The sequence below is a fragment of the Marmota flaviventris genome, chromosome 17, assembly GCF_047511675.1.
Source record: "Marmota flaviventris isolate mMarFla1 chromosome 17, mMarFla1.hap1, whole genome shotgun sequence".
Classification (NCBI taxonomy): domain Eukaryota; kingdom Metazoa; phylum Chordata; class Mammalia; order Rodentia; family Sciuridae; genus Marmota; species Marmota flaviventris.
The window spans coordinates 53,383,567-53,444,514 of record NC_092514.1 but is presented as its reverse complement, the minus strand read 5'-3'; the positions used below and the strand labels follow the sequence as shown (position 1 = coordinate 53,444,514).

Sequence of the window (60,948 nt, the reverse complement as noted above, 5' to 3'; positions counted from 1 at the left end):
AGTTATTGATTCATTCATTCAACAGATATTTACTGAGCAAGCACCCACGTGCCAGGAACTCTTTTAAGCACAGAGAACAAAACAGAAAAGATCCCTCAAGGAATGTATATTGTAGAAGGTATAAAAAGGATAAACAAGAAACATAACAAATACTTATATTTGTTAGTTATAGTGGAATAGAACACTATGCTAAAAAGTGCTAAGTACAGTGCTCTGGAGGAAAACTACAGCAGGGTAAGAAGTTTAGGGAGAGTAGGGAAGTGGTGATTGCAGTTTTAAATATGGGAGGTTGGACGGGCCTTATTGAAAGGGCAAGATTGGATCAAGATGTGAAAGCAACCAGGCAGTGAGCCACACAGATATGAAAAGGAAGAGCAAGAACAGGCCTGGGGTGTTCCATTCACAGTTAACAGGTGAGGGGGGGCAGGAGCAGAGTATCCAGTGGAAAGTTGAAGGAGAGGAGGTCAAGAGGCAATGGGGAGCAAGAAGGATTTTGACTTTTACTCCTAGAGAAATGGGAGGCCATTGCAGGATTTTAAGCACAAGAGTGATATGTATATTTATATCTTAAAGGGAGCTCCCTGCTCTGAGAATGGATGAGAAGGAAATAAGTAAAAGTAATGAAGGCCATGGAAGGTTTCTGCAGTAAGCCAGGTGAGAAAATGAAGGGGCAGCAGGCAGGAGCCATAGGGTTGGAGGTGTGGAAAGGTGGTCAGATCCTGCATGTATTTTGAAAGCAGAACTTGAATGATTTCCTGGGAGTAAAAGTAATGTGTAAGTGGGCTGGGGTTCTGGCTCAGTGGTAGAGTGCTTGTCTAGCACATGTGAGGCACTGGGTTCGACCCTCAGGACAGGATTTAAAAAAAAAAATAAAGGGGTTGTGTCCATCTACAACTAAAAGAACAAAAATTTAAGTAATGTGTTGGGCTGGGATGTGGCTCAGAGGTTAAGTACCCCTGGGTTTGATCCCCAGTACAAAACAAACAAAAAGCAATGTGTAAGGGAAGTGACTTTTTAAAAAACCAAATAACCAAATATCAAGCCAAGTGTGGTAGGGTGTCTCTGAGGATCCCAAGTTCAAGGCCAGATTGGGCAATTTATCAAGACCCTGTTTCAAAATGAAAACGGCTGCGGTTGAAGCTCAGTGCTAGAGTGCTCTGGATTCAATCCCCAGTACTATGATCAAAAAGAAAAAAGAACCAACAAAACAACTAACCTCTGATCTCTTATCTCCCATTGATCGCCCCCTTCTGGACAAACGTGCAATTGCTTCCCCTTTTAAAAGAATCTACCAAAACTTGCAGAATGCAGCAAGGGTGTAGAGTTAACCTCCTAAAACAGCTTAGAGAAGTGAGGTTCCCATTAAATAACTACACCTTCATTATTTGTTATCCACATTCTGAGGCTAAGGCCCTCAGTGGGAGAGAAATTGGTATGAATGAGCAGAAACCCCTATGCAAGCTCAGCTCTGAATTTTTACCAGGCCTAAGAATTAACAAAGAAAATATTCCTAGTTTGGACTTTTTTGGGGATTGGGGGGTTCTCAAGGGCACTCAACCACCGAGCCACATCCCCAGCTCTACTCTGAATTTTATTTATAGACAGGGTCTTACTGAGTTGCTTAGTGCCTCACTTCTGCTGAGGTCGGCTTTGAACTTGCAATCTTCATAGGCTAAGGCCTCTGAGCCACTGGGGTTCTGGGCCTGCGCTACAGTGCCCAGCTAGTTTGGACTTTTTAGCTCAGCCTGTCAAGATCTTTTAGGGATTACAATACCAGAAAAATAAATAAATAATGCTGGCAAACAGAGACCTGAGATTTTCTTGAGCCAATGCTGCAGGATCACTCACTCCCAAACTCACATACAAAAAATACAAGCAAGGATGAGGATATAGCTCAGTTGTTAGAGGGCTTTCCTAGCATTCCAAGGCCCTGGGTTCAATCCCCAGTAACACACACACACACACACACACACACACACACACAAAGATACCAGCAATAGTAGGAAGTACGTGGCTTACCTGAACAGTTCCCTTACCCACTGCTCTCTGTGGAGTTCTGAAGGATGCTTTTTATACAAAGAAAGTGCACCAAGCAGGTAGATCAGGGGACCATGGAGTTCATTGTCCAGGAAGTAAATTACACAGTGATGCCAATGAGATTTGCTGGTGTATTGGTGGCTGGGGATGTGGCTCAAGGGGTAGCGCGCCCGCCTGGCATGCCTGTGGCCCAGGTTCGATCCTCAGCATCACATACAAACAAAGATGTTGTGTCCAAACAAAAACTAAAAAATAAATATTAAAATTATCTCTCTCTCTCTCTCTCTCTTAAAAAAAAAAAAAAAGAGATTTGCTGGTGTGGTCATTTACCTGTGTAGATTTGTTCAGCAAGATACAGCACAGGTCCTGGACCAAGGGCCAAGTAGGTTGCTTTCCTAGAAGTAACATCCATTTTCTTAATGGTAAACATTGTAACTGTCTTTTTGTTTTTCCTTCCCACTATTGTATTTGAATAGTGATTAGTGGTAGGTATTGCTAATCAATTAAAATTGGAAAATTATTATAGTTAGTAAATATACAAGGAAATGTATTTTACAATTGATGCTATCCATATGCATAGGTATTTAGGAACATTTGATGTTAGAAAAAAAAGTTCTTCATTTGCAGACAGAATGAAATGCAATGAACATAGATGCTTGAAAAAGAATGGGCCCTGCCCCTGCATAAAAACACCAGTGTTCACAATTCTGAATCTGTCCTGATCCTTCCACAATTTGAGTCTTTGCTTCATGGGAGGAAGCCCAAACATGCACAAGATAGCAGCAGCTGGCAGTTATATGTATTATTTGGTCCATTGATGACAAAAAACAAAATAAGATTGAGCCTAAACTAGAAAACTATGCATCTTTGGGAGATCTTGTACTTGGAGAATAGCTGTGTCATGATGTTGCCTCTGGATACTAGCTGGACATGACATGTTGTATGCACTCGGGAGACTGAGACAGGAAGATCACAAGTTCTAGGCCGGGCTGGGCAATTTAGACACTGTTTGCACCCGGTGCAATGGCACATGCCTGTAATCCCAGAGGCTTGGCAGGCTGAGGCAGAAGGATTGTGAGTTCAAAGCCAGCCTCAGCAACTTATCAAGGCCCTAGGCAACTCAGAGAGACCCTGTCTCTAAATAAAATACAAAATAGGGCTGGAGATGAGGCTCAGTGTTTGAGTGCCCCTCATTTCAATCCCAGTACCAAAAAAAAAAAAAAAAAAAGGAGCATTCACTTGACCCCTCATCCTCTTATAGTTTTGGCCTCATTCTATTCTCCTTTACTACAAAATTCCTCAAAAGAATAATATTCAGGGCTGGGGCTATAGCTTAGTGGTAGAGAGCTTGCCTAGCATGTATGAGGCACTGGGTTCGATCCTTAGCACCACATAAAAATAAACAAATAAAATGAAGGCATTCTGTCCATCTACATGATGGACAACTACAAAAAAAATTTTTTTTAAAGAATAATATTCAGGGCTGGGGATGTGGCTCAAGTGGTAGCACGCTCGCCTGGCATGCATGCGGCCCGGGTTCGATCCTCAGCACCACATACAAAACAAAGATGTTGTGTCTGCCGATAACTAAAAAATAAATATTAAAATTCTCTCTCTCTCTCTCTCTCTCTCTCTCTCTCTCTCTCCCCCTCTCCCTCTCCCTCTCTCTTAAAAAAAAAGTTTTTAAAAAAAAAAAAAGAATAATATTCAGGGGGCTGTGGTGGCTCAGTGGTAGAGCGCTTGCCTCACACAGGTGAGGCACTGGGTTCAATCCTCAACACCACATAAAAATAAAGAAATAAATAAAGATATTATTTTTTTTATAAAAAAAGAATAATATTCAGTCCTCTGCTCTCATTCTCTGATTTTTCTCTTTCTCAAGTTTTTACTTATGATTTTATATTATATTTTAAAATAACCTGTTATTTTTTCACAAGCACTGTAGAAAATTAGATGAGCAAAAATAATAAAATGAAAGTATCAAATCCTCACCATACTGAGACTATCAATGTTAATAACAATACTTCAGGAATAACTGGACCATTTACATATTGGTGTTTTTAAATGGATAGGATTTGGCAGGGGGTGCTGCTAGAGATCAAACTCAGGGCCTCACACCTGCTAGGTGAGCACTCTACCACTGAACTACAGCCCCAAGCATGCATGGGATTTTTAAAATCAACCTAAGATTATATTATAATAACACTTTATAACCTCTTTTTATCATACAGTCATCTCCCCATTTTCAAATTAAAAATTTTTCATGTGATATAAGATCTAACACTTATACCATATTCAGTTTTTCCCAATGATCCCAGAAATTAGTATTATATATATATATATATATATGTGTGTGTGTGTGTATGTGTATGTATGTATGTATGTATATGTATGTATGTGTGTGTGTGTGTGTATATATATATATTTACTCCCTCATCCCTTAAACACTTTGTGCATTTGTCATTCAAGTCACCACCTTGTCTCCTTCACTAGGTACTCCTTCTCAGATCCCCTACTAGTTCTCATTTATTCCCTTTTTAAAAATATGCCAGGCAAAAGTGCTCCCCCACTGAGCCACAACTCCAGCCCTCATTTCCCTGACTTCTTAATTTGGGGATGCCTGGGCTGAGGATGTAGCTCCATGGTAGAGTGCTTGCTTAACATGTGCAAGGTCCTAGGTTCAAATCCCAATGCCAATACAAATTTAAATATATATATTTAAATTTATATACACACACATATATATACATAGTATATATGTATATATTTATACACACAAACACAAAGATTGCCCAAGTCTCCCACTTTCTTGGAAAAAAAAAATTGGCACTACTGGGGATTGAACCCAGAGGCACTGTATCACTGAGTTAGTGACACCCCCAGTCCTTTTTAAAATTTTGAGGCAGGGTATCATTAAGTTGCCTAGATGGCCTTAAATTTGCAATCTTCCTCCCTCTGCCTCCAGAGTCATGGGCATTACAAACATATGCCACCACATGCAGCAATCCCTCTTTGGACCTTTCTATTACATTGATTCCTCTCCCCATCCTTAAACTTGAACCAAGAGATATGCCTTTATGGTAACTGTATGTTTAATTCTTCAAAGTCAATGAAACATGTATTCACTACATATCATTCAGAAAATGCACAAAGGATAAAAATCATTTCTTACCTTAATCTAAAAACTCAGAGGAAAACCATTCTCAGAAATATTTTTAAGATTTTTTGGTTCCTCTTTCTGCCTTCCATTAGAAAGTATTATATATTTATTATTTTTAATATGTTTTCTTCCATATTATAGTGAAATATATATATTGCACACATATACACATATATAAAATTGTGGTAAAATATAACTAACAAATTTACCATTTTAACCATTTTTTGTAAACAATTTTTATACTTATTTTTAGTTGTAGTTGGACACAATACCTTTATTTTATTTATTTTTTTTATGTGGTACTGAGAATCCAAACCAGGGCCTCACACATGCAAGTCAAGTGCACTACCGCTGAGCCACAGTCCCAGCCCCATTTTAACCATTTTTAAGTGTACAGTTCAATGGCATTAAGTACATTCATATTGTTTTATAACTGAAGATACATACTTTTAAATCTTTTTAAAATACTGAATAATTCACCACACAATTTATACATTGATGTGTTCAATAAAAGTTTTTAGTATATTTACAGAGTTGTGCACTCATCACCACAACTGGTTTAGAACATTTTACTATCCCCCAAAGAAACCCCATCCTCTTTAACATTCCCTCCCGGCCTTTGGCAACCATTAACTGACTTTCTGTCTACAGATCTGCCTATTTGGGACATTTCCTACAAATAGAATCATACCATATGTGACCTTTTGTGTCTGGCATCTATTACTAAGCATGTTTTCAAGGTTCATCTGGGTTGCAGCATCTATCAGTATTTCCTTCCCTTTTATGACCAAATAATATTCCATTATATGAATCTGGCATATTTCATTGATCTATTTTTCAGTTGATGAAAATTTGGATTGTTTCTCCCTAGGGCTATTATAGAATAATGTTGCTATGAAATTTGTACACAAGTTTTTTCATAACATGTTTTTATTTCTCTTACATTTTTAGTCTACATATGTATATTATGGTGGTTTTGTGTTGAATTTTGAGAAATGCTATATTCTTTTCTCAACAGTCAGGATCATTTAACACGCCTACCATAAATGCTTAAGGGTTCTGATATCTCTACATCCTCAGCAACATTTATTACTGTCTTTAAAAAAATTTTTTTTATATTTGTTGGTACCGGGGATTGAACCCACAGGTGCTTTATCACTGAGATACATCCCCAGCCCTTTTTAAAATGATTTTATTTATTTACTAATTTTGCATTACAATAGCCCCAGCCCTTTTTATGATACTTTTTAATATTGTTTTAGACATCAATGGGCCTTTATTTTGTTCATTTATTTATAGGTGCTGAGAATCAAACCCAGTGCCTCACACATGCTAGGCAAGTGCTCTACCACTGATCCACAACCCCAGCTCCTTTACGATGTTTTTATTTTGGGACAAGGTCTTGCGAAGCTACTTAGGGCCTTGCTAAATTAGCCTCAAACTTGCATTCCTCCAGCCTTAGCCTCTTGAGTTGCTGGGACTGCAGACATGTGCCACCAAGTTGACTTAACTGTCTTTTTAAGTACAGTCACCCTAGTGAGTGTGAAGTGGTATCTTATTGAAATTTTGATTGCATTTCCCAGAAGGCTGACTTTGAATATCTTTTCCTGTGCCTATCTATGCAGATTTTTTGCTTTTTATTTTTCAGTTTTGTCAGCAGTGGGGACAGAACATATGCTATGCCAGGCAAATTGTCTACCACTGAGCTACACCCCTAGCCCTTTATCCATTTCTAAAATTTTATTATATGTTTTTTAGTATATTATTGAGTTATGGTGGTTCTTCACATAATCAAGATAAAACTCCCTGTTCAGATACACAATTTGCAAAATATTTCTCATTCTGTTCTCTCTCTCTCTCTCTCTCTCTCAGATCTTTATGGACACAGTAGTTAGGGTCATCCCGACAAACTCAAGACATGCATGCAAATCGATTTCAGTTCATGATTGCCCCTTTTCCCTCTCACCCCACCCTTCCTGTACTCTACTCGGCTTTCTTTTGCTTTGTCTTTTTACTTTCTCAGTGATTTTTTTTTTCTTTGTTGCAGTACTGGGGACTGAACCCAGAGTTTTGCACACACTACATCTCAGCCCTAATACTTCTGAGATAGGTCTCCCTAAATTGCCCAAGTCGGCCTCAAACTTGTGATCCTCCTGTCTCAGCTTCCTGAGAGCTGGAATAACAGGTGTGTACCATAGCTCCCAACACAAAAGTCTGTAATGTTGATGATGGCCATTTTTCTCTTTTCTTTCTCTTTTTGCTTGTGCTTTGGTGTTATATTTAAGAAAACATAGTCTAGAAGTGATGGGAGGGGAGGGGAAGCGGGGGATAGGAAGGACAGCAGAATAAAATAGACACTAGAATTGCTGAATGTATATACGTGTCTGTATAACCTATGTGATTCTGCAACCTGTACACTTGGGAAAATGAGAAATTATAACCCATTTGATTAAAATGTAAAAAAAAAGAATGTTATGTCTCTACTTTATATACAACCAGAGATATGAAAAATTGTGCTGTATATGTATAATATGAATCACAATGCATTCTGCTGTCATATATAACAAATTAAATAAAATATACAAAAAAAGAAAGCATAGTCTAGTCCAAGGTCACAAAAATATATACATTTATATTTTCTTCTAAGAGTATTATATAGTTTTGGCTCATATTTAGTCTGTGACTCATTTTGAGTTAGTTTTTGTATATGGTCTGAGGTCAGGGTCTAACCCCATCTTTTTGTATCACTTATTGAAGTTGAAGTGACAAAGTGACTATTACTTACCCTATTGAGTTTGTCTTGGAACCCTTGAAGAGTTGGGGGATGTAGTTGAGTGGTAGAGTGCTTGTCTAGCATGTGCAGAGTCCTGGGTTGAATCCCTAGTATGGAAATAAGGAAGAAAGATGACTTGACTGTAAACATGAGAGTTAGTTTCTGGACTCCCACATCTATGACCTATGTATGTATCTGTGCGTATGCCAATATCACACTTCTGTCTTCATTACTACAGTTTGTAATAAGTTTTGAAATTGGGAGTGTGAATCTTTCAACTCTGTTCTTCTATCTTTCAAGATTATTTTCTCTATTCTGGATCCCTTAAATTTTCATATGAATTTTCGTTATCAGCTCTTTAATTTCTGCAAAGAATCCAGCTGGGATCTCATGATGGAGATTGCATTAAATTTATAGATCAAATTGGGGAATACTGTCATCCTAACAATATTAAGTCTTCTAATTCATAACCATGGGATAAAGTTGCATTTATTTAGTTTTTTTTTTTTTTTTTTTTTTTGTGTGTGTGTATGTGTGTGTGTGGTACTGGGGATTAAGCCCAGGAGTGTTCTACTACTGAATTACATCCTCAGCCCTTTTTGTGTGATTTTTGAGACAGGGTTTCAACTAAATTGCCAAAGCTGCTCTCAAACTTGACATTCTTCTGTCTGAATCTCCTGAGCATCTGGGATTATAGGCCTGCACCATCATCCCTGGATTGTAGTTTTCTTTTCTGGTGATGTTAATATCTAGTTTTTGTATCTAGGTAATAAAACATCACAGAATGAATTACAAAGAACACACTCCTACCTTTTTTCTAAGAGTTTGTGAAAAACAGGCACAATGGCGCATGCCTGTAATCCAAGGACTAATGATAATTCTTTGATTTATTTATTTTTTGTATCAGGAATTGAACTCAAGGGCACTTTACCACTGAGCTACATCCCCAGCCCTTTTTGTTTTTTGAGACAGGGTCTCACTCGTTTGCTTAATGCCTTGAATTTGAAATCCTTCTACCTTAGCCTCCTGAGTCACTGGGATTATAGGCATGTGCTGTCATGCCCAATAATTCTTCTTTAAACGTTTGGTAGAAAGGTTGAGGTTCCAGTTCAGTAGTAGAGCATCTTGTAGCAAGTGCAAGACCCTGAGTATGATCCCCAGAACCAGGAGGAGGAAAAGTTTAAATGTTTGGTAGAATTTACAACAAGTCATATAGATCTGGACTTTGCTCTGCAAGAAGTTTTTGGATTACTAATTCAGCCTCTTTTCTGCTACAGATCTGTTGAGATTTTCTATTTCTTCAAGTCAATTTTACTAGTTTGTGTCCTTCTAGGAATTTGTCCTTGTCATCCAAGTTGTTTAATTTTTTGGCATACAAATGTTCATAATATTCTCTAATAATTCATTTTCTTTTTTATAAGGTCAGTTGTGATGTTTTCTCTTTCACTCTTATTTTTAGTAATTTGAGTCTTCTGTTTTTCTTGGTTCATCTAAGTAAAAGTTTGCTAATGATTTCAAAGAAGCCGGGCATGTTGGTATGTACCTGTAATCCCAGTAATTGAGGAGGCTGAGGCAGAAGGATCACAAATTTGAGGCCCTAAGCAACTCAGTGAGATCTTGTGTCAAAATAAATAAATAAATAAAAGCTGGGGGATGTAGGTTGGTGTAGCATCCCTGGGTTCAATTCCCTATACCAAACAACAAACAAAAAAACATGGGGTACTGAAACCAACTACATCTGGGCATTATAGCTTCTACCTGTAGTCCCAGCTATTCCAGAGGTGAGGCAGGAGAATGGCTTAAGCCTAGAAGTTTGAGGCCAGCCTGGGCAATATAGTGAGAACCCTGTTAGAAAACAAATAAATTAAAAAGAAAGGTGGCACACACCTGTAATCCCAGCAACTTGGGAAGCCGAGGCAGGAGGATCACAAATTTGAGGCCAGCCTCAGTCATTTAGTGAGGCCCCCAGCAACTTGGCAAGACCCTGTCTCAAAATAAAAAGTAAAAGGACAGGAGATGTAGCTCAGTGGTACAGCACCCTCGGTTCCGTCCCCAGTACCAAGAGAAAGAGAGAGAGGGAAGGAAGAGAGGGAGGGAAGCAAGGAAGAAAAGAAAGAAATCAACTACAGATTAAATATATCTAACCTGAAAACCTCCAAAATCCTAAACTCTTTGAGAACTAACAGGATGTCACAATTGAGAATTTCCCCTCCTAACTTCATGTTCATATTTCATATACACCTTTAATACATAGCCCAAAGGTAACCATCAGTCATAATGCAGGTACGCTAAAAATATTGTACAAGATTACCTTTGGGCAGCTGGGTGAGGTGGTGCATGCCTGTGATCCCAGTGGCTTGGGAGGCTGAGGCAGGAGGATCATGAGTCCAAAGCCAGCCTCAGCAAAAGCAAGACACTAAGTAACTCTTCGAGACCCTGTCTCTAAATAAAATACACACACACACACACACACACACACACGCACGCACGCACGCGCGCGCGCGCGCGCGCACACACACACACAAAAAGCTGGGGGTGTGGCTCAGTGGTAGACTGCCCCTGAGTTCAATACCCGGTACCGCCCCGACCCCACCCACCCTCCCCCGCAAAAAATAAGATTAACTTTGGGCTATGTGTAGAGAGTACTGAACCCAATATATAAAGACCTGGATATCACAACTATCAATCTGGTTATGATAACCTAAACAGCTACTAAGTGACTAACATAGGGAAAGCCTATACTGTACTACCCTATGCTGGACAAAGGGATGATTTACATCCAGGTCAGGACAAGGAAGGACAGCACAAGATTTCATTACCACCTCAGAGTGGCATGCAAATTTAAAACTTATGCATTGTTTATTTCTGGAATTTTCATTTAATACTTTCAGAACAGGTGATCATGCTTATTGAAACCTTACACAGCAAAATCAAGGATTAGGGCGACTACCATAATAGATGAAAGCACACAGCACAGAGCTTCTCATATGGTGAAGTCTCAGCTTCTCATATGGTGAAGAGTAGCTTATCAAAGCAAGAGACACTTGATAATCTGCTCAGAGGTATATACCAGTTATGTGGTGGAGCTCCAATGGGAATTTGAGATGGTGTGATTTCGAAATTCCACTCCTTCCATTATACCACACTAGCAGAATATTTTAAGTCTCTCTGTATATTATTTTTTGCTCTTCACCAATGAGCTCCATTCCCTAATTTTTTTTTCTTTCTTTTCTTTTTCTTTTTTTTTTTCCTTTTTCTTTCTTTTTTTTTTTTTTTTTTTTTTTTTTTTGGTACTAGGGATTGAACCCAGGGGCACTCCACCACTGAGTCACATCCTCAGCCCTATTTTGTACTTTATTTAGAGACAGGGTCTCACTGAGTTGCTTAGCACCTAGATTTTGATGAGGCTGGCTTTGAACTCACTATCTTCCTGCCTCAGCTTCCTGAACTGCTGGGATTATTGGTGTGTACCACCATGCCAGCAAACCCTTTTTATTTTGAAATGAGGTCTCACTAAATTGCTGAGGCTGCCCTTGAATTTATCATCCTTCTGCCTCAGCTTCCCACGTTTCTGGGATTACAGGAGTGTGCCACCATGCCCAGCTAGACCAGAGTTCTAACTTTCCAGATCAGTGTAAATTTTAATATTTTTCCTGTTATAAACTTAATAATACAGAAATATAGTCATACTCAGCTGGGAGTGGTGACACACACCTGTAAACCCAGTGGCTCAGGAGGCTGAGGCAGGAGGATCATGAGTTCAAAGCCAGACTTAGCAACTGAGCAATTTGGCGAAGCCCCAAGAAACTCAGTGAGACCCTGTCCCTAATGAAATATTTAAAAAGGGCTGGAGATGTGGCTCAGTTGTTAAGCACGGCTGGGTTCAATCCCTGGTACAAAAATAAATAAATAAATAATTAATTAAAAAATAATAATATAGATTTTGATGAAATATAAATATAAATCAACTTATTATCATCCAGAATTAACTATTAGCTCTATATATTATCTTTCAGGTTTTTTGTTTTTTTTTTTTTTTTGTACTGGGAATTTATTTAATCCAGGGACCCTTTACCACTGAGCTATATGACCAGGTATTTATTTTCATTTTGAGTCAGGGTCACTCTAGACGATTTAGGGAGGTCTGTCTCAAAATAAAAAATAAATAAAAAGGACTGGGAGGGGCCGGGGCTGGGGCTCATCGGTAGCACATTTGCCTGGCATGTGTGAGGCACTGGGTTCGATTCTCAGCATCACATATAAATAAATAAAATAAAGGTCTATCTACAATTAAAAAAAAAAAAAAAGATTGGGAATGTGGCTCAGTGGTAAAGCACCTTGGGTTCAATCCACAGCACTCAAGGAGAAACAAAAACAGTTGAACATGGTGGCCACCAACTGGGGAGGCTGAAGCAGTAGGGATCACAAGTTTTAGGTGAGCCTTGGCAACCTAGTGAGACCCTGACTCAAAATAAAAAAACAAAAGGATTGGGGATGTAGCCCCATAGTGCGTCCTGAGTTCAACACTAGTACCAAATAAAAAATTTTAAAAAAATAAATTAAGGCATGAATTGTGTTTCTTTCTTTTTTTTTGGACTAGAGATTGAACCCAGGGGCACTTTACCACTGAGCTATATCCCCAGTCCTTTCTATGTTTTATTTCCTGAGAGGATGTCGCTAAACTGCCAAGTCCGGCCTTGAACTTCAGATCCTCCTGCCTCAGCCTCTCAGTTGTTGGTATTAGAGGCATGCAACACTTCACTCCGCTGTTTTCATTTTTTATAACCTCTGCAGTGTTCATTCTTTTAATAGAATCTTTGTGCTTCTGATTATTTCTTCAGGATATGTTCCTATTAGTGATATTACTGGGTCAAAGAGAATGGAGCGCTTAAAGGCTCTCAATTACTCAAGAAATACTGGGTCAAAGAGGATAGCCCATTCAAAGTTTTTCAAATAAAAATAAACATTGCCAAACTGCTTTCAAGGAAGCATTGCTAATTCATAATTCACCAGCAGTTTGGGAGAGTGCCTGGCTCACAGGAATTTAAAACAAAACAGCTTTTTTCCCATTTTTTAAAAATTGGCACATTATGAATATTATAGTGGAATTCATTGTTACATATTCGCACATGCTTACAATATAACACTATAATTTGGATATCCCCTTTCAAAATCTGCTCTTTTGATAAATGAGAAATGGTGCGTTTAAACTTCTGTTTCTTTGATTAGTAAGGCTGAACGTTCTTTCCGGCAATATATATTTCTTCTTTAGTGGATTGCCGCTAACTCCTTTGCTCTCATCTTTCTACCGGGGTGATTTTATTCCTAGAAAGCTGGTTTTACAATATAAGCTTCATTTATTTGGGAAAAAAAAAAAATCTCGGGTTGTTAGTCCATAACTGCAGAGGCACACAAAGGTGCGTTCACCACCGGGGAACTTTGCAGACTGCCTTCAATTCCCAAGGCGGAAACAGAGGTTTCCACAAATCGTTAGAGTGGGAATTGCTGCAAAGGCGTCGGCTCTCGGGAGCAACATCTCGCGGGATTTCAGTACTCCTCGGGGGTCTCCGGCCTGACTACAAGTCTCGATATAAAACGACGTGAGGCCCGAGTGACCAAATGAAGGCTCGGAACCAAGGTCACGTGTTCTCTGCGTCAGGCGTCCGGTCATCTCTCCCACGCCTTTTTCTTCAGCTTCCATCTTGGTCGCCATTTTGTGTGAGAGGTTCTGGAAACTCCGAGTCCCGCCGACTCTATGGTCGAGCTTTTCGGGGATCGACCAATCGTAACCCAGATCTAAAGGGAAAGCCCCGCCTTTACCCGCATAGAGGCGGGAATTGCCACGAAGCTCCTGTGGAGAGAGAGGAAGAAGCTGCAGAAAACCAATAAGAAAGGAGGAGTCGATGACGTCAACCAATGGGAATACGGGGGATTGCGACCAATGAAAGCGGAGGGACCCCGGGACACGTGGGTGGGGGAGCTGAGCGCTGAGACCAAGGGCTGAAGCAGAGAGGTGAGTCAGTCACCTTGAGCAGGGCGAGCGCTGTGGGCCAAGCAGAGGCCTTAGGGCAGTGGGAGTGCAGGTGACTTGGGGCCGGGAGTCAAGTGATCTGTAGGGTTGTAGGCCGGACCCTAAGGAGGGATATTTGTCCCCAGGGCTGGGAGAGACGATGGGGAAATCTATAGCTTTGTCAATTAATGTTAATTACCAACGGTAATGAGAGATAAACGGCCACTGGTGGGGTGAGTAGACATCTGTGTAACATGGGCAAGCAGGACCTTGTTCGGCATCTGCCCAGTTTCCGCCTCCAGTCTTCCCGGGAGACAGTCCCCTTTTGCAACATTTCTCTCTTGGGGCCTGATCTTTTATTTTTTTCGGTGCTCCCTCACTTTCTCTCTGCAAAGCCGCTGTGCAGAAAGTGGTGGACCCGGAATCCGCCTTCTGACCTCTAATGCCCTCAGCTGGGGCACGGTGCATGGAAGACAGGGTACGGAGAAGACAGGGTGGGAGGTGAAGGAGACGGCAAGAAGGCCGCCGCTATATCCAAACAACCTGGCTCTCAATTTTTCTTTCTTTTTTTTTTTTTTTAAATCTATGCAGACTGAAAAAATGCAGACCACCGGGGCACTGCTCATTTCTCCGGCTCTGGTAAGCTGCGGCTCCGGGGTGCCCTGTAGTGCCATGTGTGGTGTGGGAGTCATCGGTGTTTAATGAATGGACTGAGAGGAGCATGGCGTTCTGATGATGTTGGCTCCTTGGGGAGGCTGTAGGATGTGAAACAGGTAACCCCTGTTTATTTGGGCCTATAAACCAAGCTATCTTGGCTTTGAAGTGTCCTCTGAGAGTTTAGATCCGACCTTTACCCTCAGTCTGGCTCAGCCATAGCCATAGCCAGACAGTCCACTAATTAGTGATTCTTCACTTTGCGCATTAGAATCTCCTGGGGGCTTTTAAAAATATTAATGCCCAGACTGCACCTTAGACCAATTGCACAGACTCTGGGAGGGGGGTAGAAACCCAGGATTTTTTTTTTTTTTTTTAGAACTTCCAGGTGATTTCAATGTTCAGCCAAGTCTGAGAACCAGTGCACTAAAGCATATTTTTTAAGAAGTGGTGTTACAGAGGGTTCTCCTTAGATGGCTATTCCAGGTGCCACACCATTGGAAGTGGTAGCAATGGGTAGATTTTGACAAATATTCTTCCTCTGATTCCTTTGGTGATCTGGGTACAAACTCTTCTTGGACCTGGTTTGATATAAGTGTGCATTATTATTATATTCTGGGAAACTGAGGTTGTACATATAGAAGTGAACTTTGGCACATGTATTGTATTGTTTTGGTTTGAGTTTTAGTGCTGGGGATGGGACCCAGAACCCTGTACATGCTAACCATGTGTCATACAACTGAGCTGCACCTTAGCCTAGTACATGGTTCCAAATTGTGATGGTTGCCACTGCCAACTACACCAGGCTCTGGGGCAGCTCTGGTGTGGGCTTGCCTGGTAGAAACAGGAATAAATTACTTGACCTTGAAGTACATTGGATTTTATGACTTTGTAGTCATGTTTAGAGAAGCTCATCAATGAGGATTTTTTTTTCTTGCCTGATTTGGAGACATATGTCTTTCTGATTTTTCAGATCCGCTGTAGTAGGGGTCTGATCAGGCCTGTGTCTGCCTCCTTCCTGAGTAGACTAGAGGACTCATCTAAACAGGTAAGGAAATAAGGCCCCTTTTAGAGATCTCCCCAGGCAGAGATCTTTCAGTTTGGTTTGCTTTTAGGCCTAAGGAGAACAATTAAAGGACTATGATGCTCTTAATAGTTCTGTTGCACCAAAAATGAGCATTGTAGGTTAGAAACTTGGAATAGTGGGGTGTGCTTAACCACAAAACTTCACTGGCCCTATCTGAATACAGACCCTAAGACTAAGTGTACTTTCTGCATTCAGGATTCTGTACTTGTCAGTTTGCCAGCAGTTTCAGAGCTCAGGTGGGTGAGGTGTGGAGTAGAATCAGCCATCTGTCCCAATGCCATACTTTCCTTTCTTTCTCCTCCTTCTAGACTTCCTACAGCAGCAGCTCCCCACTCCAGGTGGCCAGACGGGAGTTCCAGACCAGTGTTGTCGCCCGGGACATTGACACAGCAGCCAAGTTCATTGGTGCTGGGGCTGCCACAGTTGGTGTAGCCGGATCAGGGGCTGGCATTGGAACTGTGTTTGGCAGCTTGATCATTGGCTATGCCAGGTAATTTTGAGGTGGCCCAAAGCATCTCCCACTGTAAGTTTCACCCTGTTTAGGCAAATCTTCAGTAAGAGGTGCTCCCTACTGGAGCCCTCAGTTTGATTTCATCTACCTCCCACTTTTTCCACTGACCTCTAAACCAGAATCTAAATATGTGTCCAGCCAGGTTGACTTGGACTCTCCAAATTGTTGCTTTATTTGCCTACCAAATTCCTGAGATCCCTGCAGGCTAGGCCCTCCCAGTCATAGCACACTCTTCACCTCATCCTCCTGTGCCCTCTACCCCTACCCACACTCATTTTTTTCCTCTCCCTGGGTTGGCATCTGTGTCTGTCCCTGGCAGGAACCCGTCTCTCAAGCAACAGCTCTTCTCCTATGCCATTCTGGGCTTTGCCCTGTCTGAAGCCATGGGGCTCTTCTGTTTGATGGTCGCCTTCCTCATCCTCTTCGCCATGTGAGGCTCCGTGGGGGTCACCCACAGGTCCCTGCTGCTTTGACTCCACTGGTGCTGGAGTGTGCTGAGCTGTACCATTAAACGATGTTTCTCTAAACCCATGCCTTTGTCTCTGTCCTTTGACCTTGGAGAGAACCTTGGTGGAAAGGTGGGAAGAGGGACTTGGGTCAGCTGTTGGTAATTAGGAAGTCCTTGGGGCTAGAGAAACCACTGCCACAACAGTGTCAACATGGAAAATTCTCATCTCACAGAGGAATGTGAATTTATCCAAATAATAATTGTACCTTTTCTTCAAATTAGTATATTAATATGTAACATTTTTGAGGGACTTAATTTGCATCAAGCTCTATACCAAGTAGTTTTGTCTGTTTCTTTTTGTTTTTGTACCAGAGATTGAACCCAGGGGTGCTTAACCACTGAGCCACATCCCTAGCCCATTTTATATTTAGAGACAGGATCTCACTGAGACTGGCTTTGAACTTGTGATCCTTCTGCCTCAGTCTGCCAAGCCCCTGGGGTTATAGGTACATGCCACCACTCCCAGCTTGTACTAAGTGTTACAACAACGGTTTTATGAATTATAAGCACACCCATTAAACCAGTTTCATAAATGAGAGACCCATGCTTAGAGAAGCAAAATAACTTGTCCAGAGTCACAGGGCTGATAAGAGGCAGAATCCCCAGTTCGTCCTAGGCCAGCCTGACTCTTTCATTATTAATTGGTTAGCTTTGCTTTTGGGGGTGGGTGGGAGGTGGTGCTGGGGATTGAACTCAGGGCTATTTTACCACTGAGCCACATCCCCAGCCCTTATTATTTTATGAGATTGGGTCCCACTAAGTTGCCTTGAGGTGGTGATCCTTTTGCCTTAGCTTCCCAAGTTGCTAGAATCACAGGCATACACCTCTGCACCCAGCAAGTAAGATATAACTAAACTGGATTGTTTGAGACAGAATCCCACTCTTGCCCTGGCTAGCCTGAACTCAGCCTTGGAAGTAACTAGGGCCATAGGTACATTCTTCCATGCCCAGCTAGCTCTTTTAAGCCCTAGCAGGAGTAAGCCATGGACAAAATAATGCAGAGGTGCTTGGGGACATGATTTGTGTTCAATTGGATGGTTTCAAAGAGAATGTACCTCAATTTACTGCAAAACTTCTGTGAAATAGTAAAACCAAGAACTTTTCTAATAATGTTAAGAACACCTTCCAAACTGGGCACAGTGGTGCATGCCTGTAATCACAGTGACTCAGGAGACTGAAGCAGAAGGATTGCAAATTTGAGGCCAGCTTTAGCAACTTAGACCCTGTCTCAAAATAAAAAGGACTAGGGTAAAGTGGTAGAGTGCCTCTAGGTTTAATTCCCAGTACCCAAAGAGTTAAAATACATAGACTAGGGATAACCAGGTGCAGTGGCACACGCCTGTAATCCTAGCAGCTCAGAAGGCTGAGGCAGAGAAGGATTGGGAGTTCTAAGCCAACCTTACCAAAAACAGTGTGCTAAGCAAGTCAGTGAGACCCTGTCTCTAAATAAAATGCAAAATAGGCCTGGGGATATGTCTCAGTGCCCCGGGTTCAATCCCCAGTACCCATCCCCCCGCCCCCCCCCCAAAAAAAGACTGGATAGGGGTGTAGCTCAGTGGTAGATCTTGCTTGCATGTTTGTAGCATGTTACAAGGCCCTGGGTTCAATCCCTAGAATCCCCACCTCCCTGCCAAAAAAGTGGATTTAATGTACATGTAATTTAAAGATAGTCCTACAGGTACTTAGGCACTAAGCTGCTTCCTAGGGGATTTGGGGGAGGCAAAGAAATCTAAAAGGTTCTTGCTCTCTTGGGGCTGGAGATGTGGCTCAAGCGGTAGCGCGCTCGCCTGGCATGCGTGCGGCCTGGGTTCGATCCTCAGCACCACATACAAACAAAGATGTTGTATCTGCCGATAACTAAAAAATAAATATTAAAATTCTCTCTCTCTCTAAAAAAAAAAAAGGTTCTTGCTCTCAAGAATTTGGGGTCATTAACAGACTGGAAACAATGCCCTACATTATCAAATATGTGAGTACAGGAAGCTATGTGCCTATGGAAGTTTCAAAAGGAGAAATCAAGGAGGTCTGCATTAGGTGTAATAACATGGGCTGATATTTGAGCACTTTCCATGATTAACTTCACATTCCAATGAACAAGACGTTTGATAGAAAAATGGAGGGAAAGCTCAGAGAGGTGAGGCATCCTGCCTAAAGTCACACAGCTGGCTAGTAAAGCTAGGATTCAAACTCCAGAACCTGTTATTACTGTCTTGACTCATTTGACATTTGCCCAAGTTAAGTGACATGTCCAAGGTCATACAGCAGGCCAGCAATTCCATTCCAAGTCCATCTGACATTTAATCAACAATCATGGCCTTTCCACTTTAAGATTTCTCAACCTTGGCATATTTAGGGCCAGGAAATTCACTTTTGAAGGGGAAGTAGTCTCCTACACAATGCATGTTTAACAGCATCCCAGTTCTCTACCTACTAGATGTCAGTAGCAACTAACCCCACCCCCAGGTTGTGCAACCAATTAACAAATGTCAGATATTAACAGATGTCCCCTGGCTAAGAGGCAAATTCATACTCAGTGAGAACTAGTAGTCTATCAATCTACTGATTCTGTTGGCTTCTTCACCTTAAGTTACTCAAGTTTGCCTACAGAGCCCAGGAATCTCAAGGCCAAAGAGAAGGTATGGGACTGAGGTTAGAGTGGCAGCTGATGTGTCACCAAGGGAGCAATGGATGAACTGGTAATGCTGTTACACAAATGGAACACAATAACCCTTTGGGATATTACATTGGCATCATTTCGAGGTCACTTGCTCTGGAGGTAATCAAGGAACAGCCCCCAGGGAAGGCAACTGCCTTTTTGTTACTGTGGAGTGCCAGGAACCTATTTTTACCAAGAGTCCAGTAAAAATCTCCCTTTGGGATTCCAAACAGTCCTGGAATTCCTAGATCTAAAACCCAAATTGCGCCATGTGCATTGTCCCATGTCTGTAGTCCCAGCAACTTGGGAGACTAAGGAAGGAGGATCACAAGTTCAGGTCCGCCTCAGCCTAAGCGACTTAGTGAGACCCTGTCTCAAAAATAAATAGGGCTGGGGATGTGGCTCAGTGGTTAAGTGCCCCTGGGTTCAATCCCCCATACCAAAAAGTAAAATAAATGAAAAATAAGAAGATCTGGGGATGTAGCCCAGTGGTAAAGTGAAAGTGTCCCTGGGTTCAATTCACAGTACAAAAAAAAAAAAATGGAAGTGTGGTTGGTAGGGTCAAGGAGTCCTTGGGGGTCAGAGAGGATACTCCCATATCCATAACATAGGTTCTTTATATAGCTTCTATGATCTACAGGTTGGTACATGGATGGGACCATTTTCCTTAGTACAAAATATTTGTAAGTGAATCCAGAAATGTATTGTTCTTGGGAGAGGGTCTTATTTTTATTCTTAGAGGGCAAAAACCAATTAGAAACCGGAGCTAGGATGTAGCTCAGTGGTAGAGTATTTTCCTAGCATGTGTGAGGCACTGGGTTCAATTCTCAGCACCACATAAAAATAAAAATAAGTAAAATAAAGGTATTGTCCATCTACAACTAAAAGAAAATTTTAAAAAATAATAATAATTAGAAACCACCACACAGTCACACCTGTGATCCCAACAACTTGTGATGCTGAGGCAGGAGGATCACAAATTCAAAGCTAGTCTGGACATCTAGTAGGTAGAGAATTGGGATGCTGCTAAGTCTGGACAACTTAGTGAGACGTTCTCTCAAAAATAAAAAAGGACTGGGGCCAGGCATGGTGGCACACATCTGTAATCCCAGCAGCTCAGGAGGCTGAGACAGGAGGATCGCGAGTTAAAAGCCAGACTCAGCTACAGCGAAGCACTAAGCAACTCAGTGAGATCCTGTCTCTAAATAAAATACAAAACAAGACGGGATGTGGCTCGGTAGCAGAGTGCCCCTGAGTTCAGTCCCTGGTACAAAAAAAAAAAAAATGTAGCTTAGTGGTACAGAATGTAGCTTAATGGTAAAGAATCCCTGGGCTCAATACTGCAACAACAAAAAAGAGTATTGAGGGACAGCAGTGATCTGAACTCCAGGACACTTGTCAATCTATCCTTTGGGGGAGAGCACTTGCCACGAGCAAGGTGCTACCAAATATTGTGGCACCAAGAGATGGCTCAATGCAGGGTAGGCTCAAGCTGGGGAGTAAAAGGAGGGTTTGATCCAGGTTTTTCGGGGAAGACTGCTCAGACATCAACCTTCAGAGGCCACAGGAGTTGCTCTAGGAAGCACACTACTGCCCTCTGGCCAAGTTGCCAATGGAGAGCAGCCAGGTGTTGCCTTGGAAAAGTCAGTGAGCACTAGAAGCGCTGCCAGCTTACCTTGCCCTCACTCTCTGGCCCTTCTTCTCCCTCAGCTTCAAGGCCCCAGATTAAAACTCCTATGGTAGGTGGTGAGCTGGTCCTTTAAGCAGCTGTGATCCCCTGTAGTCCTTCTCAGGCCTTGACTCACAGTTTTTTTGTGCAATTTTAGCTCTGGCCAAGGTAAATGCTCGATAAAAAGAAAATGGGCATCCCTGAGGAAGAGGAAGTAGAGGAAAAATCCTAAAAAGACCTGTGGCCAGGGGAAGGGCAACTGGCAACTATGTCCTTATTTCACTGAATGGCAGGCCCTAAAGATACAAAGATAGGTACCACTGCTTCCAGTCCTAGAGGAGGTCATTGAGTGGCCAGACAGATGAGTAACCAAATTACTAAAATAAAAAAAGTGGTATATGCTATAAGAAAGGTATGAGTAATCAGCTCTGAGAACCAAAGGAGGGAGTAATTAAAAATGACTAATTAATAATAATATGCCTAGAAGTGTTAAAGGCATATTAACATTAATGTATTCCAGCCAGCCTTGAAGGATAAGTAAGAATAATAAGAGTAAACAGTCATCGAGCATTTACCTTGGCCAGTCACTATGCCCATTCATTATCACATTATCCCTTTTTAGTAGCTACTGTTGTTTTCCCAGTTTTACTAAAGAGGAACTGAGGTTCAGAGAGGTTAAATAACTAGGATTTTCTTTGTACAGTAAAGGGAAGATTATTCCAAGTAGAAAAAAAAAAAAAAAACAGGAACAAAGGGCGGGACACGATGGTGCACACCTGTAATCCCAGTGGCTCAAGAGGCTGAGGCAGGAGGGCCACAAGTTCAAGGCCAGCCTCAGCAATTTAGCAAGGCCCTAAGTAACTCAGCGAGACCCTGTCTCTAAATAAAATATAAAAAAGGGCTGGGGGGCTGGGGATGTGGCTCAAGCGGTAGCACACTCGCCTGGCATGCATGCGACCCAGGTTCGATCCTCAGCACCACATACAAAGATGTTGTGTCCGCCGAAAACTAAAAAATAAATATTAAAAAATTCTCTCTCTTTCTCTCTCAAAAAAAAAAAAGGGGGGGGGGAGGCGCTGGGGATGTGGCTCAGTGGTTAAGCGCCCTAAGGTTCAATCTTTGGTACCAAAAAAAAAAAAAGGAACAAAGGCTCAGTAAAGAGAAAGGAGCTGGACAGGTGAAGGTGTCAGTTATTTGTGTAGTGCTTGCCACTTGTCAAAGCACTTCTGGAAATGTCACACTTAATTGTTAGGAAAACCTTGAGAGGTAGGAATTATCACCATTGTATAGATGCAACAACAGGCTGCAAAGAAAGAAAGAGTATGGTTCAGATTAAAAACTTGAACCTCTTTTTTCTGAATCTGTTTGTTATGCCTCATCACTACCACACCTTGCAGTTGAAAACAATGGTGCAGCAGTGAGGAGACACACTGAGGGATCAATCCTCTCACACTACAGGCCATCTTTGGGCATCTGCAGTCTGTAGCCATGAAAGAGCTATGGTGTATTTTTATTTGTTTTCTTTCTATTTTGTACCAGGGATTGAACCCTGGGGCGCTTAACCACAAAGACAGTCTCCAGCCCTTTTTGAGACAGGGTTTTGCTAAACTGCTTAGGACCTTGCTAAACTGATGAGGCTGGCTTTGAACTTGAGATCCTCCTGCCTCAACCTCCCAAATCACTGGCATTACAAGCATGCACCACTGCGCCTGCTACGGAGTGTTTTTTTGTGGCACTAGTGATTGAACCCAGGGGCGTTCATCGCTGGGGCTACATCCCCAGCCCTTTTAATTTTTTTTATTTTGACACAGAGTCTGGCTAAGATGCTAATACTGGACTCAAAATTTATGATCCTCCTGTTCCAGCCTCCCAAATACAGGGATTACAGGTTTGCACCACTGTACCCAACTGGTTTTATTTACTTTTAAAGGAGTTCAGAACTGAACAGTGGCCCGTATCTGTAATCCCAATGATTTTGGAGGCTGAGGCAGAAGAATTCCAAGTCTGCCAAAGTGCAGTGTGTAATCCCAGGGGTTCTGGAGGCTGAGGCAGGAAGATCAAGAGTTCAAAGCCAGCCTCAGCAATGGAAAGTCGCTAAGCAATTCAGTGAGACCCTGTCTCTAAATAAAATACAAAACAGGTCTGGGGAAGTGGCTCAGAGGTTGAGTGCCCCTGAGTGCAATCCCCAGTACCATTAAAAAAAAAAAGAAGAAGGATTACAAACTTGAGGTTAACCTGGGCAATTTAGTGAGAACTGTTTCAAAATAAAAAATAAAAAGGGCAGGGGAAGTAGATGTAGCTCTTTGGTAGAGGACCCCTGAGGTTCAGTCCTCATTACCACGACCAAAAAAAAAAAAAAGTGAATAAACCATATCATTTCAATAGGCATAGATGCACAGCACAACATTCAAAAGGTATGAGAAGGTATATTTCCTTTGACCCAATTTGTCAGCAACCACACCATTCAGAGGCAACCACTGTTGGTAGTTTCTTTTGTATTTTTTTACTAATATTCTGGCATCTTTATTACAGTGATAAAATGTTATACCAAAAAAACATAAAATCTGTATAAACTAGTATATTGGTTCATTTTACTTCATTAGGTACTTAGGATTAAGTACCTAAGTTATTTCAAGCCTGGTACTGGGTTCATGGATAACAAACACATGGCTTAGAGCCTCAAAGATGTGTGTATATGATGGGGGTGGAGAGTGATATGAGGCAAAGAACACCAAAGGACCATAAGTAGTACAAGGTAAAATATAGTAAATGTGGAAGAGTTCCAAGTAGTGACAATGTCACATAGCAGTTTGAATTTGTTTTCTGGAGTCAGACAAATTTGGCCTAGAGCCCCAGTCATTATGCCACTTGCTCTCAGAGTAACCTGTGTAAGTGACTGAACTTCAGTAAGCCTCTGTTTTTCCATCTGTCAGAACAGACTAATAATAGTCCTTACATCATAGGGTTGGTAAAAGAAATAAGACAAAGCAGATAAAGAACCTGACATTGAGCTGGGGTTGTGGCTCAGTGGCAGAGCACTTGCCTAGTATGTGTGAAGCACTGGGTTCGATTCTCAGCATCTCATATGAAAAAATGAATAAAATAAAGGTCCATCAACATCTAAAAATAAATAAATAAGAACCTGACATTAAGCATTCAATAATGTAAAAAATAATTTTTTACCTCTCAGTAAATATTGGCCATCAATATTCTGGTCCACAGTCCATTATTGGAAATTAGCAATACTCTGAAAAGCAGATTAAAAAAAATTGGCAGCAAACTCCAAAGTGAGGCTAATAATCTTAACATTCGAATATGTACCCAAACAAGTATGACCTTTCTACACTTCACTGCAGAAATATCAGGGTATTTGTCTACTGGGTGCTGCCCCACGCCTCCTAAGTATCTCACTTTAAATTTCTGAAACAACATCTGGCACTTCTGGTTTCCAAACATTATGAGTATGTATGTATGTATTATTAATTAATTAATTAATTAATTTTTGGAAGGCCTGTTTTTCTTAGTCCATAGGATTATTTCTTAAGGAATCCTCGAATGATTTATTCAGTTCTTGATTCCTGCAGATTAAAGGATTTCTTGGGAAGAAAAAGTGCTGAGTTTAGGAGTCAGGCCCGATTTTCCTTCCTTTTTACCAAGCTCCTCTAGGTCTGTTTCATTATCCCCAGGGCAATGCCTAGTAACAGTGTGTGGCCTTTAGTAGGTCCTTCATAAATATGCTGAATAAACTGAAACGAGGTGGCTTTTCATTCGTAGGTTCTGATTCCGTGCTCTCCAGGTTCTGCCCTAGGCAGGGGGCAATGGTAGCCTGCCCTTGGTGGACGACCGCGCTGGGAGCGAGGATCAATCACAGAGCCTCTCGGACTGGAAGGACGCTAAGGGAGTCAACTCCTTCAGTCCTATAGGATAACAGGATCCCTAGTCCTACCCCTGGGACACGTCTGAGGGAGGGTCGCTCTAGTTAAGAGAGGATACGGCTTTCCTCACCCTCGCCTTTTAACTTCTTCTCCCCTTTCCACACTCAAAAATGAAACATTCCACGGAGCTAAGCTCTCAGCTCCTCCCGCAAGGCGCAGTCCTAGCGCGGGCCCAGAACCCTCACTGGCCCGCTAGTTCCCCCTCCCCCGCCTGGAGGACCGTAGGTGGACGCTCTTGCAGAGCGCCTCTCGCTGGTCGGGGCGGGGGTGGGAGGAGCCAGCGCCGCCCAGGCTAGGGAAGCAGAGGGTGGGGACACTCTGGCCCGGCTCTCGGTGGTGCGGGAGCGGGCGGGAGCAGCGGCCGCTCTGGTCGGCGGACGTGCTGCCGAGCAGTCCCGGAAGCGAAGCAGCGATGGCGGAGAGTCCGACTGAAGAGGCGGCGACGGCGACGGCGGGTGCCGGAGCGGCGGGCCCCGGGGCAAGCGGCGTTGCTGGTGTGGTCGGTGTTAGCGGTAGCGGCGGCGGGTTCGGGCCGCCTTTCCTGCCGGATGTGTGGGCGGCGGCGGCGGCGGCGGGCGGGGCCGGGGGGCCGGGGAGCGGCCTGGCTCCGCTGCCCGGGCTCCCGCCCTCTGCCGCTGCCCACGGGGCCGCGCTGCTTAGCCACTGGGACCCCACGCTCAGCTCTGACTGGGACGGCGAACGAACCGCGCCGCAGTGTCTACTCCGAATCAAGCGGTGAGCCGGGGTTTTTCCTCCCCCAGCCCCGAGTTCCGGGGCTCGACCTTCCCTGCCCCCCACCGTTCCTCACTACAGCTCACCCCCGCGGCCCAGTTCCCAGCCCAAATATTGCCAGCCCAGTGCGCCGGGGTCCTAGTCACTTCTTCCCCTTCCCACCCCGCCCCCAGCACCACAAGCCCTAAATCCCTTCTCGTTAGCCCAGGTCGACCCCGCCCCTCGGCAACCTCCGGTGAGCCCTCAGGCTCTGTTCCGGACACCCTCCCCCACACCCCTACCTCCCGCCCGAAACCCGACCCCTTCGCGCTTCAGTAACACCCCCTCCCGCCCTCCGCGCCGCCCCTCTTCCCTCTTCCCCTCCTCACACTACCTAGATGCAGCCCGCAGGCCCCACCCATCGGTCCCCCCTGGTCTCTTTTAGAGCCGGGTTTGTAACGCACACTCTGCTTGCTTTGCCCTGCGGTACACTCGAGCTAGCCTTGGTTTTACCCTCCGTTTCCTCAAATCCCCACCACAAAGTCCCTTTCCTTGGGCTAAATCGCTGCCCTCACTCTCCCAGATCTTCCCTTTAACCCCTTTTCTGGTATTCCAAAGCTGTCCACTCTCTCACCTGTTCCCGAAACTCAGGTTCCCTTTCCCTCAGTGTCACTCTGGATTGTAATAGCCCATTCAGAACCTTCTTTCTTGTATTCCCCCACACTCTGCCGGCGTCTTCTGGTTAACTTTTGTGAAGTGGATGTACTCAATTTAAATATAGGAACAAAGGCCTAAGTCCTTTCTGTACTTACTTGTTGGGTGACTGAACTTAGATCATATCATTTAGTAGGTAATACGTTTTGCAAAAATGTTTAGTGTAGTACTTATCAAATGGGAAAAGAGTAGTACTACCAGTATTAAAATGTTTCCTCATGACCAGACTGATCCCATTCCCCCATGACAGAATCCTCATCTAGGTATTATCTCCCACGTTTCAAGTTTCTTAATATGTCTCTCTACCTACTTTTCAAGGTTGTAATGAAAATTAAACATTACAATGTGTGTAAAGTACCTGGCACAGTGCCTGACACAGGATGCCAACTATTGCCATCTCTAACTCAAACTCAGCACTCAACTCTGACATTCCTTCAGCCATTTCATTCCTGGTACGCCTTTGAGTTTAGCCCATACTTCTTTGGCTCTGATCTGTCACCTTTTTACACTTTTTATGCCCCTACCCACCCTAGCAAGTCCCTAGATATTTCCTCATATAGAATGGTCTTTTTTTTCCTTCGGCCTGTTGGTCTCAACTGTTCCATTCCTATTGGTGGTATGACCTAGAAGTTCTCTCATCTGTAGTAGTCACCATGTGTTATCTTCCAGATGTGAGATTCTAACTATATCAGAGGGTCCCCCTCCCCAGCCTGAAAAGATCTCTACCCTATTAGTCTCTTGGGCAAGAAGATCACTGATAATCTTGCTTTCTGTGGCTTGCTTGTTCATAAAATTACCTTGCCAATGAGGGGTCCACTGTATGGTTTATGGAATTAGTTTTTTAGTGGAGTTAATTATGCCTTCCCAGTTACTAAAAACGATCCTTATTTTGCATTCCGTATAGTACCTGGGAATCTTGGAGGTGGGAAGTGAATGAGTTGTCATGTGGGAGGAAGTGAGAGTAAATGGGATGTGGCTTTTCCAAGGTGATATCTGATGCCATTGGGATCTCTGATTTTTCTCCCCAACTCTTCTTACCCTCCCCCTAAGGAAACAATGCCCCTTTGATAATAATTTGCTGTCTGCCTGCCTGACAAGTACTGAAATTTCTCAGCCAACAAGGCAGTACAAACATTTGTGGTACCCAGTACCACTTTCTCCAACCTGGGCTTCAATGAGGTGATAACAGCTGTCCTGCTCAGGGGATTCCCTTTTTCCCTCTTCCCTCACTCCTTCCCCTACCTCCTCTTGGTGTTATACAGGGATATCATGTCCATTTATAAGGAGCCTCCTCCAGGAATGTTCGTTGTACCTGATACTGTTGACATGACTAAGGTATGTAACTTGATGGGGGGTTGGGGGTTATTGGGAAATGGGGCCCATGACGTTGGAAGAACCTAAAAGAGATTATTCAGCTTACCCCTCTGGTTATAAATGAAGAAATCAAGACCCCAAGAAGATAGGTGGGTTGTCTGAAGTCATATAATGAGGTAGAACAGATCCTTGAGCAGGTATCTGTTATCGGGATGCACATAAAAACTAGCTGGCTTGCAAAATCCTGGTCTATGCCTATTGTCCCAGCTTAACTATTAATAGGCCACTCTTTCCCTCTTAAAATGTTCTAGTCAGGCTGATAAATTATATGATCACCCTATCCATTGTACTACACATACTACACAGCTCTTTTCTGATCTTGCCTCTCTTGACTTACCTGTGGTAATGTAAATCAGATCCAGGGAAAGTTGGGGATAGGGTCAGCTTGGCTGAAGTGTTTGTGGTAAAAGGGCCTTTTTTAGATGCCTATCCTTATTGGTTGTTGTTGAATGTCCCTACTACCCAAAGACCATTCCTCTCATCCTCCACACAGATAGAAAGCTTAATACATAATGTCTAAAATTCCTCTGGCATAGATACCCAGGTTTCTCTTATTGAATGCTCTGACCTCAGGAGTGAATTCTCACGTAAACTGATGTTGGGAAAAAATGAGATTGATTAAATCTAGTGTTAAGTGAAAACAGTTTCAAATTTCTTAAAGTAGAAATTCACTTTTTATATTGTTGGTATATTCTTATTTTGAATAAGCTACCCTTTAACTTGATTTTTTTTTTTTATGTGATTGGGAATGTATTTCCTGGGACATCTTGTCTCCAGTCAAATATTAGTGTTAATATGTTGTTTCCTAGGGGTCCCAGAATTGATGCCATGTTGAAATCAGTTGAGTTTGCTATTCCAAATGATTGGGGGCTAGAATATAACCCAAGGTGTTACCAGGGAAAGAAAGGGACTGCAGCTTGAGGCATGGGATTGATTGCAAGGTCCTTTTCCTCTTTGCTGTTTGAATTCTGAGCAGACTTTAGGAACTTTTGAAATTGAAATATAACTGAGTCAGTTTAGGTTTTCCTGCCTTTAAGAAGGAAAATAATGTTCAACAATTAGGGCTTAAGGAAGAAGAGAATTTAGTGTTCTGTTTAAGGAATGCTAATTTTATTTATTTATTTATTTATTATTTTTTTAACCAGCAGTGTTAGGGAAAGTTCTGGGAATGGTCTAATGGTCCTGAGTGGAAGCTGAGTTTTTCCCATTTTTCTCAGGTGTATGCTGCCTCAGTCACATCCTCCAAAGTAGGTTTGATCCTCTGTGGAGGAAGCAAGTAGACAACTTAGATATCATTGTAATCCTCAGGTTTACACTGGCACTGGTGCTGTGGCCTCCATTTCCTTTCCTCTTTTCCATTCATCATACCTCCCCTTCATGCAACATACATGTGGGGTGGAGTTGCATCATATGCATATTTAATCTAGGTAAATGCAAACATACATACTCAATAAAAATATGTATGGCTTTCTTTAAAATGCTAACATTACATTTTACAGACCCATATTATATTTTTTTACATTGATATTTTGTCCATTTGTTGTATGTAAAATTGATAAGGGATGTCCCTAGAAAAACCATGTTTTGCTGGGCATCGTGGTACCAGCCTGTAATTCCAATGGCTTGGGACGCTGAGTCAAAATGATTGCAAGTTTAAAGCCAGCCTCAGCAATGGTGAGGCACTAAGCAGTCTCTAAATAAAATACAAAATAGGACTAGGGATGTGACTCAGTGGTAGAGTGCCCCTGAGTTCAATCCCTGGTAACCCCCCGCCCCCCCCAAAAAAAAAAAAAAAAAAAAAGGCCTGGGGATGTGGCTCAGTGGTTAAGTCCCCCTAGGTTCAATCCCTGGTAACAAAAACTGTGCTTTAAGGGAGGGATACTAGGGGTGGTTTTTGAATAGATTCAGTTTTCACCTTGGGCTCTTAACTTTAGAACATGACCACTGACTCAGATGCTGCTCCATTATAATGTGATTTTTAAAAAAAATTTCAATCTGTATGTGAATACAGGATGTTCATTCTGCATAGTGAGGATATGGAATATGGACACCAGACTATGAGCCCTGCTTCTGCCAGGGGTAGCAGGTGGAAGCCAGGAGGGGTTGGGGTCGGGCATCACCTCACAATTTTGAGATGGGGTTTTATTTTGCAGATTCATGCATTGATCACAGGCCCATTTGACACTCCTTATGAAGGGGGTTTCTTCCTGTTCGTGTTTCGGTGTCCGCCCGACTATCCCATCCACCCACCTCGGGTCAAACTGATGACAACGGGCAATAACACAGTGAGGTTTAACCCCAACTTCTACCGCAATGGGAAAGTCTGCTTGAGTATTCTAGGGTAAGAGGAGACTTCTAAGTGGCCAAGTTGGTTGTTAGAAAATAATTACTGTAGGGACACCCTTTATCAATTCTCCCAAGAGTGGTAACATCACTGGTGTTATACCAGATACAAAGGAGGGAAGTTAAATTATTACATACAAAAGGGATTTCTTATGAAATGGTTCTCAAAGCATGGTCCCTGAGCCACAGCAACAGCATCTGCAGATTCAGGGCCCCACCCCAGATCTACTCTTATCAGGAACTCTTGGGTGGGGCTAGCAGTCTGTTGCATCCTCTAGTTTGAGAACCACTCCTTTAGGGGACTAGGGCCCTATTCTGAGAAAGGCTGCAGATCTGTGCCATTCATGATTGTGGATGTCTTTCTTGAGTCTTTCAACGAGTGGCTTTGGAGACAGCAGTGGTGGTGATAATGGTTATAATTTAACAATTGAATGAAAATGTCTGACATTGAAACTCATGTCACATATGAAATAAAACTATATCTTCCTGAAGATTTTGCTTCATGGAGTTCCCATTTATTCCACCCTATTGCCTTTGTGAGTTAAAAGCTCAGAATGAAAATGACTTCTAGCATATTGTGGGTTGGTCTTTTTGTTGTGGTCTGAACTTTTCTGGAGTGGACAACAAATATAGGTTGAAGGTTGAGAAAGTTGTCTAAACTGGTGATCCTTTTTTCTTTATTCCTGTCAAGACATTTCCAGGTTTGTGTGGGGTTTAAAAGGAAGCTGAAGCATACTGAAGATATGATTCGTTTTTCTAGATAGAACTTTCCCAACTCCAGGGATATGTTCTGCTGTGATTATGGCAGTGTGACAGTCCTTTAAATGAGGTTGTCTTTTCTGCACTTGTGGAGTGGTTGAGCATGTGTGTGTGTGTGTCTATGTATTACCCCCATGGTGGAAAGGAAATTTAGTCATGAAATTTGTTCATGAAAGTGTGTTGTAATAAGTTCTCCCTCATTAGGCCAATATGAAGCTCCTTGGGCAGACACCAGCTCACAAGAGAAACAGGGAAAGTAAAGTGGTAGGGTGAAAGCAGCAGAATTGTGTTGTGTGGAAAAAGAGAAGTTACCCTGAAATTGAAATTTTGCCAAGCCAGACACGGTGGTACACACCTGTAATTCCAGATCCTCAGAAGGCAGAGGCTGAGGCTGGAGGATCGTGAGTTCAAGGCCAGCCTTGGCAACTTAGAACATGTTTCAAAAGTTTAAAAAATTTTAAAAGGTCTGAGGGAGGGTATAGTTCAGTGGTAGAGCACCACTAAGTTCAACCCCTTTACTGTTAAAAAAGAAAGAAAGAAAGAGGGGCTTGGGTTGTGGCTCTTGCAGAGTGCTTGCCTGGCACATGTGCAGCACTGGGTTTGATTCTCAGCACCACATAAAAATAAATAAATAAATAAAGGCATTGTGTCCATTTACAACTATATATATATATTTTTTTTTTAAAGAAATTTTGCTATGAAGAATCAGAGTCAAAAATCCCTACATGTTCTTAATTGACTATATTATCATCAGCCTCATTGCTTCCCTCCCTACCTAGAAAAAATACTGGGCCGACCAAAAAAAGGGGGGAGTGAGAGTTGACCCTATTGATTTGAATTCCCAAAATGTAAAGTCATGGAGAGCGGGGGTAGAGTTCCTGGGGGAGCAGATCTAGAAAGAGCAGGTTGGAAGCGCTTAAGAGCAGCCTCCAATGAACTTACAATTGCTTGTAAGTAACTTAGGCCTTCTTTGCTTGTAGCAGGGAAAGGACAGTGGCTGGTTAACTTGAATAAGCCAGTCCTGGCTGAGGTTTTGTTCAGCTTTCAGCTCCAGTGCCATCTTGTCAATAGAGCTAAAATTAAATGTTATTAACTGACTTCTTAATACTTGATTAGGTTTATAAAAGGAGCAGCTTTGGTATTTATCTTCATGTTCAAGTTGTTTTCTACATATATCCCTTTTTTCTTCCTCCTCTGGCAGTCTCATGTGGTCTTCAGAACACTCATTGAGGGCTTGGTACAGAACTCTATCCCTGATCATCAGTCCTACCATATGGCCTCTAACCAGATGGTTTTAGTCACCTGTGTGCTTCTTTGCTCAATTGCTTTCCCCTCACTGACTCAGCCGTTACCTATAAATAAATAAATAAGCAAGTTTTTTGTGGTCCACAGAGATTAGCATTTAGACACCTTTAGAGTTATTTTCTTAACTTCTTTCATTTTGATATGGTAGCTTTTCCTGGCTACAGTTTCCTTTCTAGCCCAAAGTTACCTTCTTGCTTTTTTACCCTCTTCTTCTGTCCCACTTGATATGAGGATTAGACAGTTCACTGATTTTTAGTGAATGAGGTTGAGAAAGAGGCTAGGAATTTCCAGAATATTGATAGTGAAACAGAAACTTATGGTGAGTCACTACCATGGTGCTGCTGCTGTCAGTGTTCCCTGATTATTCTCTGCCTTACCCTTTTCCTCTGCTGTGTTTGCAGTACATGGACTGGCCCTGCCTGGAGCCCAGCCCAGAGCATCTCTTCTGTGCTCATCTCTATCCAGTCCTTGATGACCGAGAACCCCTACCACAATGAACCTGGCTTTGAACAGGTAAGACTAGGTGGGCCCAACCCTGGGGTATGCTATATTGGATGTTCTGAGAAGCCAGGCATGGTGGAATACACCTGTTATCCCATCTGAGGGAACTGGTGAGACTTTGTCTAAAATTAAAAATGTAGCCAGGCATGGTGAAACAGGACTATAATCCTAGTTGTGAGGCTGAGGCAGGAGGATTGGAAGTTTAAGGCTAGCCTCAGCAATTTAGCAGGGCCTTAAGTAACTTAGTGAGACCCTGTCTCAAAATTAAACATAAAAAATTCTGAGGATGGGGCTGGGGTTGTGGCTCAGCGGTAGAGCGCTCACCTAGCATGTGCAAGGCCCTGAGTTCAATCCTTAGCACCACATAATAATAAATAAAACAAAGGGATTGTGTCCAACTACAACTAAAAACTAAATATTAAAAAAAAATTCTGAAAAAAAAAATTCTGAGGATGGGCTGGAGTTGTGGCTCAGTGGTAGAGCACTTGCCTTGAATATGTGAGGCACTGGGTTCGATTCTAAATACCACTTGTAAATTTTAAAAAAAGGTCAATCAACAACTAAAATGAATAAGTAAATAAAATAAAAAAAAAATTCTGAGGATATGGCTTAGTGGTTAAGCACCCATTGGTTCAGTCTCCCGTACCTAAAAATGTAAAAGACTAGGAATGTTGGTCAATGGTAGAGCACTTGCCTAGCATGTAAAAGCCCAGGGTTTAATCCCTAGTACCAGAAAAAAATAAGTTATTTGAGAAATCTTGTCTTTTCCCTCTCTCTTTTTACCTGGTATGACTCTATGAATTGTACTTGTCATGGAAAGAGAAAAAGGGAGTTAACATGTATGTTCCTTAAGAATGAATTATTTTATTTGTAAGAATTACAGTGATAGGGGCTGGGGTTTGGGGCTCAATGGCAGAGCGCCTGCCTTGCACATGTGAGGCAGTGGGTTTGATCCTCGGCACCACATAAAAATCAGTAAACAAAATAAAGATATTATGTCCATCTATAACTAAAAAGTACTTTAAAAAAATTACTGTTGGGGCTGGGGATGTGGCTCAAGTGATAGCGTGCTTGCCTGGCATGCGTGCGGCCCAGGTTCTATCCTTGGCACCACATACAAACAAAGATGTTGTATCCACTGAAAACTAAAAAATAAATATTAAAAAAAAAAAATTCTCTCTCTTTCTCTTAAAAAAAAAGAAAAGAAAAAGAAATTGGAGATTATCAGGGATTTAATAAAGAACCACGAACCTTTTAAAAAAAAAAAAATTACTGTGATACTGTTAAGTATTTGACTTGTATTAGTCTACACAGTGGAAGTCAGAGGAGTCGTTTAGAATTAATTCTGAGCCTACTTTGGGGGCTGTTAAAGCCAGTGGATTATTCAGTATACCTAATTCTGCAGCATCCCCTTAAGGTACTCCTGAGTGACTACTGCCAAACCAGATGTTATTCTGGAATTTTGAAGTACTATTACCTGTGGGGCCAAAAGAGCTAATCATTAGTTAAGACAAGAATTTTAGCCAGGCGTGGTGGCACAAGTCTATAATTCCAGCAGCTCGGAAGGCTGAAACAGAAATATTAACTTGGCAACTTTTTTTTTTTTTAAATATTTATTTTTTAGTTTTTTTGGCAGACACAACATCTTTGTTTGTATGTGGTGCTGAGGATCGAACCCAGGCCGCACGCATGCCAGGCGAGCGCGCTACCGCTTGAGCCACATCCCCAGCCCCATGAAACAGAAATAAAGCCAGCCTCATCGATGGGGAGGTGCTAAGCCACTCAGTGAAATCCTATCTTTCAATAAAATACAAAATAGGGCTGGGTCTGTGGCTCAGTGGTGGTGCCCCTGAGTTCAATCCCTGGTACTATCCACCGCACCCCTACCCCCACCAAAAAAAAAAAAAAAGGACAAAAATTTTTGTCAGCACTGCTAAAGAGAAGGCAGAAAACACATTTTCCAAGGGTTTGCTGTTTGCTAGACACTCCCAAGATTTTTTATATAATTTCTTGTTTAATAGCTTTCGTTTTTATTTCTGTGTGTGTGTACATATGCACGTGTATGCACATGTGTATTTGGAGCTGGGGATCTAACCCAGGGCCTTGTGCATTTTAGGCAAGTAGTTGTTTAAATTTCGTGGTAACTCTGAGGCATGTATTCTTTCCATTTTCAAGTCAAGTAATAGTGGCTCAGAGAGATCATTTAACTATCACAAGGACACAAATCTGTGTAGGACTCAAAATTTACACTCAAGCCCAAATTCTGACTCTGTTCATTTACTCATGAACACAGGAAAAAAGTTCCAGTTATGTTCTTAAAAGAAAATAATTCCATTTCAGTGATTAAAATAGTTTTTGATTTTTTTTTTAATAACTATTTTTGGTGCTGGAAATCAAACCCAGAGCCTCGAATTAGTAGCATGTCCTCTACAACTGATCCACACCCCAGCCATTAAAACAGAGATCACAGAGACCTGAACAAAAAGGAATAAATTCCCTTTAAGAATGAAGAAAAACTGGGGCTGGGGTTGTGGCTCAGCAAGAGAACTCTCGGCCAGCAGGGCGCTGGGTTCGATCCTCAGCACCACATAAAAATAAATAAAATGAAGACCCCATCTCTAAATAAAATATAAAAAGGGCTGGGGATGGGCTCAGTGGTTGAGTGCCCCTGGGTTCAGTCCCCGACACACACACACACACACAAAAAAAATCTTTGCCCCTTTGATTTTGCAGTAGAGCAGTTTAGAAACCACCATAGTAGGCTGAAGGTATATGTCACTTTCCTAGTCATCATGTTTTTATCAGAGTCCTAGACTCTAATTAGGAAGGGACAGGGAAAAGTCTTGAAAATCAAAGAAAGAGCCAAGCACAGTGGTGTACATGCCTGTAATCCCAGTGGCCCCAGAAGGCTGAAGCAGGAGGATTACAAATTCAAAGTCAGCCTCAGCAACTTATCGAGGTCCTAGGTAACTTAGTGAGATCCGGACTCAACATAAAAAGAGATTGGCTCAGTAGTGGAGTGTCCCTGGTTCAATCCCAGGTACCAAAAATAATTAAAGGAAAAGAGGCCCTGTTCTCTTTCGTTAGCACTTAGACATTCATAGAAGCTTTCTGGGCCAAATTTGAAGTTTCTCAAAATCTCAATTTTATTCCTGATACATTTATTATAATAGAGGGTTCAATGATGGTGGAACCCTACGGACAGGGAAAGGAGTTAACCAGAAGTATCCTTCACTGGTTAATCCCTAAAGGTTTTCCACACTGAGACTTCTAATGTCATCTTTTCTGTCCCACCATTATTTCATTTCTATTATTTATTTATTTATTTGGTATCAGGGATTGAACCTAAGGGCATTTTACCACTGAACCACATCTACAGCCCACCCACCCCCCTTTTTTTTTAGAGATACACATAAGAGTTCATTTGTCAGAGCTAACAAATAAAGGCCATCTCTCCATAGACGGAGAGAGGCAACACAGGCTTGGGGTTCCAGACTTTTATGGGGGAGGATCAGGCATTAAAGCTGGTTGAGTCCTAATGTGGGCAGTTAAGCATCTCTAGCCCTTTTTATTTTTAATTTTGAGAAAGGGTCTCACTAAGTAGTGTAGAACCTTGCTAAGTTGCTGAGGCTGGCTTAATACCATCCTCAGCTTCCCAAGCTGCTGGGATTATACCATGTCTGGCTTTTGGCTGGGTGGGGCATAGGAAGGTAGGTTTGTTGTTTTGGTGGTGTACTGACTTAAACATGCTAAGCAAGTACTCAACCCTGAGCCACTCAATCCAGCAATCACTGTTATTACTACATGTGGTTATTTCTCACTTAATTCTTTCTTCATGGTCTTTTTGCTTTGGGTTTAGGAATATTTGATAGATCTAGTTTACTGATTATAGGACCTAGTTTTCTTTATCAGGATGGGTATTGGTATACATGGGGAATATCTCAAAGGGTTAAGCCAGGCACAGTGGTGTATACCTATAATCCCAGCAATTCTGGAGCTTGAATTAGGAGGATCACAAGATTGAGGCTGGTCTTGGAAATTTAGGGAGACCCTGCCTCAAAAATTACACCTGTAATCCCAGTAGCTCAGGAGGCTGAGGCAGGAGGATTGCAAGTACAAAGCCAGCCTCAGCAACAGTGCTAAGCAACTCAGTGAGACCCTGTCTCTAAATAAAATGCAAAATAGGGCTGGGGATATGGCTCAATGGTTGAGTGCCCCTGGGTTCAATCCCTAGTACCAAAAAAAGAGAAAAGAAAAACAAATTAAAAAGGACTTGGGGTGTAGCTCAGTGGTAGAGCACTCCTGGGTTTGATCCCTAATGCGAAAAAATAAAAATACAAACAAAAGTTTAGTTGTTCTTCATGGACCTGCATTTTAAAAGATATCTTCTTAGTTCACTTGCTTGGTTCATTTACCCATACTAATCCCAATATCTCTTCTCATTGACTATGACTAAAATTTGTATTTGGTTACTGATATTTGTCAAATTACAGGAGAGACATCCAGGAGACAGCAAAAACTACAATGAATGTATCCGACACGAGACCATCAGAGTTGCAGTCTGTGACATGATGGAAGGAAAGTGTCCCTGCCCTGAACCCCTAAGGTATGTGTCAAAAGGGCTGACTGGGCATTCATTCCTCTTTTGGGTATTTAGATGGTTTGTACATTTGAGGACCTTTGGGGCAGAGTCCATGTTGAGAGAGAGAGGAAAAGGAAGAAAAGATGGGGCTCATGTTTTTAAAAAACAACTAGTTGCAAGTTACCCATGAGAAAGTTCAGAGTTTCTCAGTTCTTCTAGAGTGCCAAGTTGGGTAGGAAAGGCAGTCTGCGCCTTCAAGGAGCCCCCCCCCCCCCTTTTTTTTGTAGTTGTAGTTATACAGAATGTGCCTTTATTTTATTTGTTTATTTTTATGTGGTGCTGAGGATCAAACCCAGTGCCTCACGCATGCTAGACAAGCGCTCTACCACTGAGCCACAGCCCTCCAGACAAAGGAGCCCAATTTTAATGAAGGCTTGAACATATAACTGTTCTATAAGCAAGAGAGGTATGGTTATAAAACACTTCATAGTAAAGCTATTTTTTAGTGTTCAAGTTTATTCCTAAGTGCTAAAACTAAACGAAAAAAATTAATTTTTGAGAGGATTTTGAGTAAGATTTGGGATTAAGTCTGGCCTATGGAAACATAAAGATTGAAAATGTAACAAGTTGTTCTGGGCATGGTGGCACATCCTTGTTATACCAGTGGCTCAGGAGGCTGAGGCAGGAGGGTCGCAAAAAGCCAACCTCAGCAACATCAAGGCACTAAGATCTATGTGGGAAATCAAACCCAGTCTTGGGAATTCTAGCTATTTAATTTGGTATTAAGATTAGGTAGTGAGCCAGGTGCAGTGCTGCACATCTGAAGTCCTAGTAGCTTGGGAGGCTGAGGCAGGAGGATCACAAGTTCAAAGCTAGCCTTAGCAATTTAGAAAGGTTCTGAGTAATTTATTAAGACCCTTTCTCAGAAGAGGGTTGGGGATGTAGCTCAGAGGGTAAGCATCCCTGGATTCAGTTACTGGTACAAAAAAAGATTAGGCCACAAAAGGGGACCTATACCTCTAGTTTCTAACTTCTGTACTTGTTTTCTAGAGGGGTGATGGAGAAGTCCTTCCTGGAGTATTATGACTTTTATGAGGTGGCCTGCAAAGATCGCCTTCACCTTCAAGGCCAGACTATGCAGGTAACACAGCCTCTGCTGCTAATTCTAGAAGCCCCACCCACAGCAGACCATGGACACCCCCCTCCCCAAAGGTGACATTCACTTCTCTCGTAGAATGTCACAGCTAAAAGGAACCTGTGTCATTTGAGGAACCTTGGCCCAGAGAGGAGACTGATTTGCTTAAAGTCATGTGGAGTTGGTTCCTAGTTCCTGGCATAAAGTAGGTACTCAGGGTAGGATCTTCATTGTCCTACCTTCTAGGCTGAAACTTCTTCCCTTCTTGGTCGATAGATTTTTCAACCCAAGAACATTCAACCCCCTCAGAATTTTAGGGACGATAAAAATCATTATTGGAATTTTATCCCAAGCCCTAAGGAATCACAGAGAAAGCTTAGAGAAACAGTGGCTGTGCAGTGTCATAAACAGTTATTCATTCTCTGCCTTACTGGGAAAATGTGCTCTGGCTTCCAGTAAGAATGCAGATTCAGGCTTGTTTTAATGAAGAGATTCTCACTGATGCAGTCACCTGGTGGGTAAGAGAGTGAGAACCCTCCTGCCTGTAGGAGCATTTCTTGTGTCTTTGGGTCATTCAATAGTGGCCTTGCTTAGAAATGGGTGACTTGGGTAACTAAGATCTCTTAGGCTTTCTCCAGCTTTGTGCTATTTCTACCCACTACACCAACTAACAAAAGTAGAAGTAGATGTCTTGTTTCCTCAGTGCTGCTCATAGATTGTAGCTCCCCTATTCTGCTTTCAAGGTCTTCCCACTCACCTACCTTACTTAAGTGCAAAGGACAAAGCAGGTTCAGAGTTAACACATTTCTTGAACCTTTTTTGAGAATATACTATGATGTCTGCCCTAGTTTGTTCCCCATTAGGAGTTCTCATTACTGATGTCCAGCAACATTACCAACCTTCAATCTCTGAAGGAAAAACAGCTTTTGATGAGGAATGGGATAGGAGGGCCCGTATCTGGGGAGGAAGGGAATGGGGGGAAATGGAATCAAAGACAAAAGAAGAAAGATGTGGAGAATTGACAGATCCAGCATAAGAGTGGAACTTTGCCTTTGAGTAATATAACCTTCATGAGTGTAAAGGTGGGCTATGGTCATAGTTACTGTAACTATTACCCAATGGGACCCTGCTGTGAGGGTAATGTATAGGACAGAAATGTGGGAATAGGACCTGGGGTGTAACTCAGTGGTAGAGCACTTGAGTAGCATGTATGAAGCTCTGTGTTCAATCCCTAGTGCCACCAAAAAAAGGGGGGGGAGGGATTTTTGTGAGAGGAGAAAACAGGAATTTTGTAACCTTTTTGACTACCAAAGAAGATAAGTATTTAAACCCTAGTCATACTATTTTGCTGCCAAAGTCCCTCTACAGCATTTTAAACTTGTGTGTGTGTGTGTGTGTGTGTGTACACACACATTTATGTCCTTTGTTCTAACCATATTATTTTTGAGACTTTGAGGACAGTTAAACCTTTCTATGAAGTGTTTAAGAGATCTTTGATCTAGAATGACAAGGACTGGGTGGCCCTGGAGTGATGCCCAGAAACCTTGACAGGAATGTACTGACGAGTCTCTGGGGAAGAGTACCTGTGCTTATCTGGAAGTCAGAACTCTTATTAAATTCTAGACCTGCCTTTTTTATTTTTAACTGGGAATTGAACCCAGGGGCATATTTTATCACTGCGCCCATCACCACCCTTTTACATACACACCCCTAGGGGTGCTTACCCACTGAGGGTCTAAGTTACTGAGACTGGTCTTGAACTTGATCCTCCTGCCTTAGCCTCAAGGGATTGCAGGCATGCATGCCACTGTGCCCACCACAAAGTGTCGTTTTTGACTATAGGGAATGAAAGATAGTTGTTCCCCCTTTGGTTTTATGTGGTGCTGAGGATCGAACCCAGTGCCTCACTCATGCTAGGAGAGTGCTCTACCTCTGAGCCACAACCCCAGCCCCCTGCAAACACATTTTAATGTCAGCCCAGGCTAGATCTATTTGGGTTAATAAACATGCCATAGCATTAGGACTGTTTGGGTCTCCCTGTACTGCACAGTGCCCTCCTCTGTTCTCATGACTCAGAAGGTGAGTTTGCATTTCACATGGGCCCAAAACTGGTCTCCAGGCTGAGCCACCCAGACTTGGATCTTCCATCCCTGTCTCCTTTCCCCACAGGACCCTTTTGGAGAGAAGCGGGGCCACTTTGACTACCAGTCCCTCTTGATGCGCCTGGGACTGATTCGTCAGAAAGTGCTGGAGAGGCTCCACAATGAGAACGCCGAAATGGACTCTGATAGCAGCTCTTCTGGGACAGAGACAGATCTGCACGGGAGCCTGAGGGTTTAGACCCTGCTCCCCCTCCCCTCTCCCCAGCAGAGTCCCTTCCCCCCACCCCAGGGATGGAGAGGCACTGTGTATCTCCCTCCAAACGTGACGTCATTCTGCAAGATGGCAAGAAGCAAGCTTGGATCCCAGGGTGTGGGAGTGGGGGGCTATTCCAATCTGACCTCCTTGGCGCTGGAGCACCTGGGGCTGTGTTCATCTTGGATCAGGGCCAAGGTACCTTTACAGGATCATCTATGACAAGGGCCTCTGGCAAAACAAAACAACAAACACACCTCTCTGCAAGGCCAGCTTCTTAGGGTTTAAAGACAAATTTCAGTTCCAAGAGGGAATGTGCCCAAATGATTTATGGGGGTATCTGGAAGGAAACTTTGGGGTAGGGGGCTGTTTGTGACACTTAAGCAGTCTGGGTGGTTGTCTGTGTCTGTCTTCAGTCTTGAAGCAGGGCTTCCCATTGCCCTTTTCCTCCCTGCCCCCCTGCCCTTTTATCTCCCACGGGCCAGCATAATTTTGTTTTCCTAATTTATAGTCACTGTTCTAGACAGACCAAAGAGAAGGAACAGTGGTGGAGTCTAGGCTGCTGATCAGTTAGCTTTACCTAGCACCTGAGCACCTTTTTCCCCTACCCCTCGTTCCCTTGCTCTTTTAGGTTTCAGACAGAAGGTAAACAGGACCAGGACTGAACCAGGTCTTGGTGAAGCCTGCACAGGCACCGTGAGAAGCCGGAAGTACTGTGTGTTCCCGCAATCACAGATTTGAAAAGTTCCCAACACAGGCAGCTGCAGTGTGTATGGGATTAGAGCCACTACATAGAATAGTCTCTTAAAGATTTTCTTAAGTACTAGTCACAATGAGGATATTTTTTCTTGGGGGTGGGGTAAACAGGGGAGACTGATGCTAGTCCTTCTTGCATTTTGTTTGGCTGACCTTGTGTATTTTCACCCCAGTCTGTAGTCCCCTACCTCACTTCAACCCCCAGGGAGCAGGAGTAGCCAATGGCAGAAGGGGATCTGGGCTGGGACTCTAGAAGACTCCTTCCCCTCTCTCCCCTCCCCCTCCCAGCTGCTCTTTGTCACTGGCTCTGATGGGTGTTTGCCTGGCTATGTTGCTTCTCTATTTGTATTTTAGCTGCAGTGATCCTTTAACTGGTTGGCTCAGAAAAGTGTTCTAGGCGCCCAATAATACTGGGCATCAAGGGAATTTCTCCTTCCCCTTTTTGATATGTTCTTCCCCTACTTCCAGATTCTTGCTGTTATGGACCCCCATGGAGTGTTGGTGATCCATGTGAAACAGGGCCCAGTCAGTATCCAGCCACAGGCAGAAGAGAGGATAAGGTGTATCTGCCCTACCCACTGCTTTTAAGGTCTCTGCCTGATGGATCATGGGACTCCCCTGGGGGGGACAGTGGGGGAGGAAAATGGGGCACAAAAGAAGAGCTTCCTAAAGGGCAGGAAGAGGAACTGGGGAGGGAGTGGTACACTTGGGGAACAGAAGTTTATCTTGGCTGTCTGAAGAATAGGTCTCAACATGGAGACTCAAAGGGACCCTGCTTCCAATGTCCCTCCTCTTCCATTCCCAGAGCTAGTCCAGGGCCGAGAAGAATGCCCTTGGTTTGTGGGTCCAGTGTTGTCTGTTATCCATCTAAGTGTTCCCACTTTGAAGTGACAATCTTCTCCTTGGCCCTGCCATGGGGCAGAGCATGTCTGGCATAGTGGCCTGACTTTTACGCCCTAATCTTGAGTTGAGGAAATATATGCACAGGAGTGAAAAGAGATGTCTTTATATCTGACTGTACATAAATGAAAATTTTTTTTCTTTTTTTGGTGCAATAAAGTTTGTTTTGGCAGAAGGAGGAAGCGCCTATGGGTGTGGGAGGGGGTTTCTGTCAAGGAAGAATGGGATCATCTCAACCACCACACTCACCTGGGCCTGAATCTGTTAGGAGAGGAACTGTTCAGTGAATTTGAAGCTAAAAGACTTGTGTAACGTGGTATAGGCAGGACTATTGGTGATTATTTCTCTGTTAGGGAAGGAGGGGCTTTTCAAGGATGGCTGTGGCTCAGTAGTCAATGAGCAGAAGGCCAGTTTTGCCTCAGTTACTTCCAAAAGCATTGAGGAGTGAGCAATGCTCTGTAACAGGCAGAAGTAGTAATTGGCCTGTGCTACAGCTGATAAGGAAAGGATGACCGCATGGAGAGACCACTGGATTTTAGCTTTCTGGTATTAAATGAGCACTTCTGAAGAATTTTGCGTTTACTTTGAGAGCTGTAAACTCTGGCTTGGTTTCTCATCACCATCCTTGCTATAGCAGAATCTTGCTTCCTGGGGCACATGGGCTTTTCCTCTTGGCTGGCCACATGTGTAGAAGGCATTGTACACATAATGTTCTGCCTGCCTGTACTGTGCAAAGCAGTGATACGGGAAAGCGTGGGTTCTGGTTAATAGACCCAGTTCTTTGGTGCTGCTTAAGCTGATAACCTCTGGTAAATTACTTTGATTTGTCATCTGTGAAGTTAAGGATACCTATTTTTATTAATGCTGCAAGGATTAAATGTGTAATATATGACAGTACAGGGTAGGTATTCAGTAAGATTCCCACCACTGAGGTTAGAGGGACCTGGTAATCAGTCTACGGGGAGAACTAGCAGGGAATTTGAGGACCAAAACATAGTGTTCACTATTGTCTGATTCTCAAAGTTTTGTTTTCTTTCCTCCAGCTTAGCCATTTAACATGGCCATTTAACACTGACTTCAGTTTCCTTCACACTCAGACTTGGATCTGTCATAATGTAGGTCCTCTACAGAGAAAGCTAGGAGAGACTGAATCAGTGACTTGACTAGTTCACAAGGGTCTGCTAGTGTGTGATAAGGAGCATGGAGTAATGAAGAGTTCTGAATTAGAGTTGTTATTCACTTTATGGCTACAGAAAAAACTATACTCTGTAGCCAGGAGATGGCTTGTGTTCTGGGCCCAGCTCTTCCATGACCTTATAGATGACCTGCACAAGTCATATGTGCTTGCTGTACTTGTGTTACTCAGGTTCCCTTACTGGATAAAGGAAGCTTCCTCCAAAAGAGATGCAATGTGAAGGCATTTTTAAAAAATAAAAATACTGGGGGAAGAAAGAAAAACTTAGAACCTTTCTTTTATAAACAAAATTGTCCAGGTTTATTCACCAACAGTTCCTCCTTTTTCTCACTGCCTGCTACTGTGCATCCCTCCATACTGAATCAGGGAAGGGCTTCTCTGGCCTCCTCAGCTGTTATCTCCTGTGAGTAGAGGTCAGTGAAGAGAGCTGGCAGCCAGTAGTGGGCCTCCCCTGGGGCCTGCAAGTCCAGCCAGGCCAGCCCCTCCTTCAACAGGTGTTCCTGGGGGAAAAGAAAGAATGCTTGAGAGGGGAGGTTCTGTGGGTGAAGTGTGGTAGCGAAGCAATCTCCAGACCTATTTTGGCTTCAGCAAGGTTTTCAAACAGCCTTTATGTGCCTTTGCACATTACAGAACCAAACTGGGATGCTGCTTGGCCTCATTTGCCTGAAATGTGAAAATAACCACCAAGTCATTTAACTTGTGCTGCTAGTGAATAGTAGAGCCTGAGTAACATGGGATGTAGTGGAAGAAGGCAGGGCTCTTATTTTATGGCCTTGAGCAAATTACTGCTTCCATTCTCCCTGGAGAAAAGTAGAGATCACTGTTCTAGCTGTGAGTTGATTTGCTGGGAACAAATGTGAGGGACCACATTTATTCTACGATGGACTCACAGTTCCTATTCCTATGCAGGAAATATGTTCAATATTTACACTCTCCCACTTTACAGATGAAAAATCTAGATACTAAATTGCCTGGGTAAGGGAAAAGCTACTGAAGCCAGAGCTCCTACATTCTCATGCTGCTGCTGCTTCTTCACAACAGTCTTACATCAGTACATGAATATATATATATAAAGTTGTTATATAATATGCAATATATTGCTTAGTATATACTTATAGATATATAAGTAGTAATTAATTCCCTTCACTCTGTACTAGTTATTTCCAGCAGAAACTATATTAAACTCCTGACCAGCAACTCCAGGCTGAGTATGTCCAGGAGAGTAAGTGGGCATTGGTGGTTCCCCAGTAGCAAGGGCAGCTGCTGTTAGTGCACCCCAGGGTCAGAGGCCTGCCTTAATGAGTTATACCTTCTCAGCAGAGAGATGATGGGCTTCTCCTAGGGTGAAAACTGTAGCCTACAAGGCAAGAGTGAGCAGAGAAAGCCTAAAGTTCCTGCCTGTGTGGAACCCACCTCCCAACCAGGAGCCCATCTTTTCTGGGCCATTCCAAAATCACATACCAGCACTTGGCGCGCCCGCTCCGTCTCCCATTTAAGACTGGCTTTGATTTCACTGACAGTCACGTACCCATTTTTCTGAAGGAAGGAGCAGTGAGAACTGAGTCAGTTAAGAGTGCACTCCCCTAGAGCCCAGCACCTGCCCAGGACCAGCACACTTATCTGAACAGGAGAAAGAGCTGCCCTTGGGCCAATCCTGAGAAAGTACGGGAAAAGAATGTTTAGAGAAGTGACTTTCAGGATGATAGGGGTAGTTTCGTGGGTTTCATCTTAATATGTGGGGTCCCAGGTACTAAGATATTAAATTAGACTTGCAGAGAACTCTAATGCATGTCAAGAGAAGATTCAGAATGATAACTGATCGGAAGCAATGGTGATAATCATCACCTGTTAATCTAAAATATTTATAAATAGCTCTTGCCCTGCTTCATCCTACCTGTTCCCCAAAATAAAAATTTTTAATAAAAAAGCCCATTCCTTAATTTTATTTTGCATTAAAGAATTAAGGAAATGAACATGTCTTTCCTAAAATATATGATGGAGTTCTGGGGGAAGATGGTATATGCTTCAGGCATGAAAGGAATGAGAGGATTGGCAAGCAAAATTTTAAAACTTGTTTTGAAGAATCCACAAAGTAGCTTAAGAGGACACCAGAGAGTGTCTACCCCAGGAAATATAGTTAGTTGTCTGCATGTCTGTCTACCTGACTAGACTGTAAGCTCCTCGAGAGCAGGGACTTCATTGGACCTCTCTCTATATCTGCCCCACAGCCTAGCCCAGTGCTTTGCACTGTAGCTACTCAATAAATGTCTGCTGAATGAGCACAGGACTGAGTAGTTCATCCATAAGACAGTCTGGAAAAGACCTGAGCAGTGGGGAGAGAGAGATAACAGCTCACACACTCTCTAAGGGTGCACCATTACCTCTGCCAGCTGCAGCACCACAGTGTGATCCATATTGAGCTCAGCTGGAACAGACTGAATGAGGTAAGTACCGCCCACAGGGATGATGCCGAAGCCAGTGCCCAATGCCTTTAGTTTCTTGATGGCCCTGATCAGGTCGTCTCTGAGGTGAGGAAGAGCAGCTTAAAGACCCTTGGCAGATAAGACCTGACAACAATGCAGTTTCAGCTCTGCCCGAGGCAGGGTACCCTGAGAGAAGAGTCAAAGGGCACACAACACTCAACTACATCAGTAAAATGGCAGGTTAAACGGCACCAAAAAGTGCTTGGACACTGAAGGAAGATAGTATAGAAGTAATATTGCACACTTGGCAAACCACTAATTCCAACACCCTAATAAAAGTAAAAAATAGAATACATGACCTTATGTACAACCACAAAAATGGGAAGTTATACTCCATGTATGTATGATGTCAAAATACATTCTACTGTCATGTATAACTTTTTTTTCTAAAAAGTAATAAGCATACTGAAGCTCATCAGGAAATATGGATAAGGTAGCTGAAGACAACAGGGAGTAGTGTGAACTGTAGAGATTTTTTTTTTCTTATTTCTGGTGTTGAGGATTGAATCCATGGCCTTTCACATGATAGGCAAGCGTTGTAAAACTAAGCTACTTTCCCAGTCCTTTAGAAATTCAACCCCAGAATTGCCAGATTTTCCGATTTCCCAGTTGACAACAAACTTGGGAAAGGCATAAAATGAGTAAGTCATATATCCAGCCCACAAACTGAAGTTTATAACTGCTACCAAAGCCTAGAAATGTTATCACCTAATCAACCAGGAATAGAGAACTTTTAGGTAGGTTGAAATGCTTTCTCCAACCCCTTAGAAGAGCAGATTCAAATCTGTCTTGTCAGGCATGATGGCATACACCTTTAATCCCAGCAACCTGGGAGGCTGAGGCAGGAGGATTGCAAGTTCAAAGCCAGACCCAGAAATTTAACCAGATCCTCAGCAACTTAGTGAGACTATCTAAAAATAAAAAGGACTGGTCATGTATTCAGTGACAATGCACTCCTGTATTTAATCCCCAGTAAACCCCACGAAATACTCTCAAATGCACTAGGTCACCTCATTTGCAGTGAGTATGGCTAATAATCTTGTCATAACTTCCTTTTTGAATATTCCTGGTCTTTATAATCTCATTCTGGGATGGCTCTTTGGGAGCTACATCTAAAACAACCACAAATTTCTTCTCTAATTCGACTCAAACATAGAGGCTTGTGAACCAGGCCAATATACCCCCTTATATCACCCTGATCTCTAAACCCAGAATTTCTTTTTTTTTCTTCTTCTTCTTCTTTTTTTTTTTTTTTTAAATGGTGCTGGGAATTGAACCCAGGGCCTTGTGCATGTGAAGCAAGCACTCTACCAAATGAGCTATATCCCCAGCCCCTCTATGCCCAGCATTTCTAAGGGCTACATCTGTCTCCTTGGCTTCAAATAATCTCAAAATCCATGTACATACTCCTCTAAGTTTTAAACAATACATATGTATGAAAAATGCTAATACCACAAAATGTATACAAGTTGTAATCTCTTAGTTGAGAGACAAATGTTTTGTTTCATTTTTGGTTTTTTGTGGAACTGGGGATTGAACCCAGGTGTACTTCAGCTGGATTAAGTGCTGGTTTAAGGACTGAACCATACTAACAGCCCTTTTTTGTATTTTACTTGGAGATAAGGTCTAAGTTGCTGAGGCTGGCTTTGAATTCAGCATCCCCCTGCCTCAGCCTCCAGAGCTGGGGGAAATTCAGGCATGCACCAGTGTGCCTGGACAAAATGAGGTGTGTTTATCTTCTTTTTTTTCAGTGCTTGGGATCAAATACAGGATCTCACACATGCAAAGGATATGGTCAAAAACTGAGCCATATCCCCAGCCACCTTTCTTAAAAAATAGGTCTCTGTAGTTTTCTTATATGAAAATATATTTTTTTCTGACCATAAAGAGCAATAAAAACAGTTCACAGCTGGGCATGGTGGTGCAATCCCAACAATTTGGGAGGCTGAGGCAGAAGGATGAAAAGTTTGAGAACAGCCTTAGCATATTAGTAAGACTTTTAGCAACTTAGCAAGACTTTGTCTCAAAAAATAAAAAGGGATATAACTTAGTGGTAAAGCACCTCTGGGTTCAACCCCTAGTACTGAAAAAAATAAAATTAAGAAACAAAAATCATGGGCTGGGGATGTGGCTCAGTGATAGAGCGCTTGCCTAGCATGTGTGAGGCACTGGGTTTGATTCTCAGCACCACATATAAATAAATTATAAAAATTAATGTCTATTGACAACTAAAAATAAAAAAAATCAGCGCCTAAGCTAGCCTACACATAGGAGTAGGGAGAAGATTTCCATCTAGGGCTAGACATAGTGGCACATGCATGTAATCCCAGAGACAAGGGAGACAGAGGCAGGAAGATGGCAAGTTCATGGCCAGCATCAGCAACTCAGTGAGGCCCTAAGCAATTTAATGAAACTCTGTTTCAAAATAAAAAGGGTTAGGGATGTGGCTCAGGAGTTAAACTCCCCTGGATTCAAATCCTGGTACCAAAACAAAAATTATTATAAATAAATGAATAAATAAATGATTTCCATCTGACTTTAAAGACCTCTAAAAGGGGTGGAAGGCAACACCTACTGGCTGACATCCTGGGCGAACTTGCCCCTTCCTTTTAACACCTGTTGATGTAGTTCCTCCAGAGTTATCAGACCTGTTGGAGAGGGAGACAGAAAGCAGATGAAGAGATTACCTTTATGGCTGCAATGTTCTTGATATAAGGGCTGTGTCTGTTTATCGCCAACAATTTATAACTGGTTTTTTTTGTTGTTGTTTTTGGTACTGTTAATTGAACCCAGGAGCACTTGAATCCAGCTTTTTAAATTTTTTTATTTTGAGACAGGGTCTAAGTTGCTCAGGGCTTTGCTAAATTACTGAAGCTGACCCTGAACTTGTGTTCCTCAGCTTCAACTTCTTGAGTAGCTGGGATAACAGACATGTGCCACCATACCCAATCTAGAATACTTTAATTATAAATTTCTTTTAGTTGTTTATAAAGTTTTATTTTATTATTTATTTATATACAGTATTGAGAATTAAACCCAGTGCCTTACACATGATAAGCAAGCACTCTACCACTAAGTCACAACCCTAGCCCCATCAGATGACTATTTGTAACATCACATTTTCAGGAATGCAGACTCAGTTGGCATCCCTACACCTCAAAAAGGCAGTGCAGGCCTGTAGTTATTAATGAAAAAATCATAACCCAGATGCATCACATATCATGGGACAAAATCTACTTCCTACCTCCCTTCTATTTTCTATTATGAGGCAGGACTGGATATTCCCAGCCAAAGATCTTTCGAGAACAGACAACTGGCCAGGTGCAGTGTAAGCCTGTAATCCCAGCAACTTGGAAGACTGAGATAGGAGGATCACAAATTTGTTGACAGCTTCAGCAATGTTAAAGACCTGTTTCAAAAAAAGAAAAGGCACTTGGGATGTAACTCAGTTGTAAATCACCCATTATTAGAAAAACAAAAAGAGGGCGGGGGTGTGGGAAATGATCATTCAGGTAATTCTAGTTACCCTTAGCTGTGGAGACATGCCATGGATTCAACTGCATAAAACAGCTAAGATGTATCTCAAGACTTTGCAGGTTTGCAGACTACAGGATGGAAAAGATAATCTTTTGAGGGTTTCTACTCAGAGAAGTTCAATGCCCAATCCACGAACTTAACCACTGCCCTCACCTCCATTCCGATGCTTTAGAGCCAGGCACACTTCGATAATCTGGACGCCCAACTCATAATAGAAGTCCCCCACGCCCAGCATCTCGGACCAAAATCCTTTTCCAGCTATAAGAGAAAAAAACAAAAGCTAAGTTATTCAATAATCTTCATCCTATCTGTTCTTCCAACAGTGGATTGAAACATCTATTTTGCGAGTAATCTTGTTGCCTAGCTTTAAGTCCTGCTCTACTTGCTACTCAAGATCCTCTGTGACAGACAACCTGCCTCTTGAGAACTGCTCAAAAAACAGGCTCAGACAGTTCCAAAGGGTGGACAATGTCAAAGTCCTTTTTGGGGCTGAGGTTACAGTTCAGCGGTTTTCCTTTTCCAAAGCATACAGTGAAATATAGTAGGAGATATAATCTAGACAAGGCTAAGAGAAAAAATAGGCAAACTTCGCATTGGAAAATCCACTGAAGTCAGCAGGTTAAGCATGCCCTCAATCATAAATACTTGGGAGGCTGCCTCTGCAACTTAGATAGACACTGTCCCAAAATGAAAAATAAAAAGGGCTGGGGATATAAAACAACCCTGAGTTCAATCCCCATTTTAAAATAATAATAATATTTAATAAGCCCAGAGCAGGGTTGCAGACCTGTCATCCCAGCAGGGTAGAAGAATCCTAAGTTCAAGGAAGAGCCAGCCTCAGCAACTTAGTGAGGCTTTAAGTAATTTGTTGAGTCCCTGTCTCAAAACAAAAAAACAAAAAAGGGCTGGAGATGTAGCTCAATGGTAAAAGGACCCCTGCATTCAATCTTCCATATGAAAAAACTAAAATACATTTAATACACCTAACCTATGCAATGTCATAGGTTAGAAACACATTACACTGTAGAGTATCAGTTATTTACCCTTCTGATCAAACTCATGCTGCCCAGCATCCAAGAGAATTTTACTCACATATCATTAACCCAGGAAAAAGCTAAATTCAAAGTATGGTTTCTGGTGAATACCAATTGCTTTTGTAGCACTACCAAGGTGAACCATCCTACAATGGGGACCATCTATGTCGTTTAATTATTAGTGTTATTTACCTCTGCAATTACAAGACAGGATCAGTCTTAAGACTCTGGGTTCATCTCCTATATCCCCTACCCCCAAAATTATAGGACAGTCAGGAGACTTCCACTTCCTTTTTTATATAGCTCTTTGTTGACTATATGACCACAAAGTACCTTCATTAATAGTATTTTTTTAATATTTATTTTTTTTATTTGTAATTGGCCACAATTCCTTTTTATTTATTTATTTATTTATTTTTATGCGGTGCTGAGGATTGAACCCAGGGCCTTGCACTTGCTAGGCGAGTGCTCTACTGCTGAGCCACAACTCCAGCCCCAAAAATAGTTTTTTTTTTAAATAGGGGGAAATGCCATTAAAACAACAAAAACACCTCCACTACAGATTATTCAAGGGAGAATTATGGGCCCTGGCTACTTGTTCTTCACTCTAGTCTTTCCATCTTCCCAGCAGAATAGGCACTAGCCATCCTGCTAGGTACTCCCTAAAGATGACATCCTCTGGCTCTTCTTACAGGCCCTTCTAAGGGGTTAGAGGATAGATAAGCTTCTGTCCCTAGCAGCCCTATGAGGACACTGGACCGCTACAATTTCTTACAGGCTAGAGGATCCACTCCAATGGTTGCACACATGTCCTGGAACTGTACACGGAACTCAGGATTCTTCCTTATCTCCTGCTTGTGCTTGCTGGCAAATTCCTCCAGGTTGGTCTTGAACATGTCCAACTGTTTAGACATCTGTTGGAAGGACAAGGGGTAGCTTAGGAGCAGTCCAGGAAATAATTAGCTGCCCAAAATAAGCTCCTGGTCCGTGGCAAGGAAAAAGCTGAAATAACGTGTCTCCTTCAGGCCTACCATTATGCTGTTTATTGTCTCCTCTTTGTATCCCTACTTGTGCTCAGTTGTCAGAAGTGAAATGCTGTACTTTTTCCTCAGTTCTAAACTACACATTTTTTCATGTATTCCTGTTCTAAAATCAGGATACATCCAATAATAATCAACAAGCATGTCTAATGTGATATTCCCCCCCCAAAAAAAGTTAATAAATTGAAGGTATATCTAATAATCCATTTTGTCTTTGAAATAAGGGAATGCAGTGTTCCCACAGTGGGAAATCTTCGGCCATTAATGAAAAGCTAGGTAGGAAAAAAATGAAGTCTGGCATGAATTAGGATTGTAGTGGTTATTTAACCTGAGTCATAGATCTCCTTAGGGATCAACTCCACATAAAGAAATGGGGGGGTTGGGGTTGTGGCTCAGCAGTAGAGCACTCACCTAGCATGTGCAAGCACTGAGTTCAATCCTCAGCACCAATATAAATAAATAAGTAAATAAATAAATGTATTGTGTCCAACTACAACTAATATATATATATATATATATATATATATTTTTTTTTTTTTTTTTTTTTTTTTTTTTAAGAAATTGCGGGGGGAGCAGCTGAATATAGAGCAAACACAATAAGGTTTGTGGATTCTATGAATTTTTATTTATATTACCCCTTCTTTCACTTTCCCTAATTAACAAAGACTATCTACCCCAGCCCACATTTTCCACTTTTTTTTTTTTGTACCAGGGATTGAACCTAAGGGCACTTAACCACTGAGCCATATCCCCAGGCCTTTTTAATTTTTATTTAGAGACAGGGCCTCACTAAGTTGCTGAGGCTGACTTTGAACTTACAACCCTCCTGACTCAGCCTCCCAAGCCACCAGAATTACACGTGTCACTGCACCTGGCACAAAGACTATCTTCTATCCTTCCAAAAATAACCATTCCTGGTCCAATATCTCCTCATTTGCAACATAAAACTATCAGAAGCTGGGCACAGTGGCACATACATGTAATCACAGGCACTTGAAGGCTGAGGCAGGAGAATCCCAAGTTCAAAAGCCAGCCAAACAACTTAGTGAGGCCCTAAGCAACTTAATAAAACCTTGTCTCAAATAAAAAAAATAGGGGCTGGGGATACAGCTCATTTGGTAGAGTGCTTGCCTTGCATGCACAAGGCCCTGGGTTTGATTCCCAGCAGCACAATCAATCAATCAATCATAAAAAGGAATAGGGATGTGACTTAGTGGTACAGCACATAGGCTCAGCATATTCAAGGTCTTGGCTTGGGGACCAGCATCACAAAAAATAATATATTAAAAGCCCCAAAAGACTTTTATCAAATCACTCTAAAGCCAAGCATTGGGGAACATACCTGTAGCCCCAGCTACTCTGAAGATTAAAGGATCACTTCAGCCCAAGCATACAAGACTAGCCTGGGCAACAGAGCAATACCTCATCCCAAAAAAAATACACTCAGAAAATGAGAAATTATATCCCATCTATGTATGATATATCAAAGTGCATAAATTGCATTCTGCTGTCATGTATAATTAATTAGAACAAATAAAAAATAAATAAAATGAATAGCTTTTCCACTTACAACCCATGTGACATTAGATAAATTACTCAGTGTCTCAATGTTCTTAATTCTAAACTAATTGAGTTCTTTCTTTATAAGTGTGAATCAAATCTGAGTTGTCAAAATCAAAATGGAGTCACTGTGTCTCTACTCCCAAAATAATAAGCTGGGAGCCTATAAAGGAAGAGTTCTTAGATTCATCTATAGATTCATACATGACTACAAGATTAAAACTATCACAAAAGGTTGTCAGAACCATAAGCTTGCACAGAGTCCACTACAAACTTTTATGAAAACTACTTCTACAAAAACATCTGCCCATCTGCTATCTATTCAACCTCAGGCTGATGCCACTCTTGTTATTTACCATTGTGACCAAGGCTATTGTTTCAAAATATACAATGCAATCCTCTTCATTTTCATCTTTAAAAACTTCCTTTTGGGGCCTGGGGATGTGGCTCAAATGGTAGCGCGCTCGCCTGGCATGCGTGCGGCCCGGGTTCGATCCTCAGAACCACATACAAAGATGTTATGTCCACCAATAACTAAAAAATAAACATTAAAAATTCTCTCTCTCTCTCTCCTCTCCCTTTAAAAAAAAAAAAAAAAAAAAACAACTTCCTTTTGGCTGGGTTTGGTGGTACACACTATAATCCCAGCAGCTTGTGAGGCTGAGGCAAGGAGGATCCCAAGTTCAAAGCCAGCCTTAGCAAGGCACTAAGCAACTCAGTGACACCTTGCCTCTAAATAAAATACAAAATAGGGGAGCTGGGTTTGTGTCTCAGTGGTAGAGCACTTGCCTAGCATGTGTGAGGCACTGGGTTTAATTCTCAGCACCACATATAAATAAATGAATAAAATAAAGTTTCATCAACATCTAAAAAAATGTTTTTTGGTTTTTTTTTTTAGAATTTTAATATTTATTTTTTAGTTATCGGCGGATACAACATCTTTGTTTTGTATGTGGTGCTGAGGATCGAACCCGGGCCGCACGCATGCCAGGCAAGAACGCTACCGCTTGAGCCACATCCCCAGCCCCATAAAAAAAATGTTTTTTAAAAATACAAAATAGGAGGGCTGGGGATGTGGCTCAAGCAGTAGCGTGCTCGCCTGGCATGCACGGGGCACTGGGTTAGAACCACAGCACCACATAAAAATTAAAATAAATAAATAAAGATGTTGTGTCCACCGAAAACTAAAAAATAAATATTAAAAAAAAAATACAAAATAGGGCTGGGGATGTGGTTGAGTGCCCCTGAGTTCAATTCCTGGTATCAAAAATAAAAGCCAGCCTCAGCATCTTAATGAGTCCCGAAGCAACTTATCAAGACCCTGATTTAAAACATTAAAAAAAAAAGGGGGGGGTGCTGGGAATGTGACTTGTGGTTGAGTTCCCCTGGGTTCAACTCCTGGTTAAAAAAAAAAAAAGAAAGAAAGAAAGAAGGAAGGAAAGAAAGAAAGAAAAAATAAATAAACTTCTCTTTGCCTCAATCTGTTTGTATATGGCCATAACTAACTGTGGCATGTATATTCCCAATCAGTGCTACTCCCAATAAGTATCAGTAAGTAGTCTTTGGAGAATCCGATTTTTCTTTTTTTTTAATTTTAGTTTGACATAGGATTTTAATGACTGAACAAGATGGCATATGTAAAAAGTAGACAAGGAGGGGCTGGGGATGTGGCTCAAGCGGTAGCGCGCTCGCCTGGCATGTGTGCGGCCCGGGTTCGATCCTCAGCACCACATACAAACAAAGATGCTGTGTCCGCGGAAAACTAGAAAATAAATATTTTAAAAAATTGTCTCTCTCTCTCTCTCTCTAACTCTCTCTTTAAAAAAAAAAAAAAAAGTAGACAAGGGCTGGGGATGTAGCTCAGTGGTAGGGGGCTAACCTAGCATTTACAAGGCCCTGAGTTCAACCCCAGCACCGAAATTAACAAATATATAAAATTAAGAGACAAGTGCCTGGAACTGTATAAGCATTTAAATCACTCAAAAACGTTAGCTAGTATTTAGCAAGTCACCTAAAAGATCATAGCAGCCCAGAAATCCGGATTTGCCAGACACTCTACTTTTATTTCAATCTAAACAATGTAGTTCACATCAATGATGTCCTGACCAGCCCTGTTACGTCTCCCTCCCTGGCTGAAGCCCTCCAATCACTCACCTGGGCCAGCTGGTCCTCTGCCAAGACAGTCCCTCGCTCCTTATACTTGGCCTGTCAGACAAAGAAACAAACATGAGCTGAGGAAGTGGGCTGTGGGGACTCCCACTTTTGCTGCCTCCGCTGGAGTTATAAGAAGAGAAAGGTCTCTTTCTAAAGTGTTTTTAGGAAGAACGGGGTGAGGGAATAGAGTCGATGGCTTCTGTCTGTGATCAAACTGAGGAAACGCGGGAAAGAACTAGTGGACCTGGGGATGTTGACAAGTCAATCCACCAGGAGCTGGAGAGACTCGGTTCCCCAGCGCCCAAAAAGCCTGTCTTAGTATCTGCTGCGAGGCGATTGAAGGGTACAGAACTCTGCACTGGGAGAACTCAGTTTCTCACGGGATAGGGTTGGGCTGGGGTCGACCTCTTCGCCCTCACCTCCGCAAGCTTCTTCTTGGCGATGGCGCCAGCTCCCACGCCCCGGCGGTGCATCCCCGCCCTGGGCCCGCGGGCCACCCCGCTACCGGGACCCCAGGTCTCCTAGACCCGGGTTCTGCAGCCGGCTCCAACACGGAAGCCCCGGCAGAGCGTCATCCAAGCGCGCCGGAAGTGACGCCCCACTTCCTTCCTCGGCTCCAAGGGTCTCCCTCTGCCACGGACCCGGCCCCGCCTTACTCTGGTGGCAAAAATCCGCAAATCCCCCATGGCACCGAAGGGTTGACGAGCGCCGATTGAAAATCCCGTCTACTGTCGTATTGCTCCCCGCATCCTGCGCGCGTTGTCGCCTCAGGTCCTGGAGTTCCCGCAACTACCACTCCACTGCATGGAGGTCGATAAATCTTCCTCTGACTTTTAAAAAATATCTGATAAAGTTATAAATGAACCAGGTTTTTTGTTGTTGTTGTTGTTGTTTTCCCCGATGCTGGAGGTCGAACCCAGGGACGCTTTACCAGTAAGCTACATCCCCACCACTTTTTGTTTTATTTTGTGAGGCATTGCCTAGCGCAGTTGTTCAGGCTGGCCTCCAACTTGGGACCCTCCTGCTTCTGCCTTCTGAGTGCTTGGGAATACAGGCGTGCCCCTGGTATTAAGAAGTACTCCAGAACCACCTACTAAATGCCAGACACGACGTCGACCTTCCAAGGTTCCATTCTGAGCAAAAGCCAGAAGCCATTCCACTTTACTGGAACTTAACCTGTTAGAATGTCACGCAGAAATTCTGATTTGGGAGGGCCTTACAGTTAACTTGACTTCTAGAGTCAGATTGCTTTGCCCCACAGCTCAGTTCCAGTACATAAAGTTTAGTAACTCAAAGCAATTTCCATTATTTCTTGTGCTTCATTATCCACAGTTGTAAAACTAGAATAACACCTAAGTTAGGACGGTGAGAAATTAATAAAGTATTAAGTACAATGCCCAGCACAAAAGTAAAGAGTTATTATTATTCATCGTCTGGGGTGGAATCTGTCATTTTTGTGTTTAGAAAGCTGCATAGGTGATTTTGATAGCGTTATTGAGTCTAACAAGGAAGATGCTTTGTGTTGCTGTTGAAACAGGGTTACACTTTGTTGCTTAAGCTGGTGTTAAACTGCTGGGTTCAAGTTATTTTCCTGCCTCATTCCAGTACTGAATGACAGGCATAGTCTACCTTGCCAAGGAGTAATAAGATCAATTTTTTTAATCAGGCATTGCTGTGAATGCCTGTAAACCCAGCGACTGGGAGGCCTAAGCTCTAGAAGGGTCAAAAGGTTTGAGTCCAACCTCAGCAATTTCGTGAGCCCCTGTCTCAAAAAAGCCGGGTAGGGGCTGGGGATGTAGCTCAGTAGTACTGCAGCCCTGAGTTCTATCCCCAGTGCTAACTAAAAAAGAAAAAAAAATTTAAAAACTTGGCCCTAATCAAAGGATAAAATTATAAGGATTGTAAATGACTATTGAGGCAACTCTTCATCCTGTAAAATAAAGTATTGCTCATGGTCACAACTAAGGAGGTTGGTTTTACAGACAGAAGGGATTGAAGAAAGGAGAAGCAAAAATAAAAAGCAGATTGGTCATTTTGTATTCTCCTTGTAGCCAAGTATAGAGGTAAGGCAGAGAGGGGGCCTGGCACAGTAACTCCAGAAGGTGAAGCAGGAGAATCTCAAATTCAGGCCAGCCTGACAATTTAGTGAGACACTGTCTCAAAACAGAAAGGGCTGGTGATGTAGATGGGTAGTAAAGTGCCCCTGGGTTTAATACCCAAGATTGTAAATTGGCTGGCAGGGAGAGGAGGGGGAATGAGAAAGAGAGAAAAAAGGAACTTCATTATCAAACCTGGCCTGCGCATAATTTGTGCTAACATCAACTTAAACCTGATTTGTCAGGTCAGACAAACAGCTTAGTTTCACCTTGATAATATAAAACTTTATCATGAGCAACTCCATTTTAATTTTTAGCTTGGTTTGTTATAACCTATACAGGAGTTTAGTCAAAAACAGTGGCCTTCTGTAATTTTTATTTGGGAGGGAGGGGTACTAGGGACTGAGCCCAGGAGCATTTAACCATTGAGCTACTCTCAAGCCTTTTTATTTTTTATATTAAGACAGGACCTTGCCAAATGGATGAGGCTGGCCTCCAAACTATTGATCTTCCTGCTTCAGGTTCCCAAGTTGCTGGAATTACAGGCATGTACTGTTTTCGAAGGATTGGTCCTTGTCCCAGAAAAAAGCGGAGTAGGGGCTGGGGATGCAGCCCCTACCCTGCCAATCCAATAACTAGGATGCAATTTTGAGAAAAGGGAAAAAAGGTTTATTGCTTTGCTAGCAAAGGAGAAACACAGGGGACTCCTGTCCCAAAAGCTGTGACTCTGCCCATCATTGGGAACAGGGTTTTTATAGAGGTGATTCAGAGAAAATGAGATTGGGGGTAGAGATCAGAAAGGAGAAGATCAGAGAAAAGAAGATCAGGGAGAAGAAGTTTAGGGAAAAGAATATCAAAGAAGATCAGGGAGGAGATCAGGAAGGAGAAGGTTAGGGAAAAGAAGACTGGGGGGAAAAAACATGTAAGTCTCAAAGCCCCAAGGGATATAGTCAGAGCATCAAGTGGAACCCCTGTTACAGTACCACAGTGCCTGTCCTACCTCCTATAATTTTCAGTGAACCCTCTTCATTTACACACTCTGATTTCATATCCTCATACTCTTACATCACCCCAAACACAGAAACACAGTCCCTCAGTTATTTACTGACACTGTAACAGGGGTTCACTTGATGTTTGGACTATATCCCTGTTGCTTTGGAACTTAAATTTTTTTTTCCCATTTTTTCCCTGAACTTTCCCTAATCTTCTCCTCCCTGATCTCTCCCCGCCACCATCTCATTATCTCTGAATCACCTTTTTTAAAAAACCCTGTTCCCCATGATGGGCAGAATCACAGCCTTTGGGATAGGAGTCCCCTGTGTTTCTTCTTTACTAGAAAGTAATAAACTATCTTTTTCCTTTTCCTCAAAGCCTTGTCCTTCTTATTGGATTGGCATTGGGAACAAGACTGAGCTTTTAGTAACACCACCACCTAAACTACCTGCTTCCTCCCTTCCTTCCAGACTCCCATTGTATGACTCCTTCAATTATACTCACTTGGGCTAGGGTTGTGGCTCAGCGGTAATTATTTGCTCACCTAGCAGTGCTAGGCCCTGGATTCCATCCTCAGCACCACATAAAAATAAAATAAAGATATTGTGTCCATCTACAACTAAAAAATAAAATATATATTTTTTAAAATTATACACACTCATTCCCTTGCTCACATTCATGCCCTCTCGTGCTCTCAACTAGACACTTGCACACTCCCTTAGATATAGTCACCCTCAATAAATGTGATTCCTAATTTCCCTTAAGCAGATGTGCTCTTCCCTTTATTCAGACACATTTTTCCCTTTTATAATGTTAGAGAAAGTTTACTGACCAGTACTATATGCTGGTCAATGTTTAACAACCACCTCTCGAGGCTGGGAGAGGAGAAATCTGATTAGTAGCCTTTGCCAATACCTATGTTGTAAATACCCTGACCATGGCCAGTTTCAAGTTACCAAAGGTTTCATAACCTGTTCACAGAATTCCAGAGGACTTAACACTGGCTCTTCCAAACCCTCTGCTCCAGCACACCATTGAATGTTGACTGTCCCAGATTTCCTTACTTGCTTTAAGTGACTCATTGACCTTGTGGCAGGATTACTGACTGCATGGATTTTTAATTTTCTACCTTAAAAAGACAATGGAGTACACAGTTAACATCTATTATTTACCTTAAAAGGTTGTCATGAGGTGCTGGGTTTTGTTTATTTGTTTTGTTTTTTGGTTTTTGAGGTACTGTGGATTGAACACATGCCCAATCTGTTTTGAGACAGGATCTCAGCAAGTTGCTCAGGCCAGCCTCAAACTTGTAATCCTTGTGTCAAATGGCTGAAATTATATCACACCCAGCTGTGCTGAGGCTTTAAGTTAGGTCATTTTGATTAAAGAAAGAAGGAGAGAGAGAGAAGGAAGAAGAAAAGAAAGAAGCCAGGCGCAGTGGCATGTGCCTGTAATACCAGCAGCTCTGGAGGCTGAGGTATGAGGATCATGAGTTCAAAGCCTCCCTCAGAAAAAGGGAGGCACTTAGCAACTCAGTGAGAGACTCTGACCCTAAAATACAAAATAGGGTTAGGGATATGGCTCAGTGATTGAGTGCCCCTGAGTTCAATCCCCAGTACCAAAAGAAAGAAAGAAAGAAAATATGATGTTTTTTTATAATGCTTTTTGAGCCAGGAGTGTAGGTGCAGGCTTGTGATCCCAATTACTCAGGGAGGGTGAGGCAGAAAGATTACCAGTTAAAGGCCAGCCTGGACAATTTAGTGAGACCCTTTCTTAAAAAACAACAACAACAAAAAAAAAAAAAACCTCACAAATTATACATATATGGTTGGTGCATAATAAATAAGAATATTGGGGGCTGAGGATGTGGCTCAAGCGGCTAGCGCACTCGCCTGGCATGCGCGGGGCGCTGGGTTCGATCCTCAGCACCACATACAGATAAAATAAAGATGTTGTGTCCACTGAAAACTAAAAATAAATATTTAAAAGTTAAAAAAATAAATAAGAATATTGTACAAATGGGGAGGTGGGTAACTATTCCTTTTTGATTCATTGATAATCCTCAGACACCCAAGACCCCAAAATGCAGATCCAAACTTATCCCCAAGTTTTTTTGTTCGTTTGTTTGTTTTTTTCTTGCACTGGGGAATAAATCCAGGGGCACTTTACTGTTAAGCTACATCCTCAGCCTTTTTTTTTTTTTTTTTTTTTTTTTTAGTTGTTGATGGGCTTTTATCTTATTTATTTTTATGTGTTGCAGAGGATCATCGAACCCAAGGCCTTAAACATGCTAGGCAAGCACTTTACCACTGTGCTAACAACCCCAACCCATCCTCAGCCCTTTTTTTAAATTTTGAGACAGGGTCTTGTTAAATTTCCCATACTGGCCTGGAATTTGCCTCTTCCTGGCTCAGCCTCCCA

General features: G+C 42.4%; 3 protein-coding genes across 6 annotated transcripts; 2 read left to right on the top strand and 1 right to left on the bottom strand.

Moving 5' to 3' along the window:
- The first annotated feature begins 13,728 nt into the window (after positions 1-13,728).
- Atp5mc1 (ATP synthase membrane subunit c locus 1) lies at positions 13,729-16,763 on the top strand. Of its 3 annotated transcripts, none has more exons than XM_027924678.3 (5): positions 13,729-13,983; positions 14,572-14,619; positions 15,608-15,682; positions 16,030-16,211; positions 16,552-16,763. In XM_027924678.3, the coding sequence occupies exons 2-5, from the start codon at positions 14,581-14,583 to the stop codon at positions 16,664-16,666; spliced, it is 411 nt and encodes a 136-aa protein (XP_027780479.1). In that variant the 5' UTR covers positions 13,729-13,983; positions 14,572-14,580; the 3' UTR covers positions 16,667-16,763. The 3 variants fall into 3 exon arrangements, with proteins under 3 accessions (XP_027780479.1, XP_027780480.1, XP_071459428.1); XM_027924679.3 differs by having other exon boundaries at positions 13,970-14,053; XM_071603327.1 differs by lacking the exon at positions 13,729-13,983 and adding an exon at positions 14,432-14,458.
- An 8,537-nt stretch (positions 16,764-25,300) lies between these two features.
- Ube2z (ubiquitin conjugating enzyme E2 Z) lies at positions 25,301-45,914 on the top strand. Of its 2 annotated transcripts, XM_027924714.2 has the most exons (8): positions 25,301-25,735; positions 27,688-27,760; positions 29,953-30,140; positions 32,608-32,719; positions 37,201-37,313; positions 38,340-38,430; positions 38,524-38,629; positions 40,594-40,684. In XM_027924714.2, exons 1-7 carry the CDS (start codon positions 25,413-25,415, stop codon positions 38,614-38,616), a joined length of 993 nt encoding a protein of 330 aa, XP_027780515.1. In that variant the 5' UTR covers positions 25,301-25,412; the 3' UTR covers positions 38,617-38,629; positions 40,594-40,684. The 2 variants fall into 2 exon arrangements, with proteins under 2 accessions (XP_027780515.1, XP_027780514.1); XM_027924713.2 differs by lacking the exon at positions 38,524-38,629 and having other exon boundaries at positions 25,302-25,735; positions 40,594-45,914.
- On the bottom strand, positions 43,903-56,009 carry Snf8 (SNF8 subunit of ESCRT-II). The gene is made up of 8 exons (XM_027924715.2): positions 55,858-56,009; positions 55,439-55,489; positions 51,460-51,598; positions 49,804-49,908; positions 48,689-48,761; positions 46,012-46,153; positions 45,092-45,166; positions 43,903-44,130 (listed from the first exon to the last, which is right to left on the bottom strand). The coding sequence occupies exons 1-8, from the start codon at positions 55,909-55,911 to the stop codon at positions 43,993-43,995; spliced, it is 777 nt and encodes a 258-aa protein (XP_027780516.1). The 5' UTR covers positions 55,912-56,009; the 3' UTR covers positions 43,903-43,992.
- Between the last annotated feature and the right edge of the window lie 4,939 nt (positions 56,010-60,948).

Excerpts from the sequence above, each read along its gene's own strand:
- Atp5mc1 (XM_071603327.1), top strand. Across the intron at positions 15,683-16,029 it reads TAGAGGACTCATCTAAACAG|ACTTCCTACAGCAGCAGCTC; the intron begins GTAAGGAAATAA and ends TCCTCCTTCTAG. Across the intron at positions 16,212-16,551 it reads TTGATCATTGGCTATGCCAG|GAACCCGTCTCTCAAGCAAC; the intron begins GTAATTTTGAGG and ends TGTCCCTGGCAG.
- Ube2z (XM_027924713.2), top strand. The coding sequence starts at position 25,413 with ATGGCGGAGAGTCCGACTGAAGAGGCGGCGACGGCGACGGCGGGTGCC. Across the intron at positions 30,141-32,607 it reads GTCTGCTTGAGTATTCTAGG|TACATGGACTGGCCCTGCCT; the intron begins GTAAGAGGAGAC and ends CTGTGTTTGCAG. Across the intron at positions 37,314-38,339 it reads CCCTGCCCTGAACCCCTAAG|AGGGGTGATGGAGAAGTCCT; the intron begins GTATGTGTCAAA and ends CTTGTTTTCTAG.
- Snf8 (XM_027924715.2), bottom strand. The coding sequence starts at position 55,911 with ATGCACCGCCGGGGCGTGGGAGCTGGCGCCATCGCCAAGAAGAAGCTT. Across the intron at positions 45,167-46,011 it reads TGGTGCTGCAGCTGGCAGAG|AAAAATGGGTACGTGACTGT; the intron begins GTAATGGTGCAC and ends TCCTTCCTTCAG. Across the intron at positions 44,131-45,091 it reads AGCGGGCGCGCCAAGTGCTG|GAACACCTGTTGAAGGAGGG; the intron begins GTATGTGATTTT and ends CTTTTCCCCCAG.